At 39.2% G+C, this 72089-nt stretch overlaps 1 long non-coding RNA gene across 1 annotated transcript; it reads right to left on the reverse strand.

Annotated features, from left to right (window-relative positions):
• Window positions 1–26674: 26674 nt before the first annotated feature.
• Window positions 26675–52681, reverse strand: LOC116663712. Its single transcript, XR_004320000.1, has 5 exons — window positions 52558–52681; window positions 51741–51891; window positions 34102–34206; window positions 30416–30512; window positions 26675–29453 (listed from the first exon to the last, which is right to left on the reverse strand). It is a non-coding gene; the product is annotated as an uncharacterized LOC116663712 (long non-coding RNA).
• Between the last annotated feature and the right edge of the window lie 19408 nt (window positions 52682–72089).

Genomic DNA, 72089 nt, shown 5'->3' on the forward strand with positions numbered 1-72089 from the left:
AATAGACAGCAGTCATCATTACTGAGCAGTAAAGTGTCTCGTGGGGAAATATTGAACAGGTGGAAGAAGGAAATGAGCTGTCTTCTGATTAAAAGATGAACACAACCCAATCAGCCTTTGAAACTGACAAGAGCAATCTTCTCACCAAAATCAATAAAGAAGGAACTGTGTGATATTTTATGGTACACTTTGTCTAAATAACCTGGTTAAATCTAGAGTTAAGAAAAACACTTGATAAAGAAAATTAAGTTTTTTAATTTAGGATAGGTGAAGATACTGTGATGGAGGTGGTATTAAGCAAGGGAGTTCTATAGAAGGAAAGACTAGAACACATTTAGTTCCATGAATCACAGATCTTGTTCCTTTGTTCAAAGTATGTAATCTTCCTTTACAGAAAAAAGGTTCCATTAAATTTATAAAAGACTCATGTGCCAAATGGGAAGGTTTCATTGCCAGCTTGGTTTCAGATGGCAGGCTTCAGTGTAAATTTAGAGAAAATCTTATTAATTGTATTTTAGTTGATCAAGCAATCACAAAATTAGAAGCCAAATTGAAAGTGAGGCTTCATGTCTTTCATCCAGTAACTTGTGCCTTCCATTTTTTTTTTTAAGTCAGAATTGACATGACTCTTAACCAGCTAATTTTTTGTGCATTATAATCAGACCTCTTAACCCCCACTTATAAAATGAGGCACTTCCAAATTCAATAGCAACATTCAAGCAGACGGGTGAGTGACATTTCCTGAGACTCAAGTATTTCCTAGTACTTTGTCACAAGTCTTCAATGTCTCCTTCCAATAATAAACAAAGTTAATTTCCTGTTCTCTCCCGAGTGCAAAGTGTTAGTCACTCACATAGCTGCTCCCTTGGGACCAGAAGACCCAGCCTCATTGAGATGAGTCACCTTGTGAGATTCTGAAGTAAGGTGCTGGTGAAAGAAAGCTGTGCTAAAAGGGAATTTTTGTCAGCACGGTTTATACAGCTAACTGATGATGGCAAAGCTTAGTGCCTGAAAGAGGCAGCCCCTTGAGTAAAAGTGAGAAAAACAGAGCTTTCATACCCACAGTTTGCATAATGGTTTTCCCATGTGTTTGCTGCAATAACTAATTAAAAAAATATATATATCATTAAAGTTCTGTATAAAAGCAAAATGCTTGCTGACTTTGTAAGGTGCACTTGACTTTCTGATATAATCTGAAATATCCAGAATATCATAGTAGGTTCAACTGAAGTAGGTCCTGTGGGACCTGTGGCTTGGTGGCCGGACCACCTATCTATCCAGGAGGGGGTTATGGCAAATTTTACTATAGAAATTAGAATAAACAACTTAAAATAATTTTAAGAATGAAAATATGTGGGCAGAGGATCCTCTTACCCAGTGGGAAATGGTGATAGCATGGAATTCACTGTGAGGAAAGAGAGGGGTATCACCACCACCACCATCATCATCATCACAATCACACACAGACACACACAGACACAGACACACACAGAGACACACACAGACACAGACATACACACAGACACACACACACAGACACAGACATACACACAGACACACACAGACATACAAACAGACACACACAGACACAGACATACACACAGACATACACAGACACACACACAGACTCAGACATACACACAGACACACACACACAGACACAGACATACACACAGACACACACACAGACACACACACACAGACAGACACACACAGACACACACACACAGACAGACACACACAGACACACACACAGAATCATATAGACATGCATACCCATACTGGATTAAACAGGACTGGAATAGGAGAATTTACTTTTTCCAAAATGTTAAAATCCCTTCCAATATCTCCAATTCCACTTTCATTCCTTCTTTTATAATTTCCTCTGACTTGGCCCCTCTCTGAGGCTGATCCAGACAAAACTGAGAGTCAGGTAAGGTTTGCCTGTGTTTTTTTTCCGATTGGGCATCGTATCTTCCAGGTGTTCTTGCTGTCTTCACTGACAAGATCTCTTCCTCTTTGACGCCTTCCCTTGAGTCAGACATCTTCATTTCTGGCATCTTTTTACTCCTCTAACTTCCATCAGAGATGATGTGTTCTGAGTGTTCTCTCAACCTCTTGATGGGGGACTGAATAACAGATGTATATGATAAGTGCTTGATGCTAAGATTTCAAAGGACAATTATGCCCTGGTGTGTATCCAAGCTCCTATTTTAAAAGGCCAATTTGGGCCAATATTTTTTAATCCAGAAGATTGACTCATTTGATGAAAGTTGAAGATCTGTGGGCAGATGGGTCTTTGTCTCCTTCAGGCATGACTTTTAGAGGGGGGAGGGCATAGCTCAAGTGGTAGAGCACATGCCTAGCATGCATGAGGTCCTGGGTTCAACCCTCAGTTCCTCTTCAATAAGTAAGCTTAATTACCTCCCCTCCAAAGATTAAAAAAAAAAAAAATAGCCTCTTAGGTAATTGCTTACTCCAGCATGTCTCAGGAAGGCCACCCTTCCTCCCACTTAAGCTGTAGTTCACACAGGATCCTACTACAAGAGGAACTACATCTTCAGAGGACGTTGAGGGACCGCCTGCTGGTTCTCCATGGCAGGAGCACTGGCTGGGAGCTTCTCAAGAAGCATGACTCAATGTTAATTCTATTAAAGGCCATTGCTGACTCTCTGTAAAATCCACAGACACTTAAGGCATCTGCCGTTTCCCCCTATGTCTCAACTGCTTCACCCTTCCTTCGCACTTCTTCATAGAGAAGTCATCATCACAAACAGCTGAAGTGGCAAACATTGGGGTAACCAGACAATTTCATATTAAACCCCTCCCTTTCCAGTGGACTCCTCTCTGAGTGAGAATTTGCCATACACAGGATAGACGATCTCTTAAAGTCTTGGAGAGAAACATCTTTCAGTTATTTTTGAGAGAATTAAACATGATACAGAAAAAGAAAAATCTTCTTTCTAATACATTCGGCCGTCTGGCTGTCTGACTTCCAAAACAATGAGAGCTATAAATGTTAAATTTGGCTTACAGAAGTCCTCAGTGAGAAATATTACCCCAAATTTTGAAAAGAGAAAAAAATTAAAACTTTAATTAAAAGTTAATAGTGGTTACATTTATGAAACTAAGGGTGTGTAAATTCAACACTTTGATCTGCTCATTTGCCAAGGCTTAGTTTACTCACAGTTTGTAAACACACTGAGATGCCCATGTGGTTTTGTTGAAGTTTATAGAAGATGGAAATACTCAAATCCTGCCTTCAGGGAGTTTGTAATCTAAGAGAAGAAAAGATGATCATGCATGCTTTGTAAATGGACAGCAGGGTTAAGAAAGCAAATACTGAGAGGCTTAATTAGGAATTATGCCTTCCTTACAAACTGGGGTTCTTGTATGCAGATGTGGGCATTCAGATGTGTGTGAATTATTACTTTAATCATAGGAAGGATTTGACACATTTAATGGAAGAGCTAACAGCTGTTTCCATGACTTGAGCTCTCTAGAAATCTTTAGGCTCTTGGAGCCTATGGATTAATGCAGAAGAATGAAACCGAAGCAGGGTTTATGGGGCTGAGAGAGAGGCGATGTGGAGAGGGCAGATGTCAAGGATGTAGCAGTTTGTAACTTACAACCCAGAGACAAAAGATCTAAGTCTGCTCAAGGGAGATTGTAGAAATATTTGAAGAGAATGGGGAATTCCCCCCCCCCCCATTATTAAAGGAATGCATATTTATTATAGAAAGCTTGGAAACTCTAGAAAGGCAAAAATTAGAATAAAAATTGCTTCAAATCCCACCACTCAAAGACAACCACTATTAATGTATGTATCCTGTGTCTTTTTTTCTATCTAATTACCTCATTTTTCTTTCATAAGAATGGTATCATTTTTATTAAACATGCTTTTGAACTTGCTTTTTTTTTTTTTTTCATTTAACAATATATCCTGAACATCTGGAAAGAGATTTCTGGGGAAAAGGGATTTAAGATCAGCAGAATGGGAAAGGAACTGAAGAGAAGGAGGCCAGTAACAAGGAAACAGCAAACTGAAGATGTTTTAGAGCCCAAAGGGAGTATGAATGCCAAGGGTCGATCTTACTGTTTTAAAGCATTAATGGGTCAAGTTCCAGAGGCCAGTAAAAGAATTCGTTCCTCCTTACCTCGTTGTGTGTTACAAGGATATATGATGTCGTGCATGTAAAACTTTCTGTAAACTGTTAAGCACAGCAAATAAATTTTGTTTCTTATCATCTCAAACAAATCCAATTTCAAATCTGCCACTTGAACGTGTGCTCGGATCTCTGGTAATCAGCCCTTCCGACATACCGACTTGTGTGGTCTCAGAGAGGTGTATTCAGGCTACCTGAGCTCGAGCTTTACCTGGCACAGTGGTGGTAGGCAGTGACTTTTTCATTTCTCCTGTTTTCCTCAACAGCTCTACATCATTAGTCAGTAAGACTTGGTGTCAGCCTGTAACCCTGATGGCGGACGCAAAATTTCAGCAAGTTACGACATAAATGTCTGCTGCCGTGTGGACAAAAATAAACCACATTCCACACCATGTCCAGACGCTTTGAAGAAATCTAAAATGATTTTTTTGAAGATTGCTTTAGATAAATAAAACTTGAGCTAGCCAAAAAAGCCCTTTCCAGATGTCCAGCCAGGGAACCCCAGGTGCAAGTGAATCAGCAGACGCGTCACCTCGTCTGAGACAGGTGCAAAGTCCGTGCGTCCACACACAGCCATCCCGTGGCTGAGCTCGTGGCCATGTCTTCCTTCAGATGTGGCCGGGCTCGGGCTGATTCAGGGAGAAAACTGCTTCTCATTGAGTCACGAGCCCGTCCTGGAGCTTGGCTGGGCTTTGCTTGGGTAACTTGCCCAGGATCCATGGTCCAGACCTGGAGCTGAGCCCAATGTGGCAAAGCAGGTGGTCTCCTGAAGGTGATGGGGTGGCAGGGAGGGGGAAGTCACTTTTCAGAAGGTTCAGTCAATGCTGGGAGGTTTTGGAGAAGAGTTTATAAAGTTCAGCAGACTGACCTGAGGACAGATACGAGCTTGAGGGAGATTTATTGAAGTCCCTTCATCTCACTCCCTACTTGGAAGTGGAAGAGGCATGACTTAGAAGGTGAGCAGCCATGCTTGTTCCCGCTGGCTGGTTTATGTTTTATCCTTATGAAAGTTCTCCTCGAAGTCTGATGTGCACTTGGCAGCTCACAATCTATTGAGCCTGACCATTAATTGAGGTCAGCCTGTCTTTCGGTAAACATTTAGCAAGCTTTCCAGGGTCAGATTCTGTGGCAGGCATGGGTAGGCACTGGGCACAGTGTGAATCAGAGACACTGACTCTGAGACATTGTATTAGTTTTCTGTTGCTACACAACAAGCTACCACAAACTTGGTGGCCAAACAAACCAGCACCCATTTATTATCTCACAGTTCTGTAGATGAGAAGTCTAGGCGGGGCTCAGCTGAGTTCTCCACTCAGAGTCTCATGAGGCCACAATCAAGGCATTGGCAAGGACTGCTGTCTCACTGGAGGCTTTGAGTCCTTTTCCAAGCTCCCTGGTTGTTGGCAGAAATCAGTTCCTTGCAGCCATGAAACTCATGTCAGCTTGGTTTTTCAAGGCCAGTAAGAGAGTGTCTCTGAGTTCAGGGACCACCTAGGCCTTCTCCAAAGGGCTCACCTGATTAAGTCTAGTCCACCCAGGATACTCTTCTTTTGATTAACTCAAAGCTAACCATGTAGGGGCCTTAATTACAACTGCAAAATTCCTTCACCTCTGCCATATAATGGTGCATAATTACAGGTGTGATACACCAGCATACTCACAGGTCCCGCACGCCCTCAAGGGGAGGAGATTGCATACCAAGAGTGGGGATCTTGGGGCCAGCTTAGAATTCTGCCTACTGACAGATATTAAACAAGTAATTGCAAGAAACATTATTAAAAAATTGGAAACCATGCAAAACGCTGTGAAGAAGAATTATGGGCTCCTACCAGAATGAAGAAGAGGTGGCTCAGCCTTCTCTAAGAGGCTGTGGGGAGACTTCCTGGGACCTGCCAGACAGGCTGGCATCAGCGAGGCTAAGATGGAAGTGGGTGGGGAAGGGAAGGGAGCAGAGCTGGAGTGAGAGGACATAAATTAGGTTGATGAATGTGCCCTGAAGTGGAGCAAAGTGAAATCACTCAGTGGCCCTCCCTATTATTCCCAGAAAGTGAAGCTGACCATTTTCCATGTACAAGGAAGCTGGCGAACAGATCCAAAGATCTCCTTTTTCCACTTTCTTTACTGGAGAACCCCAGGGTGTCTGTTTGTAACGGGGTCTGGGTATCTCCTTCAACAGGGATATAAGGGGCAACAACAAAAAAATCATGGTCAGTTCTAGGAGCAGGTAGCTTTGGGTAAGTCTCAAGCATATTTTGCAAGCTGGCAAATGTATTGGATAGCCTGAAATGGTGGTTCCATTACTTACAATGCTGAATTTAAAAACTAAAGCATTGTCTTTCATCTGCCTTTGAACACTAAGTCCTCTCTCTGGTCAGAGTAAATGGAGGAGAGAAATTTCAAAATGTATATTCAAGCTGGAAATTGGAACATTCCTGTCAGCACTTAGAGGAAACTAACAGATGGGAGGCTTCATGCCCACCCCTTAGTAAATATGTGCTGATTTCGGCAAAGAGTTGTGAAATCCCACAGGGTCTGTAATGTGCCTTTTTCCCTCTCATCCCACCAGCCAAATTCAACCTGGTTGCCAAAATAGGGGGAAAAAAAAGATGGAATAACTAAAATTGACCTAAAACACACGAGTACCTAAAATATATGCCAAATTTAAACATGGACAGAGTTTTCATTTGATTAAATTACAGCTCTCTTTCCACCAAATTCCCTTTCTGTTAAGTTTTAAGAAATGTGTTCTACTGGAAAGACTCTAGAAAGATGATTTGGAATACAAACGCATGAAAGCTGAAGTACAAAAATTACATTCATTAACCAATTTTGCCAGCAACTTCAACAGAATACAAACGCACCATAGAGGTAGTCGACTCCGCCTCCCCTTGAGTAGGGATTATAGTTGAAAGCCTTGAGATCTCTGTCCTTGTCTGGTGGAATATGTTGACTATATATCAGGTGACCTCCATACAAACAAAGGCTTCTAATGTTGGGAGAATGATAAAATAGTCCTGGGCCATATTTCTTTACAAACCCAAATGGCACCCCACCCCCATCTTTTCTCCTTGGTTTCATAATGTTACTTTTCCCTTTTGCTGAGTGACCCAGACCTTTGCATTCCATTCTGTCTTCTTCAACGACCTGTGACACGGTCAATGAAGGCAGAATGAAGACGGATTATTAAGAATTGCTGTGAGCCAGTGGGTGGCCTCCCTGCCTCCAGTTGTGTTCCCTATGACTAATTCATAAACACAAGTCTATGAGTCACCCCCAAATTCCTCTGAGACCCTGATGACCATGTTAGGTAGGCACAGAAGAGAGACTCTGAGACTCAGCATGAATACAGGAGGCAGTTCTGCCATCTGCTAGCTGTTCAGCTATTATTTTGAACAGTTATTAGCAGGCACTGTCTCCTCATCTTGACATTTCAGGCACCATACTGTTCTTTGTCCTGCCAATGGATCCTGTTTACTAAGGTTTCGTTCCTCTAACTCATTTGATCATAAAAATTCAGTGAGGGTTGTTCTCAGGATTCCATCCTGGAGATTCTGATTTCGAGATTAGGTCCAGGCATCTGTATTTGTAAGAGTCCCCTGAGAGAATCTTATCATCAGTCAGTCAAATATGAGAAACACTCTACTAAGGTATGTTAAGTTGAGCAAATTTCCACCCTTTCACTTCCCCAATCAGATTTTACAGAGGAACTTCTAAGAAGAATAGATTTCCAAGAAGGGCAGTTCATGGCCCAATGAGCTAATTTAGAAGTAGGAGGTATTGGTGGCTTGTTTTGTCTGATAGGCATATCTGAATCTCAACTCTCTTAACAAACTTAACTTCCCATATAATCAGCTTCCAAACTGTGGGATAAGCTTCTCAATGTATCTCTGCTCGTTCATTTATGCCTTCATTCATGCATTTGACAAGCATTCATGGAGCATCTGCTGTGTGATCCTGGCATTAAGGACACAGAGGTAAAAAGGCAGACTTGGCCCCTGTCCACAAGGAGCTCATAGAACTGGATTCTGGTTCTTTCTCAAACCAAAGTCCCCATATGTTACCAATAAAAATATCATAAGTCCTTTTCAGATAACACCCTGCAAAACATAATGTAGAATCACAGACTTACACATTTCTACCTCTCTTAGATATTACATTGGAAACCCACCGTGCATCAGACTCCATTGCAGGTGCTTAGCCGACGTTGGTGAACCCAGCAAAGTTCCCTGCCCTCATGGGGCTGACTTTCTAGAAGGAGGATGAAACACTGGATCATTTAACCCAGTAAATTCTACACCACATATAAGGGTATGGGTACTACGACAGGGGAAAAAAAGGCAAAGAAACAGGGGTTGGGTGTGTGAGGAGGTGGTCACAGTAAGCTTCATTGTTGGGGTAAAGTGTTAACAAAGACTTGAAGAGGGTGAAGAATGTTGCTGGGTCAGGGATAAGAGCTTGTTAGGCAGAGCAAACAGCTGGAACAAAGACCCTCAGTGAGGAGGGACCTGGTGCGTGAAGAGCAGCAAGTGAGCAAGACAGGTCATGAGGACAGGCTGGGATGAGAGCAGTTAGGGCTTTGTAGGCCACTGGGAGTGAAATGGGGAGAGAATGCAGGATTTTGAGCCAAGGGCGACACGATGTGACAGGTTTTAATGGAATCACTCTGGCTATTGTGTTGAGACTAGATTGTAAGAGGGCAAATGCAGAAAATAACCAAATAACCATTTTGGAGAGTGTCTGGCAATACCCACATTTAATAAAGCTGAAGATGGGCCTTTCCTGGAACCCAGCGGTTCTAGGCGCTAGGAGAGAACCCTCTCAACGTGCACACGGGGGAACTGCAGGGACGTTCGCTGTGGCATTGTTAGCAGGGACAAAACACTGAAAGAGCTCATGAATCGATTCACAGGAGGGTGACTGGACAAATTATGATGTACTCATACAATGGAACACTGTCCGGCAATTAAAATGAATGAACTAGAGTTACGTTCTCAAGGTGGATACGTTCCTCAAATATAAAATGGAACAACAAAATTCTAGATGCAGAAGGATAGTTACAGAATGATGTCAAGTTTAAAACACCACAATAGTATCTCTTTTATGGCTGTGTATGTATTTAGTGAAAAAATGAGGCTATTGAAACTATCAAATGAAGAATATCCATTTCATGAAATAATTATATCTGGGGAAGGAGGGAAGGTGAAAGGTTTGAGGAAGGGTATAGGAAGAATTCCAACTCTACCTGCAATTGTGTTAGCGCTCCTCTCTCTCTTTCTTTCTCTCTCTTTTATTAAAAAGATTCAAACTTTGCAAAATCTTAAAATACCAAATTTTCTCTTTCATTAAAATGCAATCAATAAAGATAAACAAAATAAATAACAGAGAACAGAGACTGAATTCATTTGGCAATTGGTTTCTATTTCCACCTTCAAAACAACATGCTTAATATTTATATATTCCATGTAGTTTTGTTTTGCCAGTATTTCCAACCCAAACTGTAAATTCTTCCTAAGTATTCGGTATTCTTTTAAAAAAAAATCTTTCTGCCTGGAAAATATGTACTGTTTCTCCCCAATATTTAACCACCTTTATAATGGTGGTGGTGCATGCTAGCCACCTAAGTTAAAAACAATGCTTGCAGGGGAGAGGGTATAGCTCAGTGGTAGAGCGCATGCTTAGCATGCATGAGGTTCTGGGTTCAAGCCACAGTACCCCCATTAGAAATAAAAATAAAAAATCAAGGATCCCCTCCCCAAACATTAAAATTAAAAAATGAAAAATAAAAACAATGCTTGCTAATGTGTGACTGCAGCAGAAAGTCCCCCCAGCTAGGCTCCTTAGGTTTATAAACTTGTGGTCACCGGTGGGGATGGACAGTTAGTGGCCCTAGTCCTGGAGGCTCAGGTGGCCTTCTTCCTCTAGTGTTTGCCAAAGCAGGATGGGCGGTTTAGGACCCTTAAGTGTTATTTGGAGAACTGTAATGATGGAGAACTGTAATGATATTAGCGGGGAGACAACTTGAGTAAAGTGTGTTTTAGCAAGTGACAGGTATGTTTGTCATAATATATTGGTAATAATTTTTCTTCCTCTCTGTCTCCCTTTTTCCTCCTGCCTTTGTAGAAGATGCTTCTTTTGAAACAAGTGTTTTCAGATTGGAGTGTGCATGGCGAAGAGCCCAGAAGAGGTGGATTTAGTGCACTGAAGCCCTGTTTCCAATTATCAAGAATCCACGAAACCACAGTCTTAGGTTTTAGATGGGCCAATTTAAACGTTTGCCTTTCCAATGTAAATGTAGAAAATACACACTGTTCAGCAGAACCAGAGTCTTTCTCAGTGATGTGGGTCCCATTTCTCTAGCAGAGTACCTGCCTCACCCAGGATTATCACAAAAAACAGGTTATGGGGTCTTCATTAATGTGTCTGCAAACTGCCTGGACACTACGGTGCAATTCCTTTTTCTCTAAGCTATTACCCACCATACAGATTCAATTTAAAATATTTCATTATGCTAATTTTAAAAAGAAGATGGATTTTCCTTCTTACAAGTTCCAGCACATTTTCTAAAGACAAAGAAAAACTGTTATTGTTACCAATGCTTTATTAGATTGTTACATAAGAATTACCATTTTAATATAGAAAGTTTCTGACTTGAAGTCACAGGACACAGAGGAAAAGAACTGCATAAACAATGGAAAAGAGAGACCGACAGAAAGCAGAAAAAAATCCCTGGGTTGCAGACCACTGACAGAAGCAACAATGGGTGGGTCTTATGTTATGCCCACCCCTGCCGCCCCCATGTCAGAAAGTCACTAAGTTGGACTTTGGCAGCTGTGGAACATGCTTGTGCAGAATCTGACTGAACTCTTTACTTAACACAATGTCCAGTGTGGGCTGTGTTTGTTTTATATTCTCTCTCTCTCTCCCCCATCCCAAGTTTCTCAAAGTTCATTTCAGAGAAGCCTACTGGTCAGCTCCATGGAAGGTCACCATACTCTTTCATGGTTTCTCATGCAGTTTGGTGGAAAGAACGAGTAGTTTGAGTCACAGGTCACTGAAATCATGTAATGGGTCTGAGAGCATCAGTTTCCTCGCATGTAATGGGAGTGATCGTAACACTGACGCCATTGACCTCAGAGTGTTGTCTGGGGAAGTCAATGGCAAGGGTGAAATGATCTGTAAAAGCTGCTGTGATGTTTTCAGTCTCAGCTCTGTTACTACTATTAATAATAAAATATAATGACTTGGACCTAATTTATTTCACTTAGTGTGCTCTATCCAATAGGGTAGGCCCTGGCCAATGTAGCTATGAAAATTAGGATCAATTAAAACAAAATAATATAAAGAACTCAGTTCCTCAGTGTCACCAGCTACATTTCAAGTGTTAATAGCTACCGTATTGGACAGCATAGGTATTAGAACATTTCCATCACTGCAGAAAGTTCTGTGAATAGCACTGGTGGAAAGTCTTATGGAATAGACTTTTAATTTGCTTGAATATAGGACAATACACAAATGCCTTTCCATATTACCAGCCTGACCTATGCATTAAAGATGATCTAAATTCTTTTTACTAAGTTTGAAACTCAGCTGTGGTCCCTCTAAGAGTAATTAAGAGCTCAAGTGATTATTATTATCTTTTTTTTTAAAAAAGGTAAGTTCATTAGTTCTAAAGCTCATTGCAGCAAACTCTGAAGTAGTAGAATGTCTTATACACCGTAAAAAATCATTCTCAAGGTTTTTTTTTTTCAGTGGAAACACATCTAAATCTGACTTGCTGTGACTTGGAGTTTAAGACTTGAGATTAATGAGCTGCTTTTGGTTACATCATCTTCATGGATTGTCAAGTGGAGCTTACACTGCTGTCACTCAGGACAGGTCAGTTCTATTCCCTTGCTAAAAAAAATGAAATGCTGGCTGTTTCCAAGTAACTTACCAGATAACATAACAGATAGAGCACATGAGGCATGACTTTGGCATTCCTCACCCCCTGCCTAGGCCAGCTTGGCTGACGTTCAGATAGAGAGGCTTATATAGCAGAGGAGGCCTGGAGGAACAGTTAAGAGGAACCACCACCGTGAACTGGGCTCTCTGGTCATGCGCAGGACTGATACGCAGAGACACTTTCCCACTCTCATGTTTATGTGCTGGTTAATACTTCCTTATTATCTTTTTGTATTACAAAGATATGAGGCCTCAGTCACTTGTGAACACCAGTTCAGGTCACAAATTAGTATTTTTGGTAACAATATACACCTTTCATGTTTCCTACTTACAATTAAGGAAGTATTCGTAAGTACTGAGGGCAGATACAATCGAAACTCCCTTTGTGACCTTACTATTCCCCTTCCTCTTCCTTCCTCCAAGAGACTGCTGTCCTGAAGCGGAATCTCCTTCCTTTCCTGTGTCTACACTTTCACTACATATGTGGTTATTTTAACAATATAAATTTTTGTTTTGTGTGCTTTTGAACTTTATGCAGGAGACATGGTACCAGGAGCACTATTCCACATACAGCTTTTTTATATGCAACATTTAAAAAAAAGATTTTTCTATCTGTCTATCTATCTATCTATCTATCATCTATCTATCTATTCATCCATCTATCTACCCATCATCTCTCTCTCTCTCTCACCCTCTCACCTGTCTATCATATATCATCTATCCCTTGCTTGTCTCATAAATTCTGGAGGGCAGAAAGCTGGAATCAAGGTGTCAGCAGGGCATGTTCTCTCTGAAGGCTCTAAGGAAGGGAGGATGCTTCTGTGTTCTTCCAGCTTCTGGTGTTTGCTGGCAATCCCTGCCCTTCCTTGGAATGTAGATGGCATTAGTCTATTCACATGCTTCTTCTTGTAAGTCTTCACAGCATCTTTCTTCTGTGTGTGTCTGTCTCTGTGTTCAAATATCCTCATTTTAAAAGGATGCTAGTCATATTAGTAGGACCCACCCTAATAACCTCATTTTAACTTGATTATCTCTACAAAGACCCTGTTTCCAAATAAGGTTACATTCTGAGTACTTGCGGTGAGGACTTACTTCAACATATCTTTTTACAGGGATTCAGGAGGAGATAATTCAACCCATGGCCAATTATTTTCTATTCCTTCAACACAATTTAATAGTTTATACTCCTCTAGAAACTGATTCTTTTAACCAAACTTTCATATTATTGGCATAATACTGTGATTTTTTAAAAAATATCTCTGGTTTAATTATTAGAATTTATTTGTTCTTTCCTTGGTTTTTTCTGATTGGCTTCTCTTGATTGATCCTACCAGAACTGTGTTGAGTTCATTTGTCTTCTTAAAATACAAAATCACCTTTAAGTATTCTTGATTTCCTTTAATATTTCTTTATATCCATTAAAAATAAAGAAACAGCTGCATTGTGATATAACCAACATGTGATAAACTGTACATATTTAAAGTGCACAGTTTGGTAAGTTCTGATATCTTTCTATCTAGCTAGCTAGCAATCATCTATCCATCATCTATTTATCTAATGTGTGCTGTGAAACCATCACTACAATCAAGATAGCAAACCTATCCCTCAAATTGCCTAATGATCCTTTGTAATCCTTACCTTCTGCCCCACCTTAACCACCATCCCAGGCAGCCCCTGATCTGCTTTCATATTCAGATATTATGTAATTGGGATCAAATAATATTTGTGCCTAGCATATTTCTATTGGCATAAATATTTTGAGGCTCTTCATGCTCTTTATGTATCAATAATTCTTTTTATTGTGGAATAGTTGTCCATTGCACAGATATACCACAATTGGTTTGTTCACTTGGTTGATGGACATTAGAGTTGTTTCTAGTTTTTGACTATTACAAATACCTCTGGTCAGAATACTTTTGTCTAAGTCTTTTTTTTTTTTTTTTAGTAGTCTTAATTTTTTAAAGGGGCTTTAGATTCATTGCAAAATTGAACAAAAAGTACAGAGTTGCCATATATGCCTGCCTCCCCCATGCACAGCCTCCCCCACAATTAACATCCCCCACCAGAGTGGTACATTTGTTACAACTGATGAATCTACATTGACACAATATTATCACCCAAAGTCCATAGCTTATGAGGGTTCACTCTAAATGTGACACATTCTATGAGTTTTGACAAATGTATAATGACACGTATCCACCATTATAGTATCACACAGAATAGTTTCACTGCCCTGAAATCCTCTGTGAACCAATTATTCATCCCCCCTCCACCCTAGTGCCTGGCAACGGCCGATCTGTCTACTGTATCCACAGTGTTACCTTTTCCAAGATGTCATATAGTTGGAATCTTATGTATGTAGCCTATTCGGACTGATTTCTTTTACTTAGCAATATGAATTTAAGAGTCCTTCATGTCTTTTTATGACATGATAGCTCATTTCTTTGTAGTACTGAATCACATTCCGTTGTCTGGCTGTGCTGCAGTTTATTTATCCATTAGCTTACTGGGGGGCATCTTGGTTGCTTCCAAATTCTGGCAATTATGAGTGAGGTATAAACATCCTTGTGCAGGTTTCTGCATGGACATAAGTTTCCAATTCATTTGAGTATTCATAAATACCAAGGAGCACATTTGCTGGATGGAATGGTATGGATAGTTTTGTTAGAAACCGATCGACTGTCTTTCAAGGTGGTATACTATTTTGTGTCCCCACCAGCAATGAATGAGAGTTCTGTTGCTGCACATCCTTAGTGTTTCAGATTTTGGCCGTTCTAATAAATGTGTAGTGATTACAAGTCTTTCTGTGGATATATCCCTTTATTTCTCTTAGATAAATACCTAGCATTGGATGCCTAGATCATAGGCTGGATGTATTTTTAAATTTTTAAGAAACTGCCAAACTGTTTTCCAAGGTGGTTGCATCATTCCCCTACCCCTGCTAACATGGGGCGTGGCCAGCCTTTTTAATTTTAGCTCCTCTAATAGGCATGTAGCAGTACTTCACTGTGGTTTTAATGTGCATTTCCTTACTGACCATGATGTTGAACATCTTGTCATGTGGTTATTTGTCATCCGTATATTAAATCTGGTGAAGTATCTGTTCAAATTTGGTGAAATGCTGCCCTGCTGGAATTTTGAATGGAATTGTGTTGAATCTACACATCAGTTTGGAGAAAACCAGTATCTTAAAAATAGTTGACTCTTTTACTCCATGGTCACACAGTCTTCATTCATTCTTCTTAAATTTCTCTCAGCGATGTGTTTTAGTTTTCAGTGGATAAATCTGCACATTTTTTGTTACACTTATCCTTAAATATTTTTTTAGAAAAATTTTGATGCTAATAAAAATAAAATCATTTTAAAATTTCAATTTCTGACTGTTGCTGACATATGGAAAGGAAATTTGATTATTTTTTTTAACAAATTATATTTTAATTTTTTTTTTTTTTTTTTTTTTTTTTTTTGCTTTCTTCTCCTCTGTTGGATTGTCAACAAATTCTTTTCTTAATTTTTCTTTTTTAATCTGCTGGTTTGGAAGCTGTGGAGTCTATTTCAAGGTTTATATGAGTTGCTACTTTATTTTTAACATCTATAATTTGGGGCTTTATTGTTGCTGTCCAGGATCCTGCTGTCTGCCAGTCAAATTGATTTTCCTTTGTAGATAATCTCCCTTTTTTTCCCCTGATACTTCAAAATATTTTTATTTTTATTACTTTACATGTAACTTTTCTGTGTAGGCATAGATTCAATATTACTCATCCTGCTTGGTATCTAACACGGACTTTTGATCTGAGGACTCATAATTAAATTTTGGTGCAGACCCATCCCACCTCTTCTAATAGGGCTCCCTGCTATTTCCTCTACTCGCTTCCTGTAGAGCTCCTATTAGAACTATGGATGGGGCCACTCCATCTATATGCCATGTCATTAACTTTTCTTTCATAATTCTAATCTGCTTGTTCCTTTATGCTTCATTCCTGGTTAATACCTCGGGAGAACCTTCCAATTCACAAACTGTTCGCCTGTTATAGACCTATTTGTCTCATCTATGGAATTATTTTAAATGTTAATAACTATGTTTTTCATTTTCAAGATTTCTATTTGATTCTTTTCTTCATCCATGTATTGTTGTCTTTCTGCCTGTTTTGCTTCATTATTTCTTGTTATTTTCAAGTTTTTCCCATATGTTACCATTTTGAAGAGTCTAAGCCTGCTCATTTTCAGATCTTTTACTCTTTTCTCCACTATTTTAATATTTTAATCTTTTCTGTACTGAACAAACCTGTCAGCAGTTGATTTTGTTGGCTGTCTTTCTCAGCATTTTATTTATTTGCATACTTGAGCACTTTGGTTTATAAGCTTTTCTCACAAGTTCTTTCTCACCTCACCCCACCCCTACTACCCTCTTCCTGTTTAGAAGTTTTGTGCCTGCTTTCACATGGTCTTCTATTACCTTTTCATTCAGAACAAGTTTAGGGGATATTAAAGATTCAGTCACTTACCCAGAGGCATGTCTTGCCGGTCTGTTAGGCTATATTTGTGTGTGTGCTAAAGTAAATATCAAAGCATAATCTTAAAATGTCATGTTGACTGAAATTGTGTTTTTGTGTGCAAAATAAGTGGCTGCCTTGAAGAGAATTCTTTTGGAGAGGTCATGGTGATATTATTTTCAGCATCAAGTCAATATTCAAATTTCTAAGATGGATACGTTCTAAAATTCTATGGAAGTAATTATATTTTGCTAAAGAAATATGTCCAGAGATTTTCATATTTTCATTTACTGCTGTAAGAACAAGATTTTCAATTTCAGTCCTGGTAATTTTGTTTTAAAAAACCATGAACTGGTGACTTGTTTTATTTCAAGGCAATTTTCAAACTCATGGTATCCAGTGATGAGCAGGGTGGCCTAGTGAGAAAGCTAGTTACAAGTACATCAGAATCTGCCAGGAGTCTGTTTCTTGTGAGGATCTCAACTGGATGATGGGACTGGGCAGGGAAAGAGGTAATGAATATTTATTTTCTCAATTATCCTAGAATTAAAGCCAATATCTGACAGAGATACCAACTGAGATATGAAATGGCAGCTCTGTGCAGGGAGAATAGTATCGGGAGCATTTGGAAGTCAGATGCATGATGATAGAATTCTCTGCAAGGGAGGAAGGGCAGGACTGTTTTAATTCATTTGCTTCCTTGGAAAAGCCAATTGCCTGGAATCCAGCAATCATGTCACTGACTGGAGAGTCCAGGGTGTATTTCATTGATTCCACAGCTGGAAAACTCCCAAGGGCAGGCTTAGGGCCACCAAAATGAGCAATTATATTTAAAGTTTGACTGACCTTGCTCAGTGATAATTCCCTGTGGAGAAGAAAAGTAGATACCACTTGCTAAACTACCCTAAGCTAAATCCAAAGAAATACAGAAATTTGATTTTTGAACATTTTCATCTGAATTTAAACCTCTTGGGTGATGCACTTGGAAAACAAAATTTCTTTACAGTGAAAATGTGTTTGGCAGCCCCTCTATATACAAAGTTCAATTTTAGGGCAAAGAAAAAGAAACATTCATTATGTAATCAGGCCAAATTACTGGTTACTGGAAACTGGAGAAGAGTTTCTGGTTGAGACCTCATCTATTACATGAAGTAGGTATTAGATCTTTTATTCTGCTAGTGCCATCTTAATCACAGCAGCTCTTTAAATATTTTAACCTTGGAAGACCGTTCCCCAGGGCTTCTTGTTTATTTAGATATTGTTATGTAAGACACACAATAACAGCAGTGAAGGCAGGATTGATTCCTTCTTACCGTACATAGGATTTGCCAATATATAAAGGAACTGGTCCTATAAATAAAAAGAGATAATTTTCTAAACTCCTGGGTAAAGAGGGGAAGGGGTGAGAAGTGAGAATCTAGGGCAGAGATCCCTCCAAATTGCAATTTAGGTGATGGAGAAATGGATGTGGAGATTCTGTTTTTTCCTTTATCTTCTTTATTTTTTTTTTTAATTTAACTCAAACTTTGTCAATCTCAAGACATACTTTTCAGTCTTTCCATTTAAAGCAAAAGGCACAGACTGACATTATGTTTGCTGGGTATGACCTGGTTTTGAAAATTTTGAATCATGTGATGAACCAAATCAGGAATTCCATCTAAAAACCCTGACTTTCAACTTCTCATGAAAAATCTGGCTACCCTGGGCCCATAGTCCATCAAGGCAACAATTGGCAAGTTTCAGGCAGTGTCAAAAGTTCCCTACTTAGCCACAGTTCCAACCTTGTTCACTTCCCTCATTATATCAAGGGTCGAGTTCTTTAGGTACTTGGGCTTGTAATTTATGGTGAAAAGCATATAATCTCCTGCATTCTTAATAGTTCATCCAACAAATATTTATTGAGAATCTCTGTTCTGAGATCTGAAGATACAGCAGTGAACAAACAGATGTGATGGTCCAGGCCCTCACTCTGCTTGTACTCCAGTGAGGAAAGAGAGAGAAATCACAGATAAAAGACACGCTGTTTGGTGAAAAGTGCTACAAAGATAAGTAAAGCAGGATGCATCTGACATTACTGTATGCCCTCAGACCCAGGATCACACTTCTTGCCCTCTTGTGCTTTGGTTGCTTTGGCCAGAGCAGTGTGAGTAGGACTGAGCTACGTCGCTTCTGGGTGGAAGCACTTACTTGCTGGCCTTGACTCTCCTCACTTCCACCTCTCTTGGCAAGTGTGTTGGCTCATACTGATAAGGGCTCATCGGGGAGGACTCCCTGGGAGGGTTGCCCAGACCAGCAGTGCGTTTTTCATTAGTGATAAATATTTTTTTAAGTCACTGACATTTGGAGGATTTGTTGTTATGGCGCTGTCACATAGGTTATCCTGACTAGAGGCATAATGAGGAGTCAAGGAGTGACAGGAGAGAGCGCCGAAACTGCACGGAGGGTAGTCTGGGGAGTCCTTTCTAAAGAGGCGACATCTGAGTGAAGTGAGTGGTTGTGCTGTTAACTAGGGAAAGGAAGACCCTTCCCGGCCAACAGAATGCTATGGAGCTGTGTATATTCTTATAACTTGGGCTTGAGCACTCACTGGTTTTCAAGTTTTACAGCTCTCCTCCAAGATTTTAATAAAATGAACGTATTAAAGGGGGATAGTGAGTAATCAGTATTTCTAACATTTTGTTCCCCACCTAGAGCTTTGAAATTACCATCATCCACTTTCCACCCAAGATCAGCCCATCATCAGACTGCACACTCCATCAACACATCCATGTTGACTCTCAGCAGCAACAGGGCCAGACAGCTTTCATCTGCATGTTCAGATCTGAGCTTATTCCCAAAGGAACGAAAGGCAGAATAGCATGCTCTATTCTATTGTGTTTCCATTGGCCTGTTATGATTCTGTTTTAGAGAAACATACAAAGCAAGTCAGCTCAAAGATAAAGACAATCTGATGTGTTTTTCAGCCATGAAAATTGTCTTGGCTATATGCAATTACTTTTTCTCTCAGGGTGTCATACTGATGTTTAAATAATGCCTTTCAAACATAGGCACCTTTTATTCCCTGCCCATCAGTGCCACCCAGCCATTCAGTTTATAATAATCTAAATTCTGATTTTTCTTATTTAAATACTCAAAAGTACATATTTTTTTTGTGTTCTGTTATACTTGCTTTAACTCACTGTGATAAACTCAATTTTTTTTATATTTCGGTGACAAAATCCTCATTAACTTTCACTAATATTTTCTTTTATTAACTATTTTCTTCATTCCTTGAAAACTCTTGAATCTACTCATTTCTTGATTTGTTAGTGTCTTATTTGCATCTGGGAGCCCAGGAACTGTGTCTTCTTCCAACTTTCTCCCCTAGCACTATGTACCTGAACACGGGAAATGTTTAGCGAGCAACAGCTGAATGAATGTAGAATTCCTTCACTGACTAGCTTTGAAGTTTGATCCTTTAAATGCTGTGTTCATTGATTCTTTCATGCTTTATACTCAATGGGTATTGGGGGATTTTCCTTTTGGAAAACTAATTGGAAAATTGCAGACAAAGAGACAAGGCTCTAAGTTGCTTACTCTAGGGGTCTTGGGTCTCTTTGTTAATGTAAAGAATTCAACCCTTCAGGTCGCTGAGTTTTTATTACATACCTTGACCCATATGATGTATTAAGATTTATAAAGCAATGCTCTCATCTCTGAGAACTCATGGTCTCATTGGGGAAGTAGTATTTACACACGTGGAGCAAGTTGAGAATGTTGAAATGTAGAGTATAAAGTGTGTGATATTGGCAGTAAGTTCTATGAAAGATGAGGAAGAGGGTGTTTGTGTTGGCTTCCTGGAAGAGTAAATGAGGATGGTGATGGGCTTTGTGGGATGGAAGGGATTTTGATGAACAGGGAGGAGGGCGGAGACATTCCAATGGTTAGAAACAAACTGCACAATGAAGAGTTACTCTCAGAGTAAGGAAATGGCCCCGTTACTCCTCTCTTAACTTTCGTTTCACTCTAGCAGAATGACATAGATTTAAATCTTAAAATGTACCGGAGTATGGAATAAAGTGTAAGCCCTTTTGACTTGTGTTATTTGTCTCTAATTAGTGGTCAAGAGAGTGAAAATAGGGTGAAAATAGCCCTAAATAAAGAGAAAAGGGAGTAAGCCAGCCAAGTCATTAAAATAGTGGAAAGTATGTGAGGCAGATGGAGAAAATGTGGGCTTCCACATGCCTATCAGTAATACTTCTCCCAGGAGAGGAAGGCAAGGGCACAGGAGAAAGACGAAGGTAAGCAGACCAGTCTAGTAGTTTTTCCATATGTAAAATAAAGATGCTTCTATTTCATTGTTTTATATTTGGCTTTTATCTTGGAATGCTAAACGTGATTTCATGAAACAGAGTATACTCAAATGAATAGCATAGGTTAGCACAAATTTTTAAAGTATTACACAATTACAAAATAAAGTGTGCACTTTTTCTCATCCCTTTGTCACATGATCTAGAGAGTCACTTAAGTATATAAAAGCTTAAAACAAAACAAAACAAAAACAAGATAAAAACAAAAACAAGTGCCCGGGATGAGGATTAGATTCCAGTAATTACACTGGATAATTTGAATTAGATCAATCAAACTGTTTTTCTGCTAACTCCTTCCGGAAGTCAGCAATACTAAGGAACTGGGAGTTTTCAAAAGTGAGAGGATATAAAAGGGGGAGAAAGGAATGGAGAGGGGAGAGTGTAGAGGGCACCAGAGCAGGACATCGGGAAGTCAGAGGGCAGTAAGATGGCACTGGTCACCTTTGGTAACAAGTCCCAAGTTGGGGGAAGTATTGCAGAGTGGGGCCTGGGAGAGACAAGAAGTATCTTTATCTACCTTGCAATTCAGTTTAGTGTAAGACAGATTCCAGGACAGTTAGAAGGATTAATGAATGAGAACTTGAGTGTAAGGTAGGCATAAGGCAGCCTACTCCAGTGGTATCTGTCACGGCTAAGTGCATAAGAAGTCCCTCCATAGAATAAGTGCTGGGGAGAAGGGGATGGGTAAAACCAGAACTTCTCTATTGACTATGAATTAATTCTAAAGCCCATGTCTGGCTTTTAAGATACTTTAGGAATAGTCTCCAACTCTTTGAGTTAGCTCAGGCTGCTATAGCAAATATACCATAGACTGGGTGGCTTGAACAATAAATATTTATCTCACAGTTCTAGAGGCTAGAAGTCCAAGATCAGTGTGTCAACATGGTCGGGTTCTGCTGAGACCCTGCTTCCTGGCTTGTAGGTGGCTGCCTTCTTGCTGTATTCTTACACTGAGGGTGGAGCAGGTGGAGAAGCAAGCTCTCGCCTGTATCTTTTTGTAAGGGCACTAATTCCATCCTTACGGCTTATTACCTCCCAAAGGTCCCCATCACCAAATTCCACTACACTGGAGAGTAGAGTCTCAATATGGGCATTTGGGGAGAACACAGACATCCTGTTCATAGCTCCAACCTTCCTTTTACTTCATTTTCCACTTCTCCCCTTTATTCATGCTCAATTCCCATTGGTTTGCCATAGTTAATATTCTTCCAAATGTTGTATTCATGTCTCTGCTTATCTTGTCCCCTCACTTCTACATTAACATGTAGAAAATCTATTAATAGAATTCTTGCAAGCTAATAATAACACCAGTCTTCCTCTCCTGTGATGGACTCAGGGATCAAGCAGAGACTAATTACATGATCACCTTTATCACTGATAAAATTATCAGAAGAAAGGGGCTTTCAGCATTTCTCACTGCATGGCAGAAATAGACCACAACATAAGGGTCATGCAAACAGTCTCAACCTAAAGAGAAACCTGAAAGGGTTAATCAGAGACTGCTCAGTTTCTGCTCTCAAGCACACTGTCTGTCCCCCTGTGGGAGGAGTTATGAGTGGGGAAAGAGGCCAGGAGTGTTACTGCAGCTGAAGTTCCTCGATATGGAAACATGAAGAAAGGAGAATAAACATTCTCCCCGCCCTTGCATCCGCCAAATATGAACGAGGACCAATTCTCAGTCACCTCTTCCGCCCATCCTTCCCTGGGCCTTTCTGCACAGATGTAATCTCCCCTTGCTGCGGAGGCTCACTTCACTTTATCTGAACTTTGCTTTATGGCATGTATTCTGTCTTGTAAGTATACTAATTTACCTATTTCACTGCAGCCGCCCCCTTTCCTAGAATCTCCTTAAAATTTTTATTTATTTATTTTATGTTTTAATATTCCTCAATTATTAATACAGTAACTGACAAATGGTAAGCCCTCAATACGTATTTATACAATGAAAATAAATAAATAAATGAAATGATCCTTGGAAAAAAAATGTAGGTAGCTTATCCTCAATAAGCTCACGCAAAGAAGGATCTAGTAATTTAAAACAGAATAAGCCTAGCTGTCATAGGAATGAAAGAATCATTTCTATTTAAAGTAGCTAACCGCGTCTCACTAGAGGAGGCAGTAATGACACCGCCAGCACTCTCATGTTATCTTGACCGCCGGCTTCTACTCTCCAGCGTGAGAGGGTGTTAGCAGGTGTGCTTGGAATGGAGCTAGAGGGACATCAAACAACAGCTTCTTGGAGCCTCATACCAGCCCCTCTAGGTTTAATTTAAGATTTAAACATCTTAAATTACATAGGAAATTAGAATGAGGGAAATGAACGGATTAACATGGGGAATTGGGATTCCTCTTGAAGGTTAATTTGAGACTCTTTCTTGACTATGTTTTATCAAACTCTTAGTTCAGATATAATTATTCTTCACCTTTATCCTTGAGTACTATCAAAGAACAACCTGGGAAGAAAGTGTTGAATAAAAAAGTAATTTTTACATTTCCCTCCTGACAGAATTGTTCCATACTGTGTGCCTTTTAACTATTTTGGGGAATTTTAAATATTAGATATAATTCCTCTTTTGGTACTTAAGTCAGGGAAATATTCTGGCACAAATGAAGGCTTACAATTTTCTTTTTTCTTATGGCATTATAAAATTATGTGTACAGAAGAGCAAAATAAGAAAATACTCTCTAGTTGTACCACCAGTAATAATCAATGTTGATGTTTTGATACATAACCTTTCGTTTTTTTTCTATGAATGCATGTGTCTCTGTCATCTATCTGTCTATCTACCAATAGATCCACCTGAAATTTTAGGAAAAGTATAGCATACACTCTTAGCTTAATAATCTTTTTATTTTAAAATAGCTTTAAATTTACAGAAAAGTTATGAAGACAGGGCAGAGTTCCCATATAGCCCACACCCAACTTCCCCGACTGTTAATATCTTACATTAGCATGGTACTGATGTCACATCTATGAACCAACATCAACACACTGTTATTACCAATGCCAGTGTTGATACGTTAGTACTAACTCAAGTCTATGCTTTATTCAGATTTCTTTAGTTTTTACCTAACATTCTTTTTCTGTTCCAGGCCCCATTCGGGATGTCACATCACATTTAGTCATCACATCTCCTTAGGCTCTTCAGACTATAACATTTTTTAGACTTCCGCATTTTTGGTGACCTTGACAATTTTGAGGAGTACTGGTCAGGTGTTTTGTTGAGTGTCTTTCACTTGGATTTGTCAGATGTTTTTCTCATGATAATACTGGGGTCATGGGTTTGGGGGAAGGGAGGCACAGAAGTGAAGTGCCATTCTCATGACATCATATCAAGGGTACGCATTATCAACGCGATTTTGCACTGCCGATGTGAAACTTGCTCATCTAGCTGAGGTCGTGTTTGTCTGTTTTCTCCATCATAGAGTTACTCTTTCTCTGCCTTTCTGTCCTTCTTTCCATACTGTGCCCTTCAGAAGGAAGTCACTATGTGGAGTCCACACTAAAGGAGTAAGGAGTTATGCTCCACTCCTTGAAGAGGGGAGTACCTATGTAAATTATTCAAAATTCTTCTGCATGGATGATCTGTCTGTTCTCTCATTTACTTATATTTATGGACTCATGGATGTTTGTTTAATACTTTGGATTTTAATCCAATACTGTGTCTATGTTATATATTTTGTTGCTCAAATTGCTGCAGGCTTGACCACTGGGAACTCTTCCGTTGGCTGCTGTGCCCTTTGATATGCCCCCATTGTTGTGGGTTCTCTGGAGCACTCCCTTACTTTCTAGCACTACAAGATGCTCTGGAATCATCTTGTATTTGCCTTGCTCTAGACCTGGAATCAGCCATTTCTCCAAGGAGCCCTGGTTCCTTTTATTGGAGAATGGTATTAGAAACCAAGATCTGGGTGTTAAGTGTGCTCATTGCTACTAGGATGTCACTGCTTGTAGGCTCTCTTAGCTGACAGAGCAAGGAAATATATGTGTGTACATTAACTGATATACATGTAAATTTATAATTATTTTTCCTATATATTTTCTACATCTATATTAAATAAAATATGAGTTCATACTGATGTCCCCAACCCTAATCCTGTACCACATGGATCATTCCTGACTTCTTCTTTTGCTTGTCTGTAAACTCTGACTCCAATACTGAAAAACCTCATTTCCACCACTTGTCATCCATTTACATAATTGTTCAATTCTAGTATACAAGTATAGTGGTCTCAGGTCTCATGGGAAACAACTTTACCAACTAGGATATAGCGCTTTGTACAGTAATTTTGCCTTTCATTTTAGTTTCCACTTATTTTCAAAGTTATTTAGGTCAGCACTTTTCCCCTACTCCCTTCTGTTAGGTCATTTTACACATTTGTGTATAGACAGATTCCTTTGTCATAGTCTGCATTCCATGCTGAGATCTCCTGATCTTCTAAATTTTTTAATTTGCACATATTAAAGTTCACTCTTTGTGCTGTAAAGTTCTATAGGTTTTGTTAAATGTGTAGTGTCGTGTATCCACCATTGCAGTATCACACAGAATAGTGTCAAAAAATTCCCTGGGCTTCACCTCTTCAATAATCCCCTTCCTCCAAATCCCTGGCAACCACTGATCTGTTTGATGTCTCTATAATTCTGTTTTTTTCTGTAACATCATATATGTGGAGTCAAACAATATGCAGACCTTTCAGACTGGCATATTTCACTTATCAATATGTATTTAAGATTTATCCATGTTTCTTCATGGCTTGATAGCTGATTCTTTTTATTGCTAAATAGTATTCCATTGTATGGATGTTCCACAGTTTATTTATCCTTTCACCTATTGAAAGATAAATTGATTATTTCCAGTTTTAGAAAATTATGAGTAAAGATGCTATAAATATTTGCCTGTGGGCTTTTGTGTGGACATACATTTTTACATCAGTGGAGTAAACTCCTAGGAGCCTGATTTTTGGATCATATGTAAGACTATATTTGCATTTGTGAAAAACTGCTGAGCTGTCTTCCAAAGTGTGTGTACCATTTCACATTCCCACCAGCCAAGAATGAGTTCCTGTTGCTCAGCATCCTTGCCAGCAATTGGTATTGTTAGTTTTTTTTTTTTCAATTTTTATCTATTCTAACAGATGTGTAGTGGCATCTTGTTGTTGTAAGTTGTGTTTCCCTAATGACAAGTAATGTTGAGCATCTTATCATATGCTTATTTCCAACTGTATCTTTTCTTTTGTGATGTAACTATTCAGATCTTTTGCTCACTTTTAAAATTAAAAAAGTTATTGTAGTAATAACATTTAATATGAGATCTGATGATCCTGGAGAATGTCATTCTAAGTGATGTAAGCCAGAAAGAGAAAGAAAAATACCTTTATAAGATTGCTCATATGTGGAATCTAAAAAAAAAAAAAAAAAAAAAAAAAAAAAAAAACGTAAATACAAAACAGAAACAGACTCATAGACATAGAATACAAACTTGTGGTTGCCAAGGGGGCAGAGGGTCGGAAGGGACAGACTGGGATTTCAAAATGTAGAACAGATAAACAAGATTATACTGTACAGCACAGGGAAATACATACAAGATCTTGTGGTAGCTCACAGTAAAAAAAAATGTGACAATGAATATATCTATGTTCATGTATAACTGAAAAATTGTGCTCTACACTGGAATTTGACACAATATTGTAAAATGACTATAACTCAATAAAAAATGTCAAAAAAAAAAACCATGAGATTTACTCTCTCAACAAATTTTTAAGTGCACTAGACTTTTTTTGACTATAGGGACAGAGCTGTACAGCAGATCTCTGGAACTTATTCATTTTGCTTAAATGAAACTTTATGCCCATTGATTGGTAACTCCCCGTTTCCCTCTCTCTCAGCCCCTGGAAACCGCCAATCCACTCTCTGATTCTATGGATTTTGCTATTTTTGATATTTGATGTAAGGGAAATCATGGAGTGTTTGTCTTTCTGTGAATGTCACTTAGTGTAATGTCATCAAATTTCATCCATGTTATTGGATATTGGAGTTTCCTTCCATTTTAAGTCTGAATATTATTTCTTTGTATGTGTGTACCACATTTTTTTTACTCATTCGTCTGTCAATAGACATTTAGTTTGTTTCCACATCTTGGCTATCTTGGCTATTGTTAATAGTACTGTATTGAATATGGTAGTGCTGATATCTCTTAGAGCCCCTGATTTCAATTCTTTTGGATATATACCCAGAAGTTGGATTGCTGAAACATATGGTAGTTGTAGTTTAAATTTTTTGAGAAACCTCTATACTGTTTTCCACAGCAGCTGCCCCATTTTGCATTCCCACTAACAGTGCGCAAGGGTTTCAATTTCCCCATGGCCCCACCAATACTTGTTGTCTTTAATTGGATTATTTGTTTCCATAACATTGCTTTTTAAAGGCTATAAATTATTCCATTATCATAAATATACCATACAATGTATTATTGTTGGACAAATATTTACATAACTTTCAGTTTTTCATAGCCATCCCACCCCTAAAAACAGTGATGGATGTTCTTGTAACTAAATATTCTCTAAATATTTACTTAGAATAAATTTCTCTAAGTTAAAATTGTGTATCTAGAGGTATTAAACTTTTAAAGACTTTTCCTGAGACAAATCCTATTTTTTCTTGATTTTCCATGACTATGCAGCATTTAATTCCATCTTTAGGTCAGGGTTAGTGATAGGACACAGTGCATTTTGATGTATCATGCTTTGATAACTAGTATGTCAAACACACAGACATCTGAGACATCAGATGTCTCACGAGAGATTCAGCCTAGACTTTGTAAGAGTGACACCCTCTCGTTTGTTTCAGTTTGCATTCTTAACCTTAATTTAGGCCTCATTTTCCTCTAGGAAACCTACCTATTAATCCTTCCATGTCAGAGATGGTGCAAAGTGGAGGTGCTCAGTCATGGTGTATGCAGTCCGGATGGTGTATGTGTCTCCAGTACTTAGACTGTGGAGTGAGTTAGGGTCTCTGGGGGTCTAGTAGTGGCCCCTTTGTCTCGACACTGCTTTCCATCCTTTCTCAAGCTAGGTTAATATCCCTCCAATGCCCTCCCGTCACATTCAGTCTTAGCATGCACTTTTAATGCTTCTGCCTCTCTCTGAAACTGAACTACCTAAAAATCTTATCTTTGTATTTTAAAGACACAGTCAATAGAAACACATGTTTTTGGAAATTCTGTAACATCCCCCGAGAGCTGTGACAAAGCCAGCTTCTGCATCCCTCTCTGGGACTGAAAGCATCACCGAGGTTACCGCTTTGCTTGCACATCTGACGTACATCCCCCATCACCTATGAACTTCCGCTCTGCAGCAGCATGGACCCGGCCTTTGAGTCATGGAGAGAGGAGGCTGTCGCAGGAACTGGGCTCACTGGCCCAGCTTAGTTAAGCTTTTTGGATTTGGTCTTGTGCTGCCAGACGCTACTGCTAACCTTTGACCTACGGTAGTTTTGACAAATACAGAGACTGTTAGGCAAAGGAACTCTGTCTCCCTAAGACTGTGTTGCCACACACTTAACTCAGAGCCATATCCATTGAAACAGCTCTCGTGCTTTAACAAGTACCTTGGGTCTTTGGGAGAAGAAACTAGTCGTGGCTTTACAGCCTTTCAGGGAAGGACTGCTGTGCTGCGTGCTCCTGGCGCTTGGAAATGTGCGGCAGGGTTGGATGCCAAGAATACAAATAGTCAGAACAATATGTTCAGTCTTTAGGAAACACAGCTGGATCTAGCAAATGTATACAACAGAACTGACTCTGCAGCCAAAGATGTTTTCTCTGCACCTTCTACCCTCATAAGTGATGCAGACCTGGAGATCCCAGCGCACTGCTCCAGACCCTCGTGACTTTGGAACTAGGCTAACTGAGAGGCATTTATATTAACTTCCCCTGTGATTCTCTTGTGTCTTCCACTAGATTAAAGCTGTATGAATGTACAGACTCATGTCTAAATGGCTCTGTAGATCCTGACACTCGCATGTAATACCACAAACTCAAATAAATTGCCAATCAGATAGAGCAAATGCTGTGACCAGACAAGCAAGCGTCATCAACTTGAGGATTAACACTGACCTAGCCTTTGGATTCAGGGTAATCACTTCCCTTCTTCCTCCCCTACTCAGTTTTTCCTTTAAGTGTATGTGGCCACAGAACCACACTTTCAAAGTTTGGAATTAGCTCTTTGACCTTGCACTTTTTTAGACACCATTCAAATCAAAGTGATAAGAATATAGAGTGGTTATTTGTAATTCTGGAGGGAAGGGAATTTCTAGGCCAGGTATTGTTGCAACTCTTAAAAATTGTCTCATAAGAACACATTTTCACTTTCTTTTTTCCTCACGCATCTTGTCTGAGACCTTCAGAGCTCCTGTATCAGGAGACTGTAGGAGAGGCGGGGCAGGAAGAGTGAACGGGGAACTCCAGCAAAGCCGCTGTTCCATTTTCCCCATCTCCCAGCTCCTGTTACTAGGGGAAGAGGAGAGAAGTTAATCAAAAGTGGATTTAATTTGCACTGTCTATAAAGCACCTTTCCAGGCAACTCCCATACACCATCTTAGCTCCATGACAATTTAGCAAAGCGGATATTATTATTCCCATTTTACAGACAGGAAAACCAAAGGGCTAAGAGAGTAAGTTCCGAGTCACAGAGTTATGGCCAGTTATTTGAGCCCAGTGCTGTCTGACTGTGCAGAGCCCATTGGGTTCTTCCCTACCTCCATCATGCTAAGTCTTTTTTGCTGCAATCAGGTAAGCAGAGAATCCTGGTTATGGCTGCAGGCTATTGTTATGGGCGAACATTAAAGAGAAAACTTTTTGAAAGCTGAATTTGCAAAAAAACTTTAAAGCCACGGCAATGACACTTCAGAAGGCAAGAAGTTTCATAGAGAGCCAATGAAGAAGAGGGAGGAGCCCCCTACCTAGTGACTACTGTTGGGGCAGAGTTCCTCCCTCCTCCCCCTCCAGTAAAGAAACAAACTTGAACTCCACACAAGCATCCTCTGTGGCAGCTGCTGCAAACCAATAAGCTGTGAGGATGTGTGCTTCCCCCTGGACAAGAAAGAGTATTTCAGGATGAAAAGGAAGGTGAAGAAAAGAGGATAGGAGGAGGGATCTGTGTGCAAGGACGTTTACGCCACCGTCAAACAAAGGAGAGGTCAAAGGAGGCACACCCATCATGTAAATGGGAGATGAGAAATAGACTAATACCTTAAAAACATGTCTACCCACAGTTTTACACAGACAGGGCTGAATATCTTGTTTTAAAAGTGACTATTTCTTCCCTACTAGCGATCCCATAATAATCACTCATTGGAAAGAAACTACAATACAAGGGGGTGGTGGAAGGAAGCAGAGGACGTTGTGGAAGCCCAGAGGAATGGGAAACACAGAGCAATGCATCATCCCTTTAAGACTCCAGATACAATTACCTTCAGGGTGACAAGATGGCCAGACTGATTCAACAGACTGTTAGGATTTCGTCTTGCGGCTCTCAATCCGAAGTCTGTTTTCTGGGTTTGTGTATATCTGTGTGGAAATGAAGTACCAGTTAAATCCTTGTTCCTTTCACCCTGGAGCAAAAATTGTGGGTGTGGCAAAGACTCTTCTTTAGGAAAACTTATTCTTGGACATTGTCCTTCTTCTAAGGCTCTCTTCCAAAGTACCACTAGTCCATGTGGACTACTGCATCGCATCACCCACTAACTCACTAACCTCCGTTTATGGGATGCCTCCAATGCATCAGATGTTGGGGAAATAAAAACAAACAACACAGCCCATGCCCTCAAGGAGCTCATGTTTAGCAGAGAAGAGAGACAACTGAAGAAATAATCACTGTGTACAAGTGCAATAGTCAAAGGCCGCACAAAGCGTGATGAGCACATCTGGCACAAGTAAGTTATCTTCCAGGAGGAGAACATTCCTTACGTTTTCTGTTAGAAAGGAGATTTCCTTTGTTAAAAAAAAAAAAAGAAAGTTGACGTCATTCAAATTATTTACCCCAAATTAACCAGTCTCTAGTTGTTGGTGCCCTGTAGCTAGAAAAGCTTTAATTCTCCATTACTGAAATCTCCTGACACATAGCCAAGCTCAGTACACTACAGCCCTAAGGGGAAGTATCACATTTCTTCGGGTATGCAACTGAAAAAACTCCATACTTAGCAGCATCTATGGCATTTTCATTGCATAACAACTTGGGGAAATCACATCAGGCACATATTTAGAAGGTATCCCATGGTAACCATGAGAAGTTGCTGTGGTCTCACATAGCTGAGCATAAACATTAATCCTGGTTTATCAGATGCCTGGAACAAGCAGGGGAAGCAACTGTTATCATATCTCCTTTGCATTATCAAATTAAACACCCCTCTGGGTTTACATGAGCCCTTGGGGAACAACAACATTTTTGTCCCACACTCGGTGCAATGTCTGATTTTTTTTGAGCTTTTATGGAATAAACATCTCTATCATGGTTAGAGGAGTAGGGTCAGTGGAGACCACACTGAACAAGCAATCAAAGAGCCCTCTTTGCCTTTCGGCTTCTCTGTCTCTGCCCTTTTGACTCCCTAAAAAATACTGTAATCTCTGATTCAGTTTCTTCACTATTGAAGTGGATTCTTTCTGCCCAGGCTTGCTGGAGATATGGTGACCGCACACTGCATAATGGGACATTTGAACTTGCTGAAGGGCTCTGACATGGTTTTGTGCAGCCTTCCCCAGACAACAGCAGTTATCTGTTCCCATCCACTGCTGTGCCAGGCCAGGTTCATTTGTAAGTGAAGGAGGGAAGAGTTGGTTTGGAGGCACAGCCTGAGAGGAGAGAGGAAGCAGAGGTTAGGAAGGAGGGCAGAGCAACAGTTCCTTTTCCTGGCATCTCATTGGTACCTTGGCAGTTAGGGTGTCTGGGGACCAAAAGCGGGTGCAGCCCTTTAATTGGATACCTGGAAATGTGGGGTAGGGGGGGAAGTTAGAAACACAGGCAGAACTTGGAGAGGCTGTGGACAGTACTGCTCTGGGGACAAATCATAAAGTTGGGGGACAGAGGCCACAGTTCTCTCCAAGTTGAGTAATGCCTCAAAGAAACTTCTTGCACCTTGAGGACTGGCTACCTTGGGAGCAACCCTAGCAACATTGGTGATTTCCAGGTGGCCTCTTAGAGCAGCAGTCGTGGGGAGCCTTTGTGGTTGGTACACCAGTGGGATTGGAACACAGGAAGAACGGGGTGGTCACAACTGCATTTGATGCATCGTTTGTAAGCCCAGTGAGAGCCTTCTGGGGAGCCCTGGGGAATAACCAGGGTCCCTTTGAAGAACTCTTTATTCTGTTCCTTCTGTGTTAGAATTTATATACATTCTCCCAATTTTAAGTACTGGCTCAACAAAATTTTAAACACTATATTGGCAGAATAAAACGTATCTTCAGGCAAAATTTGGTCTGTAAACCACCAGTTCGTTTCCCCTTTATAATTCATTAAAATTTCCTAGAATTTCCAGGGTTTTTTTTTTTTATAGCCTAAGTACCTGCATGTGTCCTTGACACACCACAAAATTATTTGTCAGACCACACAGCAAAGACTGCTAGCTGACACCCAATATCTAGTTTTCCTTTCTCTTCCTCCTCCTCCTCCTCCTCCTCCTCCTCCTTTTTCTTCTTTTTGGTCAAAATCAGTATTTTATACATGGTGGCAATGACCCAAGCTAAGACTGTTTTCTAACATCTGTTATTGCCAAGGGTAGACAGGTGACCATGAATTGGCCAATGAGATCTAAAAAGGGCCCCGAGGGACGACTGAGAAAGCGTCTTAAAGGTTGCTGGGAGGGCTCAGCTGGGAGGGCTCCTTCTTGTCCCTCTTTCCTTCCTCTTTTCTGAGCTGTGATTGCAGATAAGATGACCCAGGTACCAGGATGGTGGGGCAGAGAGATAGAAGAAGTGTATCTTTAATGACCCCAAACTCTCTCCCTACCTTCTAACTTCTATTATTTCAGAGAGAAAGTTACCTTGTTCAACTGTGTTGAGGTTTTTGTTATATAGAGACACCTAATTCCTGGAAACCATATGCCATATGTTTCGTATGCACAGTCAGATTTACACTTAGCAGCAGGGTATAGGGACATCTAAGTGAGGGGAAGGACATGAGTGAAGTTCTGAGCATGGCCACCAGAAAGGGCAGGCCATGTTTGTGAAACAGTGAGCAAACTCTCCTGGCCTGAGAGGAGTTTCAGAGTTGGAAAAGGGTGGGAGCTACAGCCATGCAAAATTCCCAGGCAATCTCTAACATAATGCCAAGATCTTCTCTCACTCCTGCTAGATGGTGTTGTTTTAAGGACATCCAGCATGTCTTTTCTCAACTTTGGCCTCCTCAGATTGAAAATCTGTGGTCTTTTCCTGGTTTGCTTTCACAGGCCATCCCCATTCCTGAAGGAACACTTGCCCAGCAGGGCAGCCAGATCTTGGCACCCACAGCAGGATGTGGTACTCCCAGGGTTGGAACAAGAATAAGTCTGCTTGGACTCACAGTTATAGAGACCAGACTAGTGATTACCAGTGTGTGTGTGTGTGGGGTGGGGGACACAGGAGTTGGGGGTTGGAGGTACTTTTGGGTGTAAGAAAGGCTCAAGAATGTTTCGTGCAATGTGGGGAATACAGCCAATAATTTTGTAAAAACTGTAAATGGAAAGTAACCCTTAAAAATTGTATAAAAATATATTTTTTTAAAAAGAGATACAAAAATAAACAAATGAATGAATGGATGAATGAATAAGCCAGGTTTTTTGTTAGGTTTTTCAGTAGCCTTCCCAACAACACCCAGCATTGTTTAGCCTTTTTGATGACAGCAAAAGGCTGCACCCGAGACTCAATGGAGAAGATCGCTATGTCACTGAGGAAATAAAGGTACGGACAATACCCTTAGTTTGTGGTCTCTGCACAGACTGGGTCATGAGCATCCCTGGTCCTCTTTGACCATGAGCTTTCAGCCACATCACACAGCCTGCTAAGCTCCATTCCGTAAAGGGGATACAGTCTGCGTTAGTAACAGGCAAAAACTGGGCAGGGCATCATTAATAGTCACAACTGCTTTTACAAACCGAAAATTGGAAAATGCGCCGTGATGAATTACCTTTTATTAGAAGTGTGGAGGTGCAGGCAAAAATGAGCGGTGTGCCTCGTGTTCGCAGCCAGCCTCCGTGCATCTTTTCACGTCTCCTTTTGTCAGATGATACGGCTTTAATGGACCACATCGACAGGGCATTTCAGTCAGGCAGCTAATTAAAGTCATTCTGTGGCTCAGTGTGACAGGTCCTTCAGACTCATACATCAGAAACCACTAACAAATGTCACTCCTCTTCTGATCACCTTCTCTCTCTTTTAACATGTTGATTAAATTTCAGGATGCACAGACCCCAAAAACAAACCAATAAAAATACTGATAAAAATGCCCTATTCTGTGGCTTGTGTATATTTTAGATTTTCTGAGCCAGCAAGATAACAGGCAGGAAAACAAAAGAAAAAAAAAATCTCACCATCGCCTTTCAGGGCACGGATACATGAGGAAAACCTGGATAGCTAAAAATCAGACTGTGGTCTATCAGTTACAGACAGATGAGTCACTCCAGGGATGTTCTGAGACAGACTCAGAGTTACCTGGAAAACACACACAAAAAAGTGCTGGCCCAAGTCCAAACACTAGAGGGACCAAACAGAAGGATTCCCAGGGAAGAGGAGGCAGTAATCAAAGCTCTGACAGCACCCAGCCCCGATGACAAATGACTATGGAGAATTCCCATTAAGGATATTTGAAACCAGTTCTTATCTTTCCCCGCCTTCCCTTTTTCTCAGCTGGGGACCTGCAGACCAGCTCTTCCCTCCAGTCTTGTTCTGTGAGAGGCAAGCTGTGTTCACTGAGGTCAGATCTGGTCAGAATGCAGGGATTAGATTTCTGCCTTCAGCCGATGAAAAAACAGCTGCTTCAAAGGCTCCTGGTTTGCCAGTTCTCTCAAAAAGATCCACACCCAGCAAAAATAATTTTAAATTCACCCTACTGATGGGAGCACCTGAAAAAATGGAATGATTAAAAAAAAAAAGCCCAATATCAAGTTTGGATGGAGACCCTTAACAGCCCAGAAAAATGTCTTACAAGATTTTGAGGAAAGATTGACTTAAAGAAAATAGTTGAATATTTTTTCATTAATGCTACCCATACTAGTCTTGTCCTTGGAGAGTTTTCTTTTCACGGTCATGCAATGGTGGATTTTTCAAACACTAATTTCCTGTTACTAGTTCTGTTTCTTGTGGGATTTATTAAAGGGAAGAAGAGTCTAATCTTCTAGTTATTGTGCAGTTGCCAGAAAAAGTACCTAAATGTCAAAATGAAAAATTTGTTTAGATTTGTTACCTAGATGCAGACACCTATATTTTAAAATGTACTGGTTGAAAAAGCAGAAACCTATCAGTTGTATTCATGGGGCTGTCCATTAAGCATTCACCAAAAAGATTTTAAGAAATAACTATAGGAGTAAAGGATCATATGAGAACACAAGATTTAAAAGTGTTTTTCAAAAAGCATGGCAGAAGTAAAGTGTCTATAACAAATGGAGGCATAATATATTATATATTTTAAATAGGGCAAGTTATAAAATATTTAACCCCTGCCTTGAGTCACTGAAATGATAACTTGCAGCAACTCTTTCACTCAGTGGAAAACAAAAACATAGATTCTTTAAAATGCTTTCAGGATGGATATTGTAATATTCGATGGGCAAGGTTACGATGCAATAACAGACAAATCTTAGTGACTTACAACAACAAGATTATGTTTTCCCCCTGCTATATAGCCATCAAGGATCAACAGAGTTACTTTGTTCACTGGGGTCTGTTTAGAATCCAGGCTGATGCTGATTATAGGCTGAGAGGAGAGGACTGGGAGGGTTACGTACTGGCTCATAATCTTAGAAGCCAGATGTGACACAGACCTGTTCACATTTCATTGGCCAGTCACATCACTTGGCCAAGTCTAACTCCAGAGAGGGTAAGGCGATGAGGTCCAATAAGAGCTAATGAGAGAGTCCAATGAGATATTTCCCTGAAATTGACAATATTGATACCAGATTCTACTGATAATCACAGATTTGCATTCGTCCTTTTTTACCTATTTTTATTTCCTCCTGAAATATGCTTTCAGGTGTCAGCCTTTTCACGATGCTAACTAGAATGCATCTTTGAGTGGGTGTCTTTTCTTTCTTCTGAATCTCAGGAATCTTGCTTTCTGTGGAAATCTCCTGGACTAATAACACAGGGAATTTACAACAGATTTCAAGGCACGATGCCGAAAGGCAGATGTAAACTTTAAGTTCCCAGATCCTTGTTTCTCCTGGAAGTCAAGCCTCTCCAAAAGTTAAATAATCTCAGTCTTTCTCTCTCTTTTTTCCTTCTTTTAACAGAATAGAGTTCTTCATACTGTATATGTGTTACGGTGTGAAGGGTTTTGTGGAAAATAAAGTGCCCTGACCTTTCTCTTGTTTCTTTCCTTTAATCATATTTATTTCCCAGCCCTTGTTCCACTGCCCGTGTTTTACTGACAAAAACAGAACTCTGTTGAACTTTTGGAATTATTCTCCCAAATTTTTGGTAAATTACTTCTGCCATATTTTCAAGATCAATTATACACTGTCATAATAGAGATAGACTCTGGTGCCAATGGGCAGAAGAAAGAGTTTATAAAAATTTCAAACTGGAATTTGGAATCATGTATTTTCCTGTCAAAATGAAAAAGGAAATGAAGTCTACACTCCTCTTTTTATTAAGAAGATGCATGAGGTTTAGGGACATATCAAGGAATGGAACTCACAGAATCTGTCAGTTTCTAATCTCCCTAACACAAAATGTGAGAATAAAAAGGGAAATTTAGACTTTTTATCAGGACAATTCAGAAATGTATTTGAGGCACAATATAATATTAATAATATATATAACATTTACATTCAACAAATTTTGAAAAAATAATTTGCATTGTAAAAGTGACACTGTTTATTGTGGGGAAATAATTAGGAAAATAATGAGATATAAAGATGAAAAAAGAACAAGTCACAATGCTGGACTCTAGAAATAATAATTGCAAACAATAATTGCAAAAATAATTGGTGTTAACCTTCCAACATTTACCCTGTGTCTGCAGTTTTTACACAATTGAAAATAGACTGTAGAGGGTATAGATATTAGTCTACAAATTGAGACATACTTAAAATATTAACTTTCTTTATTTTTCTCATGCTCAAATTAATTTCTGTCAAGTCCTCACTCTGCCTGGGAACCACAATTTCATCTTGATCAACTTGAGAACACCTCCTTCTTTCTGAGGAGGTATCTAAGTTGATAGGGGTTGGGGGTGATGTCACATCAGACATGGGAGGAGAGGACTGGGGGGTCCTTGACCATCAGGTAATCATCTATATAGGTCACTAAGAAGTTTCTTGTCCCTGTTAGCATCCTTTCTCTTTAGCTTCTATGCTTCTGCCTAGGAAACAGAATCCCAGGACCCCATCAAATTCTAGCTCTTCTCAACTCCCAATGTCTTCTCTCTGAAATTCAGTGGTACCTTTTTTTTTTTTTCCAGATACAAGAATATGCTGATTATCTGCTTGTTGCCTCTCAGCTCCACATTCACCCTATTTACACTCTACTCTGTGATGCTGGGACTGGGATTCTGGAACTGTATTTCCCAGACTCCTTTGCCAGCAGCCTTTTTGCTCATCCTGCCAACTGGCAGCAGCTGAGGAGAAGGAAGGCAGGAGGAAGGGAGAAGGGGCTTCCTCCCAGTTTACTGCTAGTCCTGTCAGTGTTGCCCAGGACAGGTGACTTGTCCCACCAATGGCAGTTGGCTTATACCTCAGCCCCAGTGTCTGCCAGCACTTTCAGAATCTGCTACCTGGGCCCCTGAGGATAGCCAACAGTAGCTGGGCGGGGCCCCATCCTCCCAGGTCTGAGCCCCACCTCACTGAAGCCCACCCCTCAAGCAGCCCAGTGGTCCCTGCTCCCTGTTGTTACTGCCTCCAGACCAGCACCTCCGAGGCCCCTTCTGGTCTCCCAGCCCTGTGACACCTGGAGAGCCAACTTCCAAAATTAAACCTACTCTGTTTTAATGCCTGTAGCGTATTCAGTCAGAGTTCGCACAGGACTGGTATCTGGAGGAAGGGTTCTTCTTTCACTTGATCCTGACGGTTGACCCTCAGAAGGAACCCCTCTACCAGTGATGTTTGTATCCCAAGCATCTGGCGGGAGCTTCCTGAAGGATTCAAGCAGTTGAAAACACAAAAGCTAGAGACTCTCTGGCTATTTCTGTCCTCCTTCACCCCCAGTCTTGCTTTTCCTTGGTGTTATAAACACAGGACTGGGCTACAGGACTGGGCTACACGAATGAGGGACGGGAGGCAGAGCAATAAAAAAAAGGGGGGGGGGGAGAATCATCACTATGGCAAAAATGCTATTATATTCTGGAGTAATTTCTTACATAGCTACATTATCCAATACTGACTCTGTAATATGTATGTGTGTGTATTTCCACAGATAACTTGCAGTATTTTGTTATATTTTGGTTTTCAAAGGTTAGAAGTAAGAATCTTCATTAACATGGCTTCAAATTAGACTTTAGAAACTTCTGAAAAATGTTGAATATATTTAATAACATGTAGAGCTGAAAAAACTTACAGCTCTCTCACTTTCCTGAGGAACTCAATTGAAAATATTGTTAAATTCAAGTTACAATATTGTCTTGTCCTGAATTGCCAAGCAGTTGAACTCCCCCACCCACCCCATGAAAGCTGATTTAAATACACAGCTTGTATAGGGTATATGGGATTTAATTCCTTGGCTTCTTGAACCAAAAGAAACTCAAGATGGATGATCTGTGTTAGCTCTGTGTGTGTATTTATGAAGCTGAAATGCAAACCTGAAATTTTATGTGCCTTGTAAAAGATAAAATCTCAGAGAGAAGCATGCCTCTGCCTCCCTAACAGTGCACCGATAGCTTGCACATCATCTAATAACAATAATAAATATTCCTCAGTCAAAGACAACTACCAGTTTGCGATTGCTTATTCTGACCATTATTCCAGACTGAATAACTGCAGGATGCAACAAAGCCAGAATAATGGTGTAGCCCAATCTGCAAAGACAATTTGCACTCAATTTGCATAACCTATTTAACCCTCCAAATAGCTGAAGACATAGGCAGGCTTTTAAGTACCACAAGGCTGAAGTGAAGCAAATAAAGCAACTAAAGATTAGTTTGATGAGGGAGAAAGGTTAGAATAAAGTTGATTTAGAAATGTTATAATTGGTTTCAAATATGGCACCAGAATGAATAGTCTATTTTCCAAAAATGTTACTAGTTCTATGTGAAACAAAAGCAACAATGAATGAAGGTAACTCGAGAATTCTATAAATACACATATAGATTTAAATCTGTTTACAAGAGGAAAATTAATTCCATTCCCCTTGAAGTATGAACTAATTTCTTGAAGCAATTTTACATGATAATATGCTGGAATGATGGCTTAATTACACAAGAATTCTGCTTAGGTCATTGGAAGTCCCCTTGAAGAAGTCATCTTGAGAACCGGGGAAGTCCATCATTGGTCAGAGGGGCTCTTTGATTATTATTGGAGGTGCGTTCAGTTCGGGGTGACTACTGATAAGAAGGATTCCTGGGTTTGCTAAGACCCATTTGAATAGAGGCTTTGGAAGTGCAATCAGTTTGGTTCCTACCAGGTTAGAACCAGGATAGGGTAGATTTCATGTGATTGGGAAGCCTGACTCCCACAGGATGCTTAGACAAGACCAACCCCAGACAGACACCTAGCTGGTTTGAAATTGCTCTGGGCTCTAGAGGCAGAAGAAGAGGCCTTCACTGGCCCACCCTATCCGTGCTTGTAGGTTTGGGCCAATCTTATCAAATGGTTGCAGTCTTAAACAGAATTAGAAGACTACCTTTGAAATCAGAACTCAGACTTTCTTGAGCTAATGTAAAGTAAAATACATACTTGGAATTAGAGTGAGATAAAAATAGTTTAAACTTTTTTTCTTTCTTGTTAATGTATGCAATAAAGCATGCAGATCCTAAGTGTACTGCTCAAAGTACCTGTATATATGCAGAAGTGCATGAAGCCAACACCCAGGTCAAGATAGGGAAAATCTTCTGCTCCTCTGGAGTTTCCTTTGTGTCTCTCCCCCATCATTACTCCCAAAGGTAACCACTATTTTGATCTTCATTACTATCAACACTTTTTCACTTGTTTTTGAACGGAAAGGGTATTTAACATAATTATTAATAGTTACTCATCTTCCAGATACTACAGAAGAGTATATATTTCTTTTTTCCTTTATTGATTTATTCATTTGTTCAAAACATTGTCTGGTACCAACTTTGCCCACAAGACATCGAGAATACAATATTGAACAAGAGAAAAATCCGTGTCTGCCCTCTGGAAAAATAGTGTTACGGGGGACTACACACAAGGAGGCAGGCAGTTACGGTGCAGTGAGGTGAGTGCTATGAAATGAGGAAGTGCCAGCTGCCGAGAGGAGAGGGTGTGGAGATGTGGACTTGGGGATCAGAGATGGCTCCTAAAACAAGGGACATCTAGATGGAGACTGAAGGGTGAGTAAGGGCTCACCAGGCAGAGAGGAGGAAATACAGAAGCAGAGGGAATAGCAGGGACAAAGGCTCAGTGTCAAAAGAGAGCTTTGGCTATTTGAGAACTGAAAGAATAAAAGCAAAACATTCCTTATGACTAGACAAGTGAACTGGGGTCAGATCCTGCGGGACTTGGCAGGTCACGTCTCAGAGTTTGTACTTGGCTTCAAGGGCAATGGAAAGCCATTAAAGCATTTTAAGCAAAGGACTATCCTCATCAGATTGGTATTTGTTTGCACGTAGTCCATATAAGAGAAGATAACAGTATGGAGAGAGAAAAGTCAACTTTGCTTTGACACTTTTGTGCAGAATAAAAACCTACACCACCCACCCCCACCAGACAGAATTTTTATGATATTTTATTATTTGAACACAAGTGGCAAGAAAATGTACAATGAAGTATACCCAAGGAAATACGTCTGTAGAACATAAAGTTACCTTGGGATGATGTGCTACTTGATTCCGTCTTAGCAGAAAGGATAAAAGGAGCAAGTTAAACCATGTGTTCAATGTTCAGAGCTGCAAATGCCCCTACGGTAAGACTCCTCCACCACCCCTGGAATTCTCTATTTTACCTGTTGAACTTTATCTAATTCTTGTGTGTGTGTGTGTGTGTGTGTGTGTGTGTGTGATGTTTCTATTTCTGTGATGATCATTATCAGCTGTAAACATCCAGGAGAAAAGTCTCAAAACTCTCTTTACTGACCTCTCCTTTCTAGGTCCCCTTCTTTGAACCTCATTTTTAGGTTACTGTTCTGATAATTCTTTCAAACATCTGCCCTGTTCACTTGGAGCTTACATTGTCCCAATGAAATGTCCAAGCTGATTAAAGTAACCAGATAATCACCAAAGTTCCACTCTGCCCTGTCATGTAGACGCAGATTCAGGGGTTAAACGCTCCGCTCTCTTGGCTGTGATAAATGGAAATGCGGTGCTTTCGTCAATAGCATTTCTATCTCCCTCTGCCTTATTTTAATGGAATCCATTATTGAGCCTTTTGACTCTTTGCCTCATACTAAAAAAATCACATAATATTTCTCCATAGTGGTATTGTTATTCACCTTTTTGTCATAGTTGAAATATGTGTACAATACTGACATGTCCATAAACCAGTTTTATTTATTACCATGCTGACAAATCGTGAAACAAACAGTTGGTAGGTAGATAGCATTAGAAAAATCCTTGCTATGGGAACAAATTCCAGTGGGATTTCATCTGTTATTTTTAAAAGGCTTGAGTGACGGGCGTATATAACCGGATCATAGACCCTTGGAGGGCAAGTGTTATGGGCTGAATCATATCCCCACCACCCAAATTCATACTCATATTGAAGTCCTAACCCCCAAGGCCTCAGAATGTGACCCTATTTGAAAACTGGGTAGTTGCAGATGTCACTGATTAAGACGTGGTCAAGCTCGGTGAGGGTGGGCCTCTGATCCAAAGTGACAGGTGTCCTTAAAAAAGGAAGAAATCGGAACCTAGACATACATTCAGCGAGGCTGCCCTGTGTAGACTGCAGTTATGCTGCCACAAGCCAAGGAACTACCAGAAGCTGGGAGGGAGGCCTGGGGCAGATTTTTCTCTAGCATCTTCAGAGGGAGCTTGAGTCTGCAGATGCCTTGATTTCAGTCTTCTGGCCTCCAGAACTGTGAGATAATAAATTCCTGTTGTTCTAAGCTACTATCCAGTTTGTGGTACTTTGTTTTGGCAGCATTAATGAACTAATCCAGTGAGGATTGTGGCTGCCTCATGTTTGTGTGCCCCATGGGGGCTCATGAATGTTGGCTGAACTGAAGCTGCTATCATAGACCCCAGCAGATGTGAAGCTTGAGCCAGCAAGGGCAATGAGATGCCTGGAAATGGGCCTTTGCAAGATTTCCTCCTGGTCTTGAGATTTGCCCTTGGAAACATGTTGGGGTTGACACCAGTTGCTTGCACCTGATGAAAAGACAGGCAAGCAGTCAGAGCATCTACCGATTCCCTGCTCCATCTCACCCTGAAAGAGGGCCACAAAGAGACGTCTCGATGCTCCAGATGGGATGCTTATTTGGTGGGGCTGAAGCATCCACAGCAGGATGTTCCACAAGGACACTCAGGCCTGGGACGCTCACCCCTCTCAGTTCTTGTAGACATGTGTGCGGAATCTGATATACCTTTTATCTTCACTGAAGGAACCTGTTGCCTTTGCCTTCACTCAATCATATCCTTGGTCCATTGTGACTCATGAGAAAAATTTAACGAAGCTTGTCCCAAATGAGCCTCCACTTAGATTGAGATGAGGAACCGAGTAGCCTGGGATGGGAAGATACTGGGTGGAGGGGAATTAGATAGGACTAGTTTTCACCTTTCGGTTTCATGAAGTCTTCTTTTTTTCCACTAAATGTAACACAGTGCACTTGAACTTGCTTTGTCTCAGCTGCACACCCCAAGGAAGAGGTCATTGCCCTGTCTGTTCCTGCATTGAGGTTGCCATCTGATTATTTTAAAGTTCTAAATTTGGCAGTTTGTTGGTTGGGAGATATATACACACACCCATACCAAATATACAGTCATGTATGAAGTGCATGGGTCTTAAATGTGTAGCTCAATGACATTTTACATACAGATACACTAGTGTCCCTGCCCAGATCACCAAGATCTAGAACATTTCTGGCACCCCAGAAGATTCTCTGGTATTCTTCCTCAGGCTTTTATGTGTGATTTTTAATTAACCTCTAATTACTTTTTCCTAACCCTGCTGACAAAGAATGTCTCTGTACATTTAAGAAACTGTGAAGGAGTGTTAAATGTAAAACCCGACCCACAGCTTTTTTTCCATTCTTATTGAAGTACAGTCAATTAAAATGTGTCAATCCCTGGTGTACAGCACAATGCCCCAGTCATGCATGTACATACATATTTTTGTTTTCATATTTTTTCAATTAAAGGTTATTGCAAGATATTGAACATAGTTCCCTGTGCTATACAAAAGAAACTTTTTTTTAATCTATTTTTATATATAGTGGCTAACATTTATAAATCTCAAACTCCCAAATTTATCCCCTCCCACCCTCTTTCTCTGATAACCGTAAGATTGTTTACTATGTCTGGGAATCTGTTTCTGTTTTGTAGATGAGTTCATAGTGTCCATTTTTTTTTTTAAGATTCCACATATCAGTGATATCATGTGGTATTTTTCTCTCTCTTTCTGGCTTATTTCACTTAGAATGACAATCTCTAGTTCTATCCCTGTTGCTGCAAATGGCATTATTTTATTCTTCCAAGCCAAAGCTTGTTGTGTTGCCTTTGTGTTGAATTCATAGAGCAGTTTATAAACTGGCTACCTGTGGGAGAAACCTGCTCTTCAAATACAGTTTAGTGGACTGCAAAATGCCTTTTAATACTTGAAGTATATTTAAAGTTAAGGTATTTCAAGTAAAAATGTAAATTTGAAGAGGGGGAAAGAGATTTCTCTTTCAAAAATGAGAAATTTTGTTTATCGCCTTTTGGCAGAAATCACCCAGAGCTGGGTAGTGGCTGCCCTCCTGACACCAGTGGGAGGAACGGGGCATCACCGCTCTCTCTGGCTTAGGCCGTGTCCGCCTAGGTGCTACTGCCTGTGGACCTCGCGCATGCACATCACCTGCTTGGTCCTTGGACCAGCTACAACTAGACAAGGTGGTAAACTTAAGTCAGACTTGTAAACGTAAGGAGACTATTTAACCACCCAGAGGGAAGAACTACCTTCAGAATTACCAAAATATTTTTAAAGGAAAATGGAATTGGATTGTAAATTAACACACTATTTCTTATAACTCCCCACGGTGATTTACTTTCTGATCATGGCTCTTATTTATTATATGCCATTCCAACTGTTTTACACACACACACACACACACACAGGTTGATGTCTAACATCTGGATCTGGCTAATATCTAATTTTTGGTATAAACATTATACTGGAGGGCACTCATTTGTAGTGTGCCTACAACTTCAATTTTGTTGTGGTATTTTTTCTGCATAACTAGTTCCATTAGATTTCAAACTGAAGAGTAAATTGACTCCTCTTGGTGACTCTTCATGTTCCAAAGGAGAACTCAAATCACCTTGTTAGACTGTGCTTAGCGTTAGACAGTATCTGTACATGTATCTGAAAAGTCTCTGTGAATGACATTTGAAAGTAGGACATAACTATTGCCTTTCCTAAAAACCTAGGCATTTATGAAATAAACTTATTAATTCCTCACTCAGATGCAGCATAAAAGAGAATTGACATTTTAAAGGAAAACTACATGGAACGTAGGTTTTAAATGAAGAGTGTCTTGGCTTTGCTTTTCTTCTGAACAGCTTTTTCTCCTTTTATGTTTTGTGCCAGCTCATAACAATTTTGTTCCAATCTATCAGATTTGTAATGCCACCGCTTTCCATTTGTTCTACAACATAAACAACCACATGTCAACGCTGCCATATCTTCAAGGGCTGTGAGCACAGTTTCTTTCTGATATGTCAAATGGTTGTTAAGCAACTTTAGAGTCATCAGAGGTGGCTAACTTGTGAAGTCAATTAACAGACATGAAAAACAGAAAGGATGGAAAACACAGGGGAAAGAAAGAGGTTAATGATACTAAATGCCTTTCAGAACTTATTTAACTGTATTTGAAATTGTCCTTTCACACACACACACACATGCACACACATATATATATATGTACACATACCACAATGGGTTTATTTTTAAATTCATTTGAAATGCTCCATGTTCTTTTAATATAGCCTGAAAAATCTTTGCTAAGTTAGTTGATAAACACAACCACTATTTTTCAAACTCTTGAGTTACTACTGCTCCTTAATATGACAGTTTTAGGAAAATAAAATCATTAATAGTGGCCTTAAATATGACTCCAAATCTATTCATCCTCTACGTTTTAAGGGAACAGAGGGTGATTGGTGGGACATATGCAAGGCCTGTAGCCATAGACCCCAAATGAAGACTCACTCATCATTGGCCCTGCCAAACCAATGGGTCCTTCTTCTGAATGAAGCTAGAAATCTCAAACACATCAGATCTTTCATTTTCATTGCACCTTGGTACAAATGTCATAGAATACCCTGCTGTCTCTCCAGCCTCCTTCTCCTCTGCAACTCCTTACAGCAACACTCCTCCAATAAGTTTTTCAAACTAAGTTTTCAACTTTTCTCTTCCTCTTGCACCTAATCCTATTAGGCTTCCATCCCAGCCCACTGCAATGAAATGGTTCTCAGATTCTATGATGCAAAAGCCAGTGCTTAGTATCATTCCCTTCTAGAATGACTTTTCTGGACTCCCAGTCACCACACTCTTCTAGTTTTCCTCTCATTACACTGGCTACTCCTTCCCTGTCTCCTCTTGTTATGAACCTCCAAACAGAATTCAGTCTTCAGACCTGCCACCAGACCCCTGGGTGCCCTGCCCTATGCCCCGAGGCCCAGATCTCTGCTTCTATGCCTAAGGAATTTCCCCAGCTCCTTGGGGCTTGAAGAGCCAGGGACCCAACACCCTCCAGAGCATTCCTCAACTAATGAAGACAAGAATTGTGGGATAAATACTGCAGATTCCCATCTCCTGGCAGGATAGTTCTGATGTGTTCCATTCAGTCCCTCAGAAGGTCCCCTGTGGAATTGAACTCCAATCATCCTTGGTGGTAACCAGCTTACAAACAACCCTTTATTTCTTTCATTGGTTTTTTTCTCCTTCCTTTGTTTCACTTTCCCCATTTCTTTGTCTGTGCTTTCTGCAGTCCGACTTTCCAGTTAAATTGCATCCATTCCAGTCCTTGTCTTAGGGTTGCATTCAGGAGAACTCAAACTAAGATCTTTTCTTTCTTAGTCAATGTTGACTCCTTTGGTGACTGGTGATTCTTAGTCCCAATTCTTTAAATATCAACATATTTTAACAACTCCCAAAGGTATACATCCAGCCAGGTCCTCTCTCATGGATCTGAGACTAGAATTTCTGACCTCCAACCAGATGTCCTTACTAGGTTACCCAATAAGCAGCTCAAATTTTCAAATGTTTTCTTCCTGTAAACGTGCTCTTCTTTTACCTTCCCAATCTCTGGAAATAGCACCTCTATCTTTCAAGCTGGTTAAACCTGGGAGTCACCGTTATTCCTGTGCCTTTTTCTCACATCACACATCACACAGCCCATCTCTCAAGGAGCTTCTATCTTCACAGTATCTCCAGAAACAAACTGTTCTGTCTTGCTTTGTTTTTACCTATTTCACCACTCCTGCCCTCATCCTACCTTCATCATTTTTTTTTAGTATGAAATATTTTTTAAAAAATGAGCACAATTATATTAAACTGTATGATATACAACTATACCAGAGTTTAAATTAAATAATAAAACCTGCTATGATTTCAGATCAGCTGGTAGACCAGAAAGTTCATGCTTTGGGGTAAGCTGAGACACTGTCTTTTGTCTCTTGGCCTTATACCCTGGATGCAGGAACTCTATCTTTCTCTTCTTTGCCTCACTTCTATTTTTGTGTTTCTTCAGCTTTTTCTTGGTGGCGATATCAGGATTGGTTACAGACTCCAAAGCCCTCCTCTCTTTCCGGAGTGCCCCTTTCTCACTGCCTCCATCATTCTTCACCTGCACTATGAAAATAGCCTCCTGGTTGGTCTCCAGCTTCCATCCTTGGCCCCTTACAGTCTGTTCATGACACAGCAGAGGAAACCAAGTCATGATATGTCCCTCCTCCACAGAAATCCCTCTGAAGTTCTGATCACATGCTTAGAATGGAAACCGAAAACCTCACGATGACCTACGAGACCCTCCGTGACCTGGGATCTTTCGTGCCTCTGAGCTCATCTCCTGTACCTTCCTTCCCTCTGTTTCAACCACATTGACCCTTTACTATACCTTCAACATGACAAGCACACTCACCTCTCATATCCAGTGAGGGTATTATTTCATGAAGCCTTAATTTTAGCCACTGTGTGTGTACTTGTATGTATTGGGGTCCATATAGTATCTATTTCTTACTTTGGGTCAGAGTTTCAAAATACTAGAAAAATACTTGCTTAGATATTCACCTGAATCAGATTGCCCTTGCTGATGAAAGATTGAAAACTCCATGAATTTATGTTTCAGTATTCCCTGTAATAATATATCTAATATTTGTAGCACTGTTGCATGTAAATACAAACCCCCAAAAACATAATCTAAGTGTTTCAACTCTTGAGACATGAGGTTGTAATTAATTATGCTGTATAGATTACTGGGCACAGCACATTTCTCTTTGGGTCTTTATTCATTGGGTAAAAGGACTTTACAGAGGATTTGCCCCAAACCATGTAACAATTTAATTTAACATCTTTCATCAGTAAGAAAGCAGGCATATGCTGACATCGAGACATGGCCATTTGGAGAACCAGTAACACACATTAACTGAAGACGTATAGAAGAGAAGAACTTCTCTAATTAGAGAAACATACAAAAACTCAAGTAGTACTTAAAATTTCCATTTTGACCAGCATCCTGAAATAAGGAAACTTATTTTATTTTCTCCGTGTAGCTTCATTTAATCCCCTCCCAGAAGTTACTTGTGGTTTTCACGATGGTATCCTTAGAGATGGCTCAATAAACACTGCACAGAAAACTCCCATCAAAAAATTTGAAATGAATGTAAGGATATAAACAATGTTAGAAAGAAGGCCAAGCCTAGATATTAGATGTGGGTTGAGTATCACAAGGGAAAAAAGCTGCAAGAGAGCAGAATGAGAGCAGAGATCGGAAGACGAAGTAGGAAAGAGGTGATTAAATATTCTGAAGGATGACTTTTGTACCATCTTGGAGTTCAGTTGATATAAATAAATGTGGGAGCCTTCAGTGATTATTATTATCATCATTACTGTACTTATCTAGGAAATTATAGCTTATTTGGCACTTTATTCTTCATATTAATGATGTGAAATTTCATGACAACCCACTAAGAAAATAAAAATGGAAATAATAAATCAGCCTGCGGTACTTAAAAGCCTAATGAAATCCAAACACTTCCCAACAGAAGATGACTCAGTGACACAGAATTGGCAGTTGTTTGTTGTTAGATCATTAGTTTTTACTGGCCTTATTCCGAGTTTAAGAAGGCATCTGCAGAAGCCTCTTTCTCCCATAATCTGCTTGGAATCATTTAAAGAGACCTGGATTGAAGTCATCAATTGGAAAAATAGAGTAGAAGCATTCTTCAATAGCTTAACGAACCTTTTCTAGGGGATTTCAAATGACAGTCGTTTTTATTTAAAATGCAGAGGAGGCTCATGAAACAGTTTTCTTTTGTTCGGAGACAAAGTAAGACGAAAAGCCCACATATCTCAAATTTGTGTACGGGATGCACAACCAGATTTGTAATGGCCACCTCACCATGTTGTAAGAGGGGTGGAGAAAAAGTCTCCTTTGTGTAATGCTCAAGTCCTGACTGGCCTCTAGGAAAGGAAAGCTTTGAAAATTGTTTTGCTGGTGCTTCTAAAGCTGTGGATATGTTTAATGGGATACATCTTGTCTGCTGAAGGGGATTTTCCTCTAGAATTTGGCCCGTCAGCGGGTCAGCAATGACTTTGACTCCATGCAGACAGTGGCCCTAGCAAACTTTGCTTTTACAGCCAAAGACCAGCTACTTTAACATGTGAACTAGATGCATCGTGTACCAACTGTGCCCCTAAAAATTATTTTCTAAAAGATTTACTTTATCGAGAAGGTAGACTATGTCATAAATTATATAATCTGCTCAACAACCCCGAAAATGATATTTGATCCATGCAGCATATTTTACTGAGCCTTATCAGGCACTTTACTGGACACTCAGAATATGGTGGTCAGCAAGACAGCTGGGGTCCCTCAATGAACCTGTATTTCAGTAAGATAGCAGAGCAAGTTACAATTAAAGCAAACAAATGAAACAATTATAAATGATGACAAGTGGTATGAGACAGAAATTCATAGAGGAGGTCAGGGAAGGCCTCTATGAAGATGTAAAGTTGAAGCTGATCCAAAACAGGAAGTTCCTGGCTTAATGTGAAGCTTGTGCAAAGGTCCTGAGGTGAACAAGAGCTCAGCATATTTAAGGATTTTAAAGAAGACCTGTGAAGCTGTAGCAGAGACAGCAAGGAGGGAAGTGTTAAGGAATAAGATTTTTTTTTTTTTTCAGTTTTAGGCAAGTGGACTGGCATTTGTTGATAGATAAGAGTGGAAATTCAGAGAAATTAAGCAATACCTTCAAGATTGAACAACTAGTAAGACCCTCAGCCCCCTAAACCAGCTTTCTGATTCCAACATTCTTTCTACAAAGCTACACCTAGTTATCTGCTGAATGCTCTCCAACTTTCTAGATTATATGGACTAGTTTTGGATCACTTAAAATCAAAAGTCACCCAGATGTGCTCCCTGTCAGCAAAGCAAAAGCTTCCTGATGGCCACTTTGCAGAAGTGCCAACGGCATCCTATTCCAGTGAGCTGCCTGGGAAGGCGGTCCTCCATATGGAGCTGGGTGCGAGCTTTCTGTGCCTCCGGTGGGAATGAACAGCTTATGGAGCCAAATTTGACACTTCACAGTCCAAACTCATCGAATCTGTGATGTGATAATTCAGAGAAACTGAAAGACATTCATGGGAAGGCCTTCAACAGTTATTGAGTGCCACTACTTTTCTGCTTATGAAATGAATTATATGTGTGTGTATGAATATGTGTATATGTCCATGAATACATACACTCACAAAACCACACAGTATTATTTTTGTTTTGAACCACAAATGCATGCACTACCTTTAAAAGGATATATTCAATCATAAAAATGTTTAAAAAGTGAAAGATTAATTCCAGTTTATTTTTTGTATTGCCAAAGACTTACTTCTATTAGCTAAAGATAGGCGAATATCTACAGAGTCTAATTTGCCCAACATATTATACATGTTCATTTATTAAATCTTTTCAGTATTGTGTTGCCATGACATTTAGAATGTCTGTTTTACAGGTAAAAAATACTAAGACTCTGTGAAGTTAAGTAACCTGTCTACTTACAGGAATTATCAGTGCTGGGCTGAGAAGTCAAGTCTCTTCACACCTCATCCTATTGCTTTCTCAAGAGCTTTAAAAAATATTTTCTTTTTTAAGAAGAACTGTTATACTCATGATGCATATTTACGCACCCATATTTCAAAGAATTATCTCCTTTCTGGCTCATGCCTTATGGATTATAAATATTTCTGTAGAGGCTGTTTTCAGGTTGAAAGAGGAGATCATGGGCCTTTTATCTAAACTTTTACCCATTCTTTGAGATTAATTGCCTAGGACATGCCAACTTTCCTCCTTTTCATCAACTGACAGGTGTAAAAATGTCTCTTACTCCATGCTTTGTCTGCAATAGTAAGAGGAGGGAGAAAGGTGACAAATGGCCATTTCCTTTTCAATCAAATCATTTGAAGGTCATGTGCCAAAAATGATTCCTTCATCAGAAACATAACACATTCCATTAGACTTTCAGGGTGACAGCACTGAAAAATACGTAAGAGTTTCATCTTGCCTGCTGTTAATCTGTATCTAGTATTTTGTGTAGCATGTTTGAGAGAGAAGGGTCTAGGGTGCATGAAAGAAAGGAAAAGATTAGAAGAGTTATTTTAAAATGTATCAATATATGATGCCTGACATCTCAAATTAAAAAAAACAAATGGCAATAACCAAAAAGCCATACTGTTACTAAATTGCTAGGAGGCTGTCTGTATGTGTGTGTGTGTGTGTGTGTGTGTGTGTGTGTGTATCTGTAGACCACCACTTACATTCTAGTGCTCTAGGGTCACAGATTTCCTTATTTGAAATTGAAACAAGCCTAGGAACCAGAGAGAATGGATATATTCTTCTTTACGCTCTGTACACAATAAGGATATACCTGAGACTGGTCGTATCGGAATATGAATGTTTTGATGTAAGCATGCCTACTGGATATGACACTGTTGGTCTTGACCAGTTGAAGTATAACTCAAAAACTGGCGTTCTTCTGTGCTCTCATCCAGTAACACATTTCAGGAAGACGCAGGGGTTTGGCTCACTCACCTCCTACAGTCAGCCAGTGAATGGACCCATATTCTCGTGTCTGGGCTTGACTGCACCTTTGAAGGGGGAACGTTGGGGCAGAACCGAGCAGCATGACGCGGGGTTTGTAGACTGACCACCAGGCCTCCAAGAAGTGATCACCAGAAGGTACCTTATAAATGGAAGGGAAAAAAAAAAAAAGGACAAAGTTTCACTGAATGTAAACCTGATCTGGGCTGCTCGATTTTTTATGAAATGGACTAGGCTTCTTCAAGGAACAGAATATAAAATCAAAGACCAGATGTTCAACTAATGTTTAAAAATGAGTTGGGGGAAGAGGAATAATTTCGATATCCTTGTGGAGAGAAGCCATATATATATATGTGGTCTATGGCTGAATGAGAAAAAGGGATGCCCAACTCTGTCCTTAGGCAGAGCAGAATGTAATGCTATCACTGGGTCCCTTGATTTATTACAAGGAAGAAAATCTATGTTTGGAGCCAAGTGCCTGCAGCTTTATGGCAATCATGGATGGAGAGAATTATAGACACTGCTATTTGAAAGGGCTCTTACCCTATCAGTTCCCCATCTCTTTCATAGTACCCCCAACAGATGAGCTCCCAGTTTTGCTTTAGAGAACACAGAGATTGCATTCATCCCTCACAAAGCCATCCCTTTCTTTGGCCATACAGTTGCAGTTTTTAGAAAGTTCTTTATTTAGTCTTAGTAAAAATGTAATACATCCATTGTTCCTAGTACTGGAGTCCAGAAACAGAAAGTAAAAATAAATTACATATTCCTCTATAAAACATAGAGCTGCTTTAATATTTGAACATACCTATCATATCTTCTTTAATCTTTTCTTCTCCAGGATAGACCATTTCATTTAAAAAAAAATTCCCCATCTGACATGCTTACTTATCTGCCACAGACTCTCTGGCTCTCCCCTGAATGTTCTCTAGCTTGTCAGTATTACTCTGAGGTCTCCGCGCTAAGAATTGAGCAATATATTCCACTTAAGCTGAAGTATACAAGAGGCAGGGCTGCTCAGGGCTGAATTTTCCCTTCATGTCCTAGTAGGGATAAAGTTAGAGTCAACTACACTGAATCTGGACCCTTTGCCTAAAGATGTAGGGTCTTCAACTATTCAAAGTTTTAGATTCCTGAGGTTATCGGCGGGGCCACATGACACTGGAGGACGCCCAAGATCTCATTCCAGGACTCTTAAAGGAACAGCAGGCAGCTATCCTGGGATGATGGTGGTATTAAAGATGGAAAGAATGCTCTGGTTACTTTTATAATCTTATTTAAAGTACACATTTAAGGCTCATGGTAACTTCTAGGAGCCTTTTATTTTACCTTTTTTTCAACTTTATTTGGGTGAAAATATTTGTCACCAATGTAAATACAGAAAAACAAGTACATATATCGAAAGAGAGGACTATTATTTTTAGACGTGTACTTACTGAACAAAAAGAAAACACTGAACAGTCTTCAGAAACTGTAAAATTCCATCTATCTGCATATGTATATATATATACATGAATGTGCATCTATGTGTATAGTGTACATGTATGTGTGTGTTTATGTGTGTACATTGCATGTATACAGATGTGTGTTTGTGTGTGTGTGTGTGTGCCCTGTTTCTTATTAGGAGCACTTAGACCTTGGTGTACCTTACCCAGGGTAATAGTGAAAAACTTATTCATAAGCTTCTTGCCAAGTTATTACATGGTATCAAGCAGATACTTTTCAGGGCCTGCATAAATGTCTGCCCCAACATATGGAGGAACTAATGCAGAGTATGATGGGACTGTCAACCCCAAATCTAGGAACTCTAATTCTATCAACAAAAACCAGGCAAGTCTCCAATACTTAATACTTACATAATTAATTTTTGAAGCCAAGTGTTCCTATTTATCTCAGCTTGCCTTCTTTTTGTTCATTTCAATCTAGTTTTCTGACTGATGAAGAGTATTTTGAATTCTGATTCTTTCACGTGTAATTTTAAGCTTTGAGTTCTCCGGAAGCTTAGTGAGCGTGCTTGCATTTAAATCATTGATAAAACGCTGAACAGAACAAAGTCAAGAACAATGTCCTGGGGCTCTTCACTAGAGCTTTCTCTCTAGCTGATGTGAATACACAGCTCCTCACTTTGTGGTGTGTGGATTCAAATTAACCTAATGATATTTGGAGAACTGGCAATAAAGCTGACTTGCTATTAATCACCTGAGTGCCAACCTAGGGTTCAAGTCTTCCACTTAGCTAAATCAAGATTTGACTCAATGTTAGATTGATTTCCAACAAGAGTGCCAAGACAGTTCAATGGGAAAAGGATAGTTTCTTCAACAAAAGGTGCTGGGACAACTGGACACAAAAGGATGAAGATAGACCACACTCACACCATATTAAAAAATTAATACAACATGAATCAGAAATCTAATTGTAAGAGCTACATCTACAAAACTGTTAGAAGAAAACAAAGACATAAGTCTTCATGCTCTTGGATTAGGTAATGGATTCTTAGAAATGACACAAAAGTACAATCAATAAAAGAAAATATTTGTTTTATATTAGACTGCATCAAAATAAAAAATATTTGTTCTGCAAAGGACATCATGAAAGAAGAGGAAAGATGACCTATGGCATGGGAGAACATTCTTGCAAATCATATTGCAAAAACGAATGAAGCACTGATACATGGTACCACTTGGATGAACTTGGAAAATATGCTAAGTGAAAGAAGCTGGTCACAAAAGACCATTTATATGAAACATTCAGAATAGTCAAATTATAGAGACAGAAGTAGATTAGCGGTTTCTTGTGGCCCAAGGGCTGGGGAGAATGGGAAATGACCACTAATGAATATAGAGTTTCTTTCTAGTGATAAAAATGTTCCAAAATTGATGGTGCTTATGGTTACACAACCCTGTGAATATATTAAAAACCACTGAATTGCACATGTTAAATGGACGAATTGTATGGTATGTAAATTGTATCTCAATATACAATTACTCTCATAGAGTCTGGAGCAATGTTTTGTCAATGAGGAAACACAGAGGATGATTGGGACAACCTGACCATGTCACCCTTGACAGTCCCAGTGTTCAAAGAGAGAATAAAAAGACTTAGATTCTAGAAACTATTGGTCAGCATCCTTTTTATAATTCTAGAATGGAGAGTTTACAAACATTTAGGAAAGAACAAGAAAGCATTAAAAGGCAATGCAGGTCCATGCTAAACAATATCATTTCCCTTTTGATTGGTTTGCTGTATTGGGGGAGTGCCATACACATAATGCACCCTGATTTCAACTAAGAGGATTCTAGTATACTTAAAGTATTTTAGAGATGAAATATTTCTGCTTGAAAAAATAAATCTCATTCTAGATAACATTTTCATGAACATTGAAAAAGATCCACAGATCCTGCTTCATCAGAAGACAATTTTTATCGCTTCCTGAGTTCACTGGAACATGTGTGGCCTGCAAAAAACTGGTGTGAGACTTGGATCGATGTAAGTGTAAGACTCGAGTCTCTAACAGATGTCACACTTTGCTTCCAGAGTCATGTAGTAGGGGACATCAGTAGTAATGAACAGCATTGAAACAGGACATAAATTTGCCTATAATGATGCCATATAATGCTGACTGTTACCAAAACTGAAGTCCCAGAGATCAGCTTCAAGAGAAAGTAAGTGTCAGAGGAAGAGTTTTTATTTGGAGAGGTGTGTCTGTGTGTGTCTTTCATCCTGCTGTATAGTTGAGTATGAACAAAAAGAGAAAAAAAAAGCAACCCAGATACAGACAATTCCAGTTCCCAGCCTCCCAGCCACTGGGAATAGTGAGTCTTGAGTGAGGTGCTGGGGCTCTGTGCCCTGGCTTACAAGAGTCATTCATGCTCATCTTTTCCCAACTCTGTGTTCAGTGAAGTCATCTTAGTAGCCTGAAATCATTTATGGTGGGAGGATTTACACCACGAAAATTGGCAGATGCTTACAAATCTGGCCTTTATTTCCCCTGGAGAGCCAGTTGTTAAGCATTTACCAGCACACCCTTGGCAAGCGTCTCCGTGTTGGCCAGCTCAGGCAGCATAGTGCAAGAGGACATACCACCTCTGAATGTCAACAGCATGCAGGCCGTGGCACAGAGACACCAAGATGAAGCTGTACGAATACACACTACGTGATTTAACTCCCACATCCCGGTGAAGAACAACACTGACATAGAGTCAAGGTTAAAAGGCAATCTACCAGTACTTTAAGTTAAACAATAACAATATCCAATTGACATACAAGGTATGTATTTTGTAGAATGATCTGCTTTCTGATATATAATTACAGTAACCACTGCATTTGTTAAGCATTCTAAATACCTTGATCCCATAGAAACAACTTTGCCTGGTCATAAAATTCAAGAACTCATTTGCCTATACTTTCCCGAGCCTCTGATTCACACAGCAGCAGGCATCAAGGGCCATATCTGGCTAATAAGAGAACTTTCCTTATAAATCGTGAGTAAATAAGTGAAACAGCATTTGGATTAATAGGAATGGTTAGAGTAGAAATATAAATATATTCAAAATAGATTCTTGAAAAGACTGAAAATGAAATTCGGTGGGTAAATTGCCTCTGCCTATGTACACTGTGGCCAAAAACTCCAATGGAAAAACCAACATCAGGAAAATTGAATTTCGTTCCCCCCCAAAATGCAAAGTCAGAGACAGCATGATCTGCTCTCTCTGGAACAGCATCCAGAGGCTTCTCTCATAGAAAGGCAACATCTGTTTTAAGAAGTTCTTTGAAGAAAAACTACATAAACATGTGGGAATGGCATGTTATATACACGCCCTTGCTTAAAGAGTTGCCAGAGGAAGCAGGGAACCAAGCCCTCAAGACGGAGGCCATTCAGTAACCTTGGCTGAAGCTGCAGCAACAGCTCCAGCCTCTCTGCTGTTTAACACATCAAGAGGATGCAGGGGAACAAGGTGATGACGGGGCTTTGCCCCTGCCAGTTTCCTGATTTTCTATCAAAGCTTGCTTGGGTATATTTTGCACATAAAAAAATTAAAATTTGGGGTCAAAATTTAGAAGGAAGGATTTGGAAGTTCATTTGAACCTGTACGAAAGCCTGTCCTCATAATTAGCCAACAGGAAAATTTATCAGGTCCAATAATCCATCAAATCTTCTAGGCCAGGGGTTCTCAATCTAGGGTTCCTGGATAGAATTCAAATTCTGTGAACTTGGATTAAAAAAAAAAAAAGACATCTTTATTTCCACTAATCTCAAATTGAAATTTGTTATTTCCTTCAATTATGAGGGTAAACAACAAAACACAGTGACTGTTACTGTGATTCATCAGTAATGAAAACCACAGATTCTTTACTATCACATTGCAGTAGTTGTAGATATCTTTCCAAGCCATTTACTCTCAGCACCATTTTGATTGTTTTTGTTTGGATTTTTGTTTTGGGGGAAAGTAATTAGGTTTATTTATTTTAATGGAGGTACTGGGGATTGAACCCAGAATTTCATGCATGCTAAGCATGCACTCTACCACTGAGCTATACCCTCCCTCTTCATCACCATTTTGAAATCATGATAGTTATTAAACTTGTCACTATGTCTTGTTATTTAAGAATTAATAAATAGCACAGGGAATTTTATTATAGCACAGGGAATTTTATTATAACACAGGGAACTATATTCAATACATTGTAGTAACCTATAATGACAATGAATATGAAGACGAATATATGTGTGTTCACATATGACTGAAACATTGTGCTGTACACCAGAAATTGACACAACATTGCAAACTAACTATACTTCAATTAAAAAAATATTTTTAAGAATTAATAAAGAAGCATGTATGTTGCTACACCAAAAATTTGGTGTTTTAATGTTTTGAAAACTGTACTTCAATATATTTGGTTTCCTTTGTGATTCTGTGTAATCCTATGTGTTTTATTTCAAGCACATCAAAACACCCACAGGCTCCATCAGAAGGTCAAAGGTGTCAATGGCACAGAAGAGGTTTAGAACCAGTGTAGGCAGAAGTGAAGAGTCCCAGGGCAGTGTCTTCCCTGAAGGCCATCCTTCCTGAATGTCAAAAGGGGAAAAAGGAAGGTCCTGCCGCCCCCAGGTTCAGTCATAATCTCATTTAAAGTCTGAAGACAAGGGTGATTTATACACTACTTCCACCCTTGGGGAAGGAGGGACAGAAAGAAAAAAACAGTAAGAATCTAAATCCCTAAGGGGGAGGGTTGAAGACCATTTAAAAGTGTGAAATCTCTCCTTTTAGGTCTGACCAGATTATCCTGGGTTGTAGAAAGCATGCCTGAGGGGGGACCCAGGACAATGAATCATCTGAGGGCCAAAGCTGTGAGCAGGAAGCCCAACAACTCTGCGGCTTGTCATCTCTGACATTACTGAGCCTTCTTGTGTGATCCTGGACAAGGGACATGACCTTCGGTGATTCAGCTTTTCCATTTTCTTGGCCCCACGTTCCATTCGGCTGGCTGTGCAGAAGTCCCAAGATAAACACTTTGCTGAAAGAGAGACAGCATGGCTCATTGTTTTAAAGGAACGATGATGCCAACAATCTGCTTCCAGGCCTTCGATGATGGCTCCACTCCTAGCTTCAGTCCCCACCCTGTGTCCTACATTTCTTCTTCTTTTTAAAAAAATTTTTAACTTTTATTTTTCACTGAAGCATAGTTGATTTACAGTGTTAGTTTCAGGTGTACGGCAAAGCGATTCAATTATACATAGACATACATACCTATATATATCTGTCAGATTCTTTTCCATTATAGCTTATTACAAGAATGAATGTAGCTCCCTGTACTATACAGAGGTCCTTGCTGCTTATCTATTTTATATATAGAAGTGTGTATCTGTTAATCGATTTCACGCTTAGCTCAGCTTTGCATCTGCCGTCGGCCCTGTCTGCGGCGGCTGGAGAACAGGGCTCTCCTTCACAAGGCCAGCCTGTGTGCAGCACTAAGCAAGGGCCGTCTGCCTCTGCTGTCTCGTCCTCGCACCCCTGTTTTCCTCCCCAGGACTTTCCCTCCCTTCTAACAAAACCTGCCGTCAGACTGTCCATGGACATCGGCACGCAGTTCTGTGTTTGTGAACTGGAAACACATACAAAACATCTTTAAAAGAAGAAAAATTGTCACTTACCTCCAAGGAACAGATATCAATTGCCAGAGAAAAAAAGTTTGACTTTAATAAAACGATCATATGATTGTGGAAGTAAAAATACAGTATGTGAAGCCCAGACGCGAGACTTCCTTAGGGGTCTGCGGACCTCTGTCTACAAACACCAGCATGCGCGTTTGATTGCAGCTTTGTGTTAGTCTTTCAGTGGTAATTTGACTTTTGACAAAGATCAGAGTTTTAAGCAGACAGGATGAGGTGCAGATGAGGAGATTTCGGGCATCAGGAAGTGGGCCGGAAGCAGCAGCAGCAGCGAACTGGAATCCTTTTGGACTATCCTAGAATTACGTGACATGGCTAATTACCAGTTGCGTCTGTGCTGGAGGCTGGGCTTGATGGTTGGAGCAATTCAGGTACCTTTTAAAATAAGGTCACCACACTAAATGGAAAGAGACCAAAGGCCACCTTAGCTACTCCAGGGACACAGCAATGACAGTCTCTGTTCTCTCAAGGAAAGAGCAAATTTAGTGTTGCTCATCAAAACGCCTGTTGTGCCAATCTGACCTTTAAGTGATTGTTAAAGATAATATTCGGTTTATCCACAGAAACTTTGAGAACAACCTCTGACATTAACCAGAAATAATCTTCTCAGCTATCGTGTACTTTAAAAAAATTGGCTTAGAGATTTTTCCTGGGACAATCCAGCTCATCATAGTTTCCAATGTGCATCTCAGTAGAGCTAAAATGTTTTTTCTATAAGCCTGCATCCTTACATTTACATTTCTTTTCCATTTTCAAGCATAAAACCATTCTCCGCCCCCATCAAAGTAATTTTTATTAATTGGATTTCCGCCTGCATGCCTGGCAGAGGAAAATGTAGGTTTGAGCTCAGTAGTAAAGCCCTTCTAATCATAGCCAAGGAAAGAAAGAAATGCCAGAATCAGGGAAACAAGAGTTTGTTAAGACTTCTGCTTTCACCATACTGACTTCTGAACATCTTACCACCTGGCTATCTGGGACCCACGCTGATCTATTGACCACATGTATGGGTCTGTGTTCTGGTTTACACTTGACAATATTTCTCAAACCCTGCCCGCATGCCCCATTTTAGATGAATGTAAAACTTTTTCACTTAGGTAACTTAAAAGCATTCTGGCCAGGCCAAAGCCAATTTGTGTGTCTTCTCATTAGGAGGTGGACATAAATCAATAGATAAAAGGAAACAGACATGGTTCACGAAACAGCCTTGCATGGCTTTCTAGAGCCTGACTTGCACCTCCAATTCACAAGCCAAGCAGAAGAGCCTGGCTCCCAGGTATTCAGGTGAATGGACCCACCAAGTGGTAGGACACCCACCCACCAAGCAGCTGGGGTGTCTGGTGGTCGGCCAGCAGTGCCTGACTCACTCTGAAGGTGGGCAAGCCTTGGATAACTGTGGCCTCGCACAAACCAGGGATGCAGAGCCCTCCTGGCAAGCCATGGGTAACTGGGCTTTCTCTACTGAAAAATCCACGCTCCCTCTTCGGATTAGGATGAAGCTGGCATCACAGGGCATCGACGGGCACATGACCACGTTCCTTGGAATGTTTACTCTCACCCACCAGAATCACTTAACTTTTGAAACCCAGTTATTTTGGGTCCCAAAGGAAGTTACATATAATCTGCACAAATTTGAGTTTTGGAAATGTTTTGGATTCCATAAACTCCCCCCCACCCCCGCCTCACCAAATGTAATAACTTACATTCACACTTTTTTTTTCCTCCAAACCCCTGAAAGTTAAAACACTTTTTGTAACCACAAATGATTAACTTATGAATAGTGCATTGAATGGGCATTTAGATCTACCTATTTTGCATTCATTCAGATTCATTGCTCTCAATGTATCAAAACAAAATCTAGTGGAGGTCATAACATCAAAGGGACATTTATATTTGTAAATTTGTTCGGCTTAAATGAAGTTGTGCCAAAGATAAAACCATATGAATGCTTCAAGGTTTATTTCAAAAGGAGTTCAGGTCTATAAACCTCATACTTTCTCTTCTTGATTTAGAAAACTTTTAATTTCAATAAAAGCACATTTCCCTCCCATTCCCAGCTGTGCCACCAAACATTTGCATATGAAGAACTGATACTACAGAAAAAAGAAAGTCTTAAAGGACAGTTCAAGTTCAGTTACACTGAACAAGCACATGTGATAAAACTACAAGAGAAATGACTTTCCTTCCTTGCAAGGCAAATCAAATCAAAGGCTACAAAACGTTTAACCACAACACACAGAAAGCCAGGCAGTGTCCTGATGAGCTGAATTTCCTAACTTTTTGAAAGTTCAAATTCCAACTTTTCATTTCGGTTCTTCCCCTTGCTGAAAATCGTTCTGAAATACATTTTTCTGCTTTCATAAGAAGTGGGGGGACTTTCCTATTCATTTCAAAGTAAAAATGGTGATCAATTTAGATTAGCTCTCTCCCTCCAAAATCTTTACTATTTAACAGAATGATGGAGTTAACTAATTTGAATTTAATTATTCATTGTGGATCTTTCCAAACACTGCCCACATATATAGAATACATTGGAGTGTTTGATATTTAGGGTAAGAAAGCCAGGTACAGAAGAGTGTGTATAGTATGTTTTCTTTTGTATTAGAAAGAAGGCTATAAATATGTATGTATTTTTAAGATTACAAAAAGAAGCAATTGAATGATAAACCCAAAATGAATTAAAATGTTTACTGATAGGGGAGGAAGAAAATGAGGGGGCTTAATGTCTCTGGATGTGGAGTCATTATAGTAACACAATATAATGACATTGTTTGACTTTGAAATTACATAAATGTTTTGTAAAATTAAGCCAAAAAAAGGAACTTCTATAAGTAAAAGGCAAATAGAAACAAACTTGATTTCACGTCAAGTTGGTAGCATAATCATACAGATGAAGAATATTTCAAATGACTTTAAAACATGGTTTTTGACTCTCTGTCCCAGGCAGGGTATATGCAAGATACCCCACATTCGGGAGTCCTATTGTTAGTAATAACATTGGCATGTTATTTTGAAATTTGTATGATAAAGTTCATTGCTACTGCATTAGCACTCTTTCTAGAGCAAGGAAATATGCATTCTTATTTTAAAAATGATTGCATAGGAATATTTCATAACCCATTGGACATCACAGGGTTTGTTCTTAAATTTTTCATTTTATATGTATATCTCTTTTCATCTATGCTGAACATTTGTTTATTCACTTTATCATACAAGTTACTGAGTTACAGTACCATAGTTCGTACCCATTAGTTGTCCATTTATTTTTGTTATGTCTGATTTTCTTTTAAGACAAGCTAAGTTTACAAGCAATATCACTAGTTATTTTTAAAAAATCTGTTTGCTCACTTAAAATTAGTCCAATAGCTCTAACTAGTCTTTCTGGAAAGACCACGTCAACTTGTCCCCCAAACCCTTATACGTTATATAGAGAAGGAAAGAATTTGCTCTCTACATATCAATGCATCAAGGCAAAATGCTCACCTTATTTCATCTCTTTCCACTAAAAGGACTTGTCAGTTCTAAGAATCTGAAGTTAATATATTTTGGGAGTTGCCATGTGATACAATTAGTGTTTTCAATAACTTAATAGTCAGAGAAGTGGAGAGGCAGGATGGAAAATCCGGATTAAAAAAAATATATATATATATGTGTGTGTGTATGTATATATGTGTGTGTGTGTGTGTGTGTGTGTGTATAAAGTATAAGGTAATCATTTAAAATAGTACCATTAGAATGCCCACAGCTGGGTTCTTTCCAATAGAAAAAACTCATAAAAATGGACAAGAGGTTCCTGAATGGCCATTTATAAACAATTTCTTTCAGGAATTTTCAAATTTGTTTTTGGATTAACTGTCCCATAAACCAGGCAAATTGCACACAACAAAAAGAAGAGATCTTGACAGTATTGTATGTAACTGATAGACAAGAGGGAATATTTTCAGGCAGCAGTCATAATTTTTCCTTGACTGCTAACATCTGCTTGTTAAACCTTGCACACATCCCCAGGGCGTTGGGGTTTGTAAACATTACTTGATGATGACACACTGAATATTATGAAAATGTGTCTCTCAACCCACACCCAAAACCCTCCAAAGAACATTTCATATTTTCAGACTGTGGTCAGCAGGCTTTAGGGGGACTATTTGTAGTTCCTTAACTAAAAGTTAAATAGATCCTTTGTTAAAATGAATTCCTGGGCTATCCTTGCAGGAAACAAGATGGCCATAAGCCACCAGGTTAATTTTGAAGTAAAACGTTGTAGAAATTGAGATTGTTTCTTACATCTCCTGATAGGAAATGCTGCGAAGTATAAGAACAGATTACTGAAATGAACATATAAACAGCCAGACAGGTATTTCTTTGCTTTTTACAGACTTCAAGACTCCTAACCACTTTTAGAAGTCAAAAATAAAATTATAATTTTTCTGTCAAATCTTGATATTCAAGTAACACTCATTCTTCTCTTCAGCAACACAGAACAGAGTTTGATAATGAGAAAAAAGACACAATACTTCTAAGAGAGTGAAGTTTAAATGCAGAACAAACATCTGAAATAATAATTATTTCAACAGATTCAGTACTTTTCTGTGACTGAAATCAATAGGACTGCCATGATTAGCAGACATCTGGTACTATCCAAAATGCTGAGAAAACATTTGGTCCACATAAAAAGGACCTTGAAATTTGGTCCGTCCAAAACGTCCATGAGCATATTTGGTCCATGCCAAATTGTTTTGAACAGGATCAAATATCAAGGACCTTTTGGCATGGATCAAATGTCTCTATGGACTTTTTGGACAGGATCAAATGGTCCTGCAAATATCAAGGAACTTTTGGCATATACCTAATGTCTTATGGACACTTTGGACAGAATCAAATCATTCTACAAATATCAAGGACATTTTGGCATGGACCAAATGTCTTATGGGTCAAATATTTTATGGACATTTTAGACAAGACCAAGTATCAAGGACCTTTTGGTGTGGACCAAATGTTTTATGGACCACATGTCTTATGGACATTTCAGGAAGGACCAAACATCCTGCAAGGGACTGCTACAAATAGAGGATACACAATAGGAAAAGAAATCCCACTCAACCCTGAAAGAGACTTTCCGTATAATAAAATACTTACAAAGTCATTGTGGTTTGTGAGAATTATGCTATATACAAAATGAGCATTCTAATGTAAAATTATGGGAGGACATACTCCCAAATCAAGAAATAAGTGAAACAGTGAAGCGACATTCTATGAAAAGGAAGAAATAGTGAAGAGAGAAAAGAAAAGAAAAAAATTTAAATTATCATAAAAAGAAATATCGTACATTTATCCCTTTGTTGTCTGATTCTTGTGTCTTTGTGTATGGTCGCTATGGAAGGACATCATGAAAACTTTGGAAAAATTACTCAACCCTTGGACACAAGGCATAGGAAGAAACCTACCAAAGGTTGAAAAAAAAATTTTTTTAAAGTTATTGACACATTTAAATGGAAATGATAATGAATTTCCCTGATTCTCTTGCATTTTCTTATCAACAATTTCCTGCTTTTCTTGTAACTAAGCTCATTAAATATCACCTAATGAAAGGATATTTACTGTCATATTATCTTAAATCATCACATTTTTTCTTTAAAAGTTGTTCTTATTTTTGCCCAAGCCAAATTACACTCATTTAAACAAAAAAATCCAGTTATTTCAAGAAAAAGCTCTTTCAGTTACAGATTCTTAAAAGAATCATAATTGTGGAGGTCTTTGCTGAAGTATGAAATATCCTCATTAGAATATGTTCCATAAGAGCAAAGGCATTACTTTGTTCACAGCTGTATGGCCAACATCTAGAACAGTTCTCAACAAATACAAAACATTTACAGCAGCCCTCCCTTGTACAGAAGTAATAAAGAGCACACTTCTTTCCAAATATGATTTAATTAATCTTTATAATTAAGGGTAAAAAACAGTGTTTATTGGCTGGAAGAAATTGGAATGAAGCTTAAGGAGTTCAGGGAGTGGTGTTGGTTAAGTACCACTGTGTAGCTTAATTAAACTCCTGAATATACTTTGGCAGATAGTGTGTAAAATGGTGAGGCTGAGTCCTCTCTTACGGCTGTTAGACTGTGGATCGGAGCCAACTTCCTGGGCATGCAACCTACACAGTTGGACAGGACCCCATGCTTAGAAGGGCCCCTTGCTTGGTTTAATGCTCTACTGTTGCCTTTTTGAAATGTCTAACTCATGAACAAGGTGACCTTCACTTTTACAGTGGGTCCTGAAATTACACAGTCAGAACTGCTACAGAAAGTTTCTATAAAGGATGAGTCAGCAAGAGGAGGATGTTGCATGGATGCCCAGCCTTACGACACACACAGAAGCCAGGTTAGGAGGGACGAAATGAGAACCTATACACTCAAAAAGTTTAACGAGAGGAGAGGAAGCACCAAATAATATTAACCTGTCTTGTTTCTTTAGATTTCCATTGTCCCTAAAATATATTATATATTATATATATATATATGTATACATATATACATATATATATATACACACACATGTGTGTGTGTGTGCGCATGTGCGCACATGTGTGTGTATATGGACTTGATCTATCACTGTGCATTTATCATCTTTGACTTTTTAGCTGACAAAATCATAATTGAGTTCCAAAATCCCAGTAACTCTCTTAAGCAAGGCAAGTTTGACTTTTGCAGCTCTCAAGAACCATTTGCCCACCCCACTAAACATTTTAAAAGATTCTAATTTTATTTGGTAGGTCATTCTTTGTAATTCAGAAATCATAGTACTCAAGAGGACTGTAAAGTCAGCTTCTTTAAAAAAATGAAAGTCGCATACTGGGGATTTACAAGTCTCTAAAGTCTGAAGGCTGTAGTGGGACTCTAATGTAATGTCGACATTCCAGACACATCACCAGCACTTGTATTATATACTTCCTGTATACTACACAGTTCACGGAAAATGTCCTTCAGTCCATTAAGACATACCATTTGCCATGACTTGAGCTCTTTATACTTAAGATTTTATTGCTAAAGGAATATTACCGCTTCTTACATTTAAATCTTAAAGACATTTACAATGCAGTAGTTTGGAGTTAAATACCCATCTTTACTTTTCTGTCACAAGATGTAAGGTTGGACTAATCTATTTTGGTTGGTAGTGAAAGGGCACAAGACATAGTTAAACTCTCTCATTGGGTCACGAATCTATTTCAAGCAAATTATAAATCATGTTCAGTATTATCATTTCCATGGTATGTTTGCAAACCTAGAACATTCCACAAAGAAGAAAATTCATAAGACTATCCCTAAAAATGTTTTAGTTTAATTAAAACTAGAACCAAATATATTTGAAAAAGTAGATTTCAGAAGCATTTTCATCAATCCATAAGCATGCCTGGGATTTGGGATTAGAGGTTGCCTTGGGGCAGACATTACCTACCTGGAAAACTCTGCTTTCATTGTGACCTTGAACACAAACTTATAATAAATCCTTATTGTTAATTACAACTCATGCAAATTGAGGGAACTATATGAGCTGAATAGTGTGTCATACACTTGAGTGAATGAATCAATGAATCTTTCTTTAATAGGTGCCCATAGCACCTTTTTTCCCTGCCTCCAGTTTCCTGAGCACCTTGTATCCTTGAAATAGTAACCTTAACCCCCCTCTCTCCAGTGCCTTGTACAGGATGATTGACTCCAAATTTGCCATATCTAGGGTTTGGCTTTGAAATATGCTCCCTTCCAGAGAGTCCTTTGTTCTAATCAGAATAAGCTGTATTGTCAAGCTATTTTTAACCTTGATTGTCTTAAAATAAATGGGTACAAATGTATTAAAAGAAGGATTGGACATGTTTTAGCTTTACATCAAGTCACATACATGAATTTCAGTGGAAAATGGTTTCCTCAAAGTCATAGAAAGAGCCTTTTGTTTTAAGTTTAAATTGGATTTTTCCCCCAACAGATGAGAGCTCTGTGTTGCAGCCAGTATCCAGATGTGCAAGTTTTTTAACAGCTGGAATCATAATAAGCTTCATTCTATGAAAATGAGCTCATTACTATTTAGTTTGTGCTGATCCTCAATAAATCCAGAAAGTTCTCTAGATTTGAAGGAAATTTCATGAAATTGTATAAGGAATGTTTAAAACAAAATTTTAGCTCTGGCAATATTAAAATCAGAATATCTTTTTGCTCCCCCTTTATTTTTTTTATATATTTTTATTCAAGTATAGTCAGTTTATAAAGTGTCAATTTCTGGTGCACAGAACACTGCTTCAGTCATACATGAACATACATATATTCTTTTTCACCATAAGTAACTATAAGATATTGAATATAGTTCCCTGTGCTATACACTATGAACTTGTTGTTTATCTATTTTATATATATTAATATCTGCAAATCTCGAACTCCCAATTTATCCCTTCCCACCCTCTTTCCCCCTCAGTAACCATAAGTTTGTTTTCTATATGAGTCTGTTTCTGTTTCGTAAATAAGTTCTTTTGGCTTTCTTTCCCTTTATTTTGAAGTTAGGTCTCAAAGTTGAGCAAATAATACACATTAATGTGTATATATGCTGAGGACATACTCAGCTAAATTTAGTATATTAAAAGTGTAACATTAAAATTAATGTTTCAACCAACTTTATATTATAATCAGTATCATAAGAGAAATCATAAAGGCTAATAATAATAACCACAGTAGTTTTATTTTTATCACAGTAGTTATATTTTTAAGCTTGCCAGACGCTATGCTATGCATTATCTCATTCTGTGAAACATGCATCTTAAATCATGTAGAAAAGTTAAAAAGTAATATAATTAGTTTCAGTTGTTGTTTTTTTTTTTTGCTTTTATGCTGATATTAATATTTCTATGATGAGATCAAATTCCATCCTTAGGGTTGATTTCATTCTGACTTTAGAATAAATTTTCTTAGCACTAAGATTATAATAAAGTAACTTAAAGATGTAAAACTACTGAGAGAAAAAAAGGAACCTTGGTATTAGAACATGTTGGAAGCAGGAACAAAGAATAAAAAATCGATTTTTGGTTCAGATTTCAGTATGTCTCAATATTTTGAGCTGAACATTTGAGTCATTTAGGGAATAAGAGGGAGTGAAAGAATAGAGTAAATTTACCAAGTCTTACCATTTAAAACTATCCAGTTCTCAGTCAAAATATTTTCAATGTGCCATTTTTATATTCCTTTGATGTGAATTCCAAAAAGACTTAATGGAGAGACAGTGGACAGCAGACCCATAATTAAAACAATAACGGCTGTGAAATTTAGCCTCCAAACTAATTTTAGTATGAACTTCCCTCTGTGAAAACCATAAAAAATCACAAATAACACAATTTGATTTTGATCAGCTGGGAGTGTTCTAATCAGCTGAAACTCCATTACCTTTGAGCAAAGTCCAAAGCTTCCATTCACTATTACATCACTGAATGCCTCTTTAGCAGACTTACTCACTTGACGCTGTAAACTTTAAATGAATGCCACTTTTGTAAATGCCACTTAAGAGGATCCTTCTAAAAGCCACAGTGAGATGCCACACTGGCCTTCTTGTTGGATTTTCCCAAAGCTGATTTCCTTAGAGGAGAGGGGAGAGTGCTGTCTGGCACCAAAACCAAAGAGATTCCTGGGGTTTTAATCCCAAACTCTACATCTGACCACATTCAACCTGTAAATTTCCTCTGTGCAAGATTTCACAACTCAGAATAGTGCCTTTACTTCTGTGTGTCTTGCAGAGTATAAAGTCCCTCTGTGACAGATAGCACCTTAGGATAGGTAAAGGAAGGGGATTCTTAAACAGTTTTGAGCACCATGACAGAGTGGCCAGTCCCCAACCCCGAGAAAAGATACTAACAATATTATGTTTTAGATCCAGTTTACGTGTTACAGGCATGACTCCTATCCTGGAATATTTTGTTATCATTTTCAGTACCTGGATGCTATGTGATTCAAAGAAGAAGCCTTATTCTTACCTAATTTTACTCCTGATTGATTAAAACATCTGACCTGCTTTTTGTGTGATGAAATAAAATTTAGGCCTCCTTAGAGAAAGCAGGACATAAGAATGCTAAGTTAGGAGGGTAGTATTCACTGTGGTTATGGTGCCTATGATGGTAACTTCCAGATGCTTTAGGGGAGGTGGGAGAAATTCTCAGACACTGAGAGCCTTTATAGCATACTTGCACTAGTTAGATTATGAAAACACAGCAGAAATTTCTTGTTAACCACCCCCTGCTTGCTAATCAAACAATATCTTCCATTTTCCCAGTGTGCAGCCATTTCAAAAAAAAATTACAGAAGACTCCATTAACATCTAGTTGAAAGGAAATTTTTCTATTTTGGAATGTGAAACATATTCATTTTTCAAAATACTGTACATTATGTGTACAATCTCCTTTGATAATGTGGAGTCCTAACAGCTCAGAAAGATGCTCGGAGACATAGAATTCTCAGTCAGTGGTCCCATTTTTATTCCCTGAACTTATTTTACAACCTGGTAGGAGACCTCCTAGTGTATGAAATACACAAGATATGGGGAAGAAGCCCACAAACCCCATTCTGAAAGCAAAATCCAATCTAAGTAGGAATTATTAATTAAATATATCTTTATTGGGAACTTACCATAAGCCATCAGCTCTACTAGTTATTCAAATATAGATTTGAATCAAAAAAGTGCAATCACAGTTGTCATAGAGCATAGGGTTTAATAAGAGATGACATACAATAACTGATTAAATCTTGGTGTGATATCTGTAATGATGGAGACATACAGGGGCCATGGGAAAGTGCAGTGGGCTAGGAGACCTAAACCAGCAAAGAACTGGGGAAAATAATTGTCCCCAAGGACTCCCCTGAGGAAAGAACTCTAAGTGAGGGCTGAAGTTTGAGTCAGTCAGGGAAAAGGGTTGAGAGGTTGAGAGAGAGAGATGGAGAGGGTGCAGGATGATGCTGGAAGCCGGAAGGGGCTGTGGGAAGCTATGAAAGGGATTTAAAGGGGCAGTGGATATGGTATGATTGTAAATACATTTAAAGATCACACAGCAGAGGAAAATACAAAAAGGGAATGAAGTTAATTAGATACGGAAAAATCAGTGAGAAGGCTTTTGCAGGAGTCTCAATGAGAGATGCTCATGGCTTAGTCTGGATGCATAAGATTCCATCTCAAGACATTTAGAAAGGATTGATTTTTCTCTGAGATAAATTAGAGCTTGGGGACAGTAAGTGGAGGTGAGGCAGTAAAGAAACAGAAATACCAACCTACAGGCAAAGTCGTAACATTTGGAAGCTGGGGTGCAAGGAAAAAACTTTGCCTATTTTTCAGTTTTGGCTGAGGTTGGCACTGTTATTATCCTACCGAAAGATAAAAAAAAAAAAAAAAAAAAAGAACTTGCTATCTTGACAAAAATTGCAACCAACATTCTTGATTAAAGAAAGCTGCACTTATTTTGATTGAAAAACTTTTTGCTTTATTTCAGTCTTGTCTTTGATCTGACTCTTGTCAGAGCCTTTCTTTCATGAGAGGCTTTGAATATTACAGGAGGCAACATCTATAATTTAAAGCAAAGTGGTCTAGTTTGGACTAGTAATTAGTTCAGAGTGGGATTCCAAAAGGGGGATACATCCATGGCAAATGCACTGTGCTGTCGTGTCTTTCTTCCCTGCTCAGCTAGCATCCAGCTAGTACCCAACCAATATCATCCAGTGCCATTCCTAAGTTTAAATCAGAGCTGTAAATGATCAAAATTATTCACATATTAAACAGATCCACTAGAATACAAGCCCTGTAAGGGATTTTCATCTGGTTTTTTTTTTTTCCCATAGTGCACAGTGTGCTCCAGAATCTAGACACTCAATAAATAGTCATTGACATAATAAGCAAACAAATGTTGACCAAAAAATGTTGACATAATTCCACATATTGCATCTTTTATTCAATATCCAAGGCTTACTGAACTTAGAAAGTACATTCTCTTTACACTGGTGTTTAGACCCTCTTCAGCACAATCCTGTTACGTATTTCTTTCACTCTAGCAAATCTGTATTATTCCTCTGTCTCCACAAAATAATTTTGGCTTTCTGTTTGTAGCTCTCTTCTTATTTTGTTCCCTCAGCATGGACTTCTGCTTTTGCTTTCCCACCCCTCACCCCTCAGTTCTACTATCAATTTGTTCTTCATCCTTTCAGGACCATTTCAAAGACCAGGTCTTTCAGGAAGTCTTTCCAAGGAGCTTCTCAGCATGTGTAGATATATTCACTCCTCTTCATAAAAACCCAAGGCAACGTGTCTTTCATTGCATCCTCTTTAGCCTGCCTTTTATTACAATTATTTATGTCCTTATTGTAGCCTGTTGTATAATTCAGTATTCACTAAGGAAAACCAAACCAATCTAGGTATTTCAAATAGAGGGAATTTATTATATAGGTTATGAGAGAGTTAACAAAATCTATAGGTTTAATGAGGCAAATCAGAAAGTAACAATGGCAGAAAGTCCTTCCCACACTTGGGGCTGGTGAAGCACTGAGAGAAGGTGGTAAAAGCAACATTACTAGAATCCAGAATCCAGAGCCCTAGGGCCAGAAGCATGCTTGGGGCTAAGGAATAGGATCTGGGATCATGCGGAAGGTAGTAGCAATAGAAGAGACTCAGCTGAATCCAGAACTGCCACAAAACTACACAGTTCTTCTCCCCTCAGGGTCTCCCATGACTTCGTTAGTCAAATCTACTTGAAAATCAGTTGTCAAGAGAGCTTAAGAAATGTATTTCCCTACAAAACAGAGAAGAGTAGGAGAACAAATAGGCAAATCATATGGTCATTATATTTTCAGGGGGGAAAAAAGCAGTGTGACAATACAGATACCTTTATAATGTCCTCCACTACCTAGCACACTGTCTTACACAAAATACTGATTAAATTTTTATTATATCTAACTTCTAAAAAGGGGAGTGCCATTCTATACAAAGAGGAAGATAAGAATTTATACATGAGGTGTCATTTAACCAGTAATTCTTTCTGTATGTCCACTAAGCATCAAAATAATTCTTTAAATATATGAAGCTTATTTTTTGTAAGCAAAATGTCATTTTAAATTTGGAACTCCACCTCTACTAAGCCCCTGACTGTCTCTTTTCCTTCTGACACT

Source organism: Camelus ferus, chromosome 5, assembly GCF_009834535.1.
Source record: "Camelus ferus isolate YT-003-E chromosome 5, BCGSAC_Cfer_1.0, whole genome shotgun sequence".
Classification (NCBI taxonomy): domain Eukaryota; kingdom Metazoa; phylum Chordata; class Mammalia; order Artiodactyla; family Camelidae; genus Camelus; species Camelus ferus.